This window comes from Staurois parvus, unplaced genomic scaffold (genome assembly GCF_062004578.1).
Source record: "Staurois parvus isolate SC_StPar_1 unplaced genomic scaffold, SC_StPar_1.0 ptg000498l, whole genome shotgun sequence".
NCBI classification, from domain to species: Eukaryota; Metazoa; Chordata; class Amphibia; order Anura; family Ranidae; genus Staurois; species Staurois parvus.
In genome coordinates, this window is record NW_028318294.1 from 3671315 (window position 1) to 3743403 (window position 72089).

The following is a 72089-nucleotide window of genomic DNA, read 5'->3' on the forward strand; positions in this document are numbered from 1 at the left end:
GTCCCTGAGTAACAATTCTCTGGCACTCAGTAACAATTCTGTCTGTCCCTGAGTAAAAATTCTGTGGCCCTAAGTAAAGTTTCTGGGGCCCTGAGTAACAATTATCTGGCACTCCGTAACAATTCTGTCTGTCCCTGAGTAACAATTCTCTGGCACTCAGTAACAATTCTGTCTGTCCCTGAGTAAAAATTCTCTGGCCCTAAGTAAAGTTTCTGTGGCCCTGAGTAACAATTCTCTGGCACTCCGTAACAATTCTGTCTGTCCCTGAGTAACAATTCTCTGGCACTCAGTAACAATTCTGTCTGTCCCTGAGTAAAAATTCTGTGGCCCTAATTAAAGTTTCTGTGGCCCTAAGTAACAATTCTCTGGCACTCAGTAACAATTCTGTCTGTCCCTGAGTAACAATTCTCTGGCACTCGGTAACAATTCTGTCTGTCCCTGAGTAACAATTCTCTGGCACTCAGTAACAATTCTGTCTGTCCCTGAGTAAAAATTCTGTGGCCCTAATTAAAGTTTCTGTGGCCCTAAGTAACAATTCTCTGGCACTCAGTAACAATTCTGTCTGTCCCTGAGTAACAATTCTCTGGCACTCCGTAACAATTCTGTCTGTCCCTGAGTAACAATTCTCTGGCACTCAGTAACAATTCTGTCTGTCCCTGAGTAAAAATTCTGTGGCCCTAAGTAAAGTTTCTGTGGCCCTGAGTAACAATTCTCTGGCACTCCGTAACAATTCTGTCTGTCCCTGAGTAACAATTCTCTGGCACTCGGTAACAATTCTGTCTGTCCCTGAGTAACAATTCTCTGGCACTCAGTAACAATTCTGTATGTCCCTGAGTAAAAATTCTGTGGCCCTAATTAAAGTTTCTGTGGCCCTAAGTAACAATTCTCTGGCACTCAGTAACAATTCTGTCTGTCCCTGAGTAACAATTCTCTGGCACTCCGTAACAATTCTGTCTGTCCCTGAGTAACAATTCTCTGGCACTCAGTAACAATTCTGTCTGTCCCTGAGTAAAAATTCTGTGGCCCTAAGTAAAGTTTCTGGGGCCCTGAGTAACAATTATCTGGCACTCCGTAACAATTCTGTCTGTCCCTGAGTAACAATTCTCTGGCACTCAGTAACAATTCTGTCTGTCCCTGAGTAAAAATTCTCTGGCCCTAAGTAAAGTTTCTGTGGCCCTGAGTAACAATTCTCTGGCACTCCGTAACAATTCTGTCTGTCCCTGAGTAACAATTCTCTGGCACTCAGTAACAATTCTGTCTGTCCCTGAGTAAAAATTCTGTGGCCCTAATTAAAGTTTCTGTGGCCCTAAGTAACAATTCTCTGGCACTCAGTAACAATTCTGTCTGTCCCTGAGTAACAATTCTCTGGCACTCGGTAACAATTCTGTCTGTCCCTGAGTAACAATTCTCTGGCACTCAGTAACAATTCTGTCTGTCCCTGAGTAAAAATTCTGTGGCCCTAATTAAAGTTTCTGTGGCCCTAAGTAACAATTCTCTGGCACTCAGTAACAATTCTGTCTGTCCCTGAGTAACAATTCTCTGGCACTCCGTAACAATTCTGTCTGTCCCTGAGTAACAATTCTCTGGCACTCAGTAACAATTCTGTCTGTCCCTGAGTAAAAATTCTGTGGCCCTAAGTAAAGTTTCTGTGGCCCTGAGTAACAATTCTCTGGCACTCCGTAACAATTCTGTCTGTCCCTGAGTAACAATTCTCTGGCACTCCGTAACAATTCTGTCTGTCCCTGAGTAAAAATTCTGTGGCCCTAATTAAAGTTTCTGTGGCCCTAAGTAACAATTCTCTGGCACTCAGTAACAATTCTGTCTGTCCCTGAGTAACAATTCTCTGGCACTCGGTAACAATTCTGTCTGTCCCTGAGTAACAATTCTCTGGCACTCAGTAACAATTCTGTCTGTCCCTGAGTAAAAATTCTGTGGCCCTAATTAAAGTTTCTGTGGCCCTAAGTAACAATTCTCTGGCACTCAGTAACAATTCTGTCTGTCCCTGAGTAACAATTCTCTGGCACTCCGTAACAATTCTGTCTGTCCCTGAGTAACAATTCTCTGGCACTCAGTAACAATTCTGTCTGTCCCTGAGTAAAAATTCTGTGGCCCTAATTAAAGTTTCTGTGGCCCTAAGTAACAATTCTCTGGCACTCAGTAACAATTCTGTCTGTCCCTGAGTAACAATTCTCTGGCACTCAGTAACAATTCTGTCTGTCCCTGAGTAAAAATTCTGTGGCCCTAAGTAAAGTTTCTGGGGCCCTGAGTAACAATTATCTGGCACTCCGTAACAATTCTGTCTGTCCCTGAGTAACAATTCTCTGGCACTCAGTAACAATTCTGTCTGTCCCTGAGTAACAATTCTCTGGCACTCAGTAACAATTCTGTCTGTCCCTGAGTAAAAATTCTGTGGCCCTAAGTAAAGTTTCTGTGGCCCTGAGTAACAATTCTCTGGCACTCCGTAACAATTCTGTCTGTCCCTGAGTAACAATTCTCTGGCACTCAGTAACAATTCTGTCTGTCCCTGAGTAAAAATTCTGTGGCCCTAATTAAAGTTTCTGTGGCCCTAAGTAACAATTCTCTGGCACTCAGTAACAATTCTGTCTGTCCCTGAGTAACAATTCTCTGGCACTCGGTAACAATTCTGTCTGTCCCTGAGTAACAATTCTCTGGCACTCAGTAACAATTCTGTCTGTCCCTGAGTAAAAATTCTGTGGGCCTAATTAAAGTTTCTGTGGCCCTAAGTAACAATTCTCTGGCACTCAGTAACAATTCTCTCTGTCCCTGAGTAACAATTCTCTGGCACTCAGTAACAATTCTGTCTGTCCCTGAGTAAAAATTCTGTGGCCCTAATTAAAGTTTCTGTGGCCCTAAGTAACAATTCTCTGGCACTCAGTAACAATTCTGTCTGTCCCTGAGTAACAATTCTCTGGCACTCGGTAACAATTCTGTCTGTCCCTGAGTAACAATTCTCTGGCACTCAGTAACAATTCTGTCTGTCCCTGAGTAAAAATTCTGTGGCCCTAATTAAAGTTTCTGTGGCCCTAAGTAACAATTCTCTGGCACTCATTAACAATTCTGTCTGTCCCTGAGTAACAATTCTCTGGCACTCGGTAACAATTCTGTCTGTCCCTGAGTAACAATTCTCTGGCACTCAGTAACAATTCTGTCTGTCCCTGAGTAAAAATTCTGTGGCCCTAATTAAAGTTTCTGTGGCCCTAAGTAACAATTCTCTGGCACTCAGTAACAATTCTGTCTGTCCCTGAGTAACAATTCTCTGGCACTCCGTAACAATTCTGTCTGTCCCTGAGTAACAATTCTCTGGCACTCCGTAACAATTCTGTCTGTCCCTGAGTATGAATTCTGTGGCCCTAACTAGCGTTTCTTTGTCCCTAAGTAACAGTTCTGTGGCCCTCAGTAACAGTTCTGTGTCTGTGCGAGTAACAATTCTGTGTCTGTGCGAGTAACAATTCTGTGCCCCTAAGTAACAGTTCTGTGGCCTTCAGTAACAATTCTGTGTCTGTGCGAGTAACAATTCTGTGTCTGTGCGAGTAACAATTCTGTGGCCCTAAGTAAAGTTTCTGTGGCCCTAAGTAACAATTCTCTGGCACTCAGTAACAATTCTGTCTGTCCCTGAGTAACAATTCTCTGGCACTCAGTAACAATTCTGTCTGTCCCTGAGTAAAAATTCTGTGGCCCTAAGTAAAGTTTCTGTGGCCCTGAGTAACAATTCTCTGGCACTCAGTAACAATTCTGTCTGTCCCTGAGTAACAATTCTCTGGCACTGAGTAACAATTCTGTCTGTCCCTGAGTAAAAATTCTGTGGCCCTAATTAAAGTTTCTGTGGCCCTAAGTAACAATTCTCTGGCACTCAGTAACAATTCTGTCTGTCCCTGAGTAACAATTCTCTGGCACTCAGTAACAATTCTGTCTGTCCCTGAGTAACAATTCTGTGGCCCTAATAACGTTTCTGTGGCCCTAAGTAACAATTCTCTGGCACTGAGTAACAATTCTGTCTGTCCCTGATTATGAATTCTGTGGCCCTAACTAGCGTTTCTTTGTCCCTAAATAACGATTCTGTGGCCCTCATTAACAAGTCTGTGTCCCTGAGTAATGGTTCTCTGTCCCTAAGTAACTTTTCTCTGTCCCCAATTATCGTTTCTGTGGCCCTAACTCTGTCCCTGTCCCTAGTACAGAGCGGTCTGCCTCTGTTCAATAACTGCAGGCAAATGAAGAATTCCAAAATGGCCGCTATTTATAGCTCGACCATTACACAGTGCTGGCTGGCTGGCTGCTGATAGGCTGATGCGATCACATGTAGTTGAGGCATGCATTATGGGTCAGCGCGCCTTGTCTGCGCGCCTTCCCAGACATCCCCGCTCCGTCGCCGCACATGTCAGCTGCCATTTTCTGAAAAATTTCGATTCGCGCGTCCGAATTAGGCTATTTTTCGGATTCGGCACGAATCGAAATTTTTCAGATATTCGACTCGAATTCCACTTCGGATACTTCGATTCGCTCATCTCTAGTTTTAACAATATCTGTATGTATCTATCAACTGTATATTTAGGTGTTTGGATGGAGTTTTACTTTAAATAAAACGATTTTCCTGTAGTCAGTTATAGATTCCTTTGATTCAGCTGTTATAGTAAGCTCATCCCCTATTGAGTTATCTATCTAGTAATACTAGCTCACTCTTCACTGAGGCCACTTCCAATCCTGTGTTTGTGATAATGGACATGTTACCTTGAGCCAGAGACAAATTGTTGAAAGAATACCATAAAATGTGCTGCAACAATTTCAGTGTTTCCGTTCCCTGCTATCCTCCACCTGCTGCCAAATCTCAGACTTCTGACCCATTAGCTACATTTACTGGTCTTATTGTTTAAAATACAACAGTACAGTTGGCATGTGATATGACGTTGTGGAGTTATTCCCATCAGGACGTATAATCATGCTCACTGATGGATAGCTGGTTAGAAGTTTCTTGCATAAGACATTACATATATTGCAGTTTTATCATATTTTCTGTAAACAGACATACAAATCATGCATGTGGGAGACACGTGTATTGGACGGTGAAATGATTCATCTTGCCCTCCAAAAGTTTGTTTCCAGTTAACTCCATTTTGGTCTCTATATATAACTGCTTTCAATACAAACACCCATGTGTGGCAGTGAATTTGTAAACTCACCATAGCAACTTGTTGGTCTTTTAAGTGTAATATAGATAACTGGCACCAAGCATCAAAATGTAAATTTAATGGCTGAGCAGTGTAAAAATTGGGGTTACTCTATGATGCACCATAGAATAATATACATAATCAGCTAAAGTTTGATAAGAACTTACACCATTACCAATGTTTGGCCTGTTGACCCAAACAGTGAAACTCTACAAACAGAACCATATATCTCACAAGCCAACCTATGCAAAAGGCTGGGGCCTGGTGGGTGTCTAGGAGGCCTAGCGAAAACCTTCCTGTTCCTGAAGTAAACCAGAGCCTTCAAAAGGCTTCAGAATGTGGACAGGAAGAGGGTGTGATGAGTAGGGGAGGGGAGCGAATAGGAAGTCCTGCTGAATTTCAAGACTTTCTCATTGGAGAGGAGGATGGTAGGTGGACAGGACATGTGCAATATGTGAACAAGACTTATTCCCAAGTTAAAACTGGATTCCCATCATAAGAGCTTGTAGTCACACATGATGCTCCTAAAACAATACAACTGTTCTGAGATCACCTGTTTGTACAGAAGATACTCTTGTTTTTATAGTCCTGGTCTGACTTATAGTATTGTGTCATTGTGTAAATAAATATGAGGTGATTGTATTTCTGCCAATAATAGGGGACAATCTCAACTATACAAGGAAAAAAACTGCCTCTTTACCTTTGTTGATTACAAGCACAGGCCAGGTAAAACCAGCCCTGCTTCAAGTTGAAGAAACCAGGTTTCCAAGCCAAGGTGAAAGCAGTCTCAGCTTGGACATGAAAAAGTTTTTTTTTCTGGATGAACAAGGTAATTGAGGATAGATTTGCTTTAAAAATAAAGTTTTTTCCCTTGGAAACACTCAGCTGCTGGTGCTATCCTTATGTGGAAACCATGTAGATCTATTTTCTTCTTCATAACTGTTAGAGCCAGTGTGGATGGACTTTTGTTCAAGTTAGAACTGCTTATTTCCCCATGCAAGTCAATAAGGATGCAAATGCAGATTAATGGAGCTTAGAAGGAGGTTAACTGTAGCTCAAATGTACCTGCCAGTGAACTCGGAAGGATCTCAGAAGTGCCTGAAACCAATCTCAAATGCAAAACACCTGCATCAGTACACATGCTGCATTTTCTCATTGATGCAAGCTCCAAAACCCATCAAACCAGGCCAGCAAACACTGTTGCTCCAAAATTGTTTTATTTTTATTTTTTAAATTACTAGCGGTACACATAACCAAAAATATAATTGCCAAAATACTTCTCAGTAATCAATGGCTTAGCAAAATACATTTTCCCCCAAAATTATTATTTAGACATATGGGAAGTTACCAGTGAGATTTGTTGTCACCTTATTTGTGTTCCTCATTAAAAAATAGTTTAACCTTTTATAAAGCACTGCGCAAACTGTTGGTACTATGCAAATCCTGAACAATAATAATATTATTATTATACAGTATTTATATAGCGCCAAAGGGAATGCTCAGCGTTGTACAATAGCAAGGGGGACAGAACATGAGAAAAAAACAGTAACAATACAATACACGAGAGGTTCGAGGGCCCTGCTCTTTTGAGCTTACAATCTAGGAGGGAGGGGAAGGTGGCACAGGAGGAGATGGCTGTGGTAGATGGAGTGGTGGGAGGAGTGGAGGAGGTTAGTTGTTAGGTGAGGTCGGGTGTTAGGTGAGGTTGGGGTAGGCATCCCTGAAGAGGAGGGTTTTCAGGATGCGCCTGAAGGTGAGGAGGGTAGGCGACAGTCTGATGGATTGGGTAGGGAGTTCCAGAGTATGGGGGAAGTCCTGGAGAAGTCCTGCAATCGGGCGTGGGAGGAGGAGACCAGGGAACTAGAGAGTAGGAGGTCCTGTGAGGAGCGGAGGGCACGGGTAGGGTAGTATTTGGGTATCAGGTCAGTTATGTAGTTTGGGGCGGCATTGTGAATGGCTTTGTAGGTCAGAGTTACCAGTTTGAATTTGATGCGTTGGGCAATCGGGAGCCAATGAAGGGATTGGCAGAGGGGGGAGGCAGATGTGGAGCGGTTGGTGAGGTGGATGAGTCTAGCCGCTGAGTTTAGGATCAACTGGAGTGGTGATAGCGCTCGTTTGGGTAGGCCAGTGAGAAGGGAGTTGCAATAGTCCAGGCGTAATGATGAGGAAGTGTACGATTTGTTTGGTGGTGTCTGGGGTGAGGAATGTGCGTATCTTGGAGATGTTGCGGAGGTGAAGCCTGCAAGATCTAGATAGCAGTTGGATGTGGGGTAGGAAGGAAAGGTGGGAGTCCAGGGTGACACCCAGGACTTTGGCGTGTTAATAATAATAATATTAGTAAAAAAGCAGATAATGGGAAAATTAATTAAATACTTTAAGGTATTGAACCAGTCAATTGTTCGTGGAGATGCTATTTGTGAAATCCAAAGAGGACATCAAATAGTTTTCATTAAAGAAGGATTATAATTTTCTAAAGCTGTTAGGTGGCCATTAAAGAAAATAGAACATTGCAAAAAGTCAGTCTGGAAAAACTTCACCTGTTTTTCTTTAGGATTTTAGTTGGTTGACTTAGCAATACATCGCTATGAGTCAGTTTCAGACAATGAAGCATCTTCTAGGATGGAAAGAACTACTGTATGCTGTATCATCTCTCTTTGGTGCTAATTAGGAAGGCTCGTTATGTTGTGTTCTAACACGTAAACTCTCAAACTACCATTTACTCCTTACTGCAACTTTGCAGCTGCAGTTAAGAATTTTAAGCTATTTATGGGTTGTTTTTATGAGATAATTTGGACGTCTAGTTTTACACCTAGAAATTAATTTCATCCATGAGAAGTTTGTAATATAATGCGTAGTATCAAGAACCATATCATTTTATTTATTTGCACAATCAAAAACAGTTGTTTTCTAAACTCTAGTAACCCTTTATCATCTTACATATATCATCATTGACCAACTGTACTGAAAAACAACTCACACTGGCTGTTGAAGTTGGTTATACACAGACAGAGATCATCATATAATATTCATAATTTTGATAGAACCATGAGTAAAATGACAACTTGTGCTACTTGACTATAGGAAAACACCGTTAAAGGGAATTTTAAGGGTTTGAAAATATTGTTGGACAGTCAGTTGGTTTTTGTTAATTATGCATAGATAAGCCAACATTACGCTGCTTTGCTTATATTGGTATGATATATGTTGTACAGGTGAGCTATGGCATCTCCAGAGGTTCTGATCATTTTTAGGGAACAATCTGACCTTGCATTCCTTGATAAATGAGCGTCTGTACCTACAGCAGACCCATGCTTTGTCCATGTGAGACAAAGCAACAAGTTGGCTTTAACACCCTTCTCCCCAGCAGCACATACATACCATTTCCTCAATCCCCTACTGCTCTGTTCAGCCATAAAGAGTGAAGAAAATGCCTGATTACAGTTTCAAGTATTGGCACTGTGTACTCTTAATTTTTTTAATGTTTCTGTTGTTTAACAGCATTAATGCTTGGGGCCTGGCCTACACGGTATTGGGTAAACAGTCCTTAGCCCTGTGCAAGCATTAAGTAGATCAATATATAGCTTTACACTGGGCAGCTTTTCCCAGGAGATGAAGAAAGGAAAGAAGAAGGTATAGAAAGAATAACCTTCCTGTCTATATGTCTTTTTGTGCAACTCCTGGATGTTTGAAAAGGGACCACAGATTCCTTGATTTTGTTGGACTGTGCTAGGTAGGCAAGGAGAACACTAATTTTAGATAGATGGATGGTTCCTCCTTTTATTCGTTTATGAGACTGTAAATTGCCTTGCATCTCAGAGCCAAAAGTTGAACTCAAGCATAAACTGTAGTTTTGATGGAAAAATAATAACATTTCCTTTAAACTGATCTGGTGCATGGGCCATCTGTTTACAGGGATTCAAGGATACTGGATGAAAGATCAGGAGTCAGCCAAAGGCAGTATGAGACTACCATTATCGTCTATGAAGATTCGCAGTACACCAATTGCCCATGCACCAACCTGTTTCAATGGTATACCAATGTTAACATGGAGGAGGCAGCACTGGACATAGCAGGAACATGGGGGACAAGCCAAGGGTTGACTAATTTTAAGGAAGCGCCTTCTATTTAATCATTGGATACAAAAAGCAAGCGGTGATGGTAATTGGAAAATTTTCAAAGGTGCAGTTGTCCTTTAGAATCTATGCAGTACTTGTCTGCAATACATGCACATTCCACAATATTTTATTTCTTTAAAATACAGGAAAATGGCTGTTAATTTACCAAAAAATGTACTAGGTTCCTACTTTGCTATTGTGGGCTGACAAAACACACGATTTTTGTGGACTTAAAGTGGTGGTAAAGTTTATTTTAAAAAAAAGTTCCCCTGCAGGTTAAAGTGGTATTAAATTTCACCACAAAATTCTAAAAAATCTTCTCTCTCCCTTCTCTCCTATGAAAGACTTACCTGAAAATTAAGTCCACCAGCAGAGCGCTGTCACAGCTCCCCAAGGCTTCCATCCGCATCTGGTCTTCCGGATTCGCGAGCTGATTGGCTGAGCAGCGTCGTCGTCACTCCTGCTCATGCGCGAAGGGAGTTTTGGCTTGGGCACGGCTCTCTCAATGGAAAGTACACCATCTATTCAGAGCGCAGTGCACATGTGTCGGTGACATCTACAGGAAATGGTTCACATTTAGGAGATATTTACAGTACCTACAGGTAAGCCTTATTAAAGACTTACCTGTAAGTAAAAGTTACCAGAGTGGGTTTACTTCCACTTTCTACTAGCATGTTATGACAGACGACTTGTAAAAAGGATTTCTCCAGTGACGTGCTGTCATTGCTGCTAAGGCTTCCATCTTCACCCCGTATTCCTTCCAGGTTTGCGGGCTTCAGCTGTTTGAATGGCTGAGCCACCGATGACATCACTCCCGGGCATGCACTCTGAATGGACAGCACACTCAGTGCACCATCCATTCAGAGAGCAGTGCACATGCACCGGTGAATGTCACCTGCTGCTACAAATGCGAATATCTCCTAAAAGGTGCACTATTAGGAGATTTTCACTGTACCTCCAGGTAAGCCTTACTATAAGGCTGATCTATAGGTACTTGTAAAAAAGCAGACTTTACTACCACTTTAACTACTAGTCAGCCCTGACTAGTTGTCTTTAGCTAAACTAATAGAGAGAGGAAGGGATATAATACACAAAGTGCCAACATCCCGACCGAATACAAGGGGGGGGAAAGTGCTCACAGCCATCAAGCATGCTTCTTGGATAGACCTGGTATATTGCCCCATATTGGGCTGTCTTTCACATCTCAATCCTGATTTTTATCAGGTCATCAACACTTTCTCACACAAGTTCTTTGTGGTCATCGCTTCGGACTCATAGTAGCACTGCCCTATCAGTAGCAACCAGCAGGTAATCTTGTTGAAAGTGCATTTGGGTGGAGCCTCTTCAGGAGGTGTTTGGGCGGCATTTTTCATCCACTGGTCTCAGTTTTTTCTTTATTAACTTTTGTTTCATCGTTTTTGCCTGAGATATATGAGGAATCCGTGGCTGTGTTCACATAACAATTTGTTCTTAATATTTCCTGGTGGTTTTGACCTCACATGGAATCATGCATCATGCCTTCTTGAGCACTTCTGAAGAAGAAATTTTTGTTGATTGCGAAATGCGTCAACTGCGAACCATGCATGATCCATGATTAGATTTGCAATACCATCTCTGATGACACCGTCGCAATATGTATTGTAGCTTTATATTTATTTTTGAAGATTGTAAAAATAAAATTTCATACTGTTTTAATAAAAACTCTCTTTTGAATTGTTGAAATTTATCATACAAATAAATTGTGCTGTTAAAGTCCCACCAAAAAAGAGGACTTTCCCCCCCCCTTTTGTTAGCTAAACTAATGAATTCCTCCCTGTCTCTTCATCTCCACAGTTTAGCAGCTACAGTTTTGTTTCTGTAGTCCAAGATAAGAACTGGAAGGGCAAACTGCACTCCTTGAGGTAACACAGGAAGTTTACATAGGATAACTCTGAATTTCTGGCATGATCAACAGATATGTTTTGCACTTATGGAACAGTTTCAATGGTAATTATCAGACTCAATTGGAGAAAATAAAAGAGATTAATTTTTAGGGATTACATGCACTTTAAGATTCCAAGAATCGACTTGGGCACACATGAGTTAACTCATCCTTTGTTCAACACTGAAGTAACCTGCAACCAGTGGCCTAACATCCAAGAGAGACGGGTGTGTTGAATTACAGTAACCAGGTCTAGCCAGAAAGGAAGGAAAAAACAAATACATTGAACATACTTGCTGCCAAACCACACTACTTAGCACTCAGATGAAGAGTCGTTACTATTGGCTCCACTTATTAACAGGCCCAACCTATCATAAATACTGTGATTAATGCAGCTGATAAAGAGTCCTTATTTGCCATGCCACATGTGACCCTGCTTTCCTTCTCATTAAGAATGCTTCTTTACATTTATATTCTACAAATAAAGGAAATAGTTTTCTAGCTTACAGATGGCACGATAATGCAAATTGTATTAGGATAGAGTTTATGCATCATAATCTGATTTCTTCAAATATAACTTTGTGGTTTTCCACAAGATTTAAATTTAGAACTTGTGATTTTTTTGTTGCAAGAAGGATAGGTTTCATAGGATTTGTGTATAAGTTGGCTGTGTTCAGCCTATTGTACTGTAGATTTTATATGGTGATATTCAGACGTCTGTTGTGTGCATCATCTGCAGCATATGAGCAAAAGAGATATTAACTTATGAAGAAACCTTTAAGCAGTTATAAGCTACATTTATATTTTGAAAAAAGTTTATTCTATTCAGATACCAGTTTCCAAGCAGGATGGCTGTTTTGTCTTCAAGGGGTAATTCTTTTTTCAAAGCAGCCTAAAGGAGTGTTTTTGAACTCTTTCTAAACTTTTGCATGCTGGTGGTTCTTCGAGTTTAGAATTTATTACCACAGGGTTGGAACTAGGGCTGCACAAGATAATGCTTATGTATCAAGGGCTCACAGTTTTGAAGACTCCTATGAACTTATAATATATGTCTATTTATCTTATGGGGGGCTCTTATCACATTGAAAGGAAGACATTGTATTTGGCAGCTCCTCCTCATCATCATGTCATAGCCAGAAGGATGGTGATGTCATGCCCAGTGATACAGAACACAGGAGTAAGGTAGGTATAAATTTAGTTTTTTTTACAGGTACATTATGAATATTAATATACAGGATATATATAGCGCCAACAGTTTGCTCAGCGCTTTACAATATAACAGGAGATAAAACAGCAACAATACAGTTCAATACAAGAGGGTTACGAGCTCCTTGGAGCTTACAATCTAACAGATTTTACTCTAAGGAGAGGGGGCCTAGGAAATTTGAGTGGACCTTGCATTTTACTATAAGGCCCACTTTAATAACGATGGCATGGTATTGTTAAAATGTATCCTATTAATCAATATGAAGTGTTAAAAAAATCTCTATTTAAATTTGTTATATGAAGGGACCTTAGCGCAGTGGTGGGCCATCAGGGCTAGCAAGACCTTCTCTGCTGGCCTAAACACTGCCTAAACTATCAGAATCACTGACTTACATTTTAATATACTTGTCCATGAATATATCTTAAACTATTCCCAGTAGTCTATTCTCTTCATTTCATAGCTTTTCTCTTGGTTGCGCTGTTTGCGGTAGATTATGTTTATGTTAGTATATAGAGTATATTTCAGCCATGATAGCCATTATGTGTTGCCAGGGTCAAAGAAATCAGCCTTGAGGCCTTCAGAGTCAACAGTGCTGGCTCCAGTAGCTTACAGAAAATGGCAATGAAACTGTTGCTTTAACCAATCAGATTTTGAGTTGGCAACTCCAGGGTCATCTACTGGACAGACTCGACTTTTAGCATTACTGATAGAAAAGAACTTATTGTTGGAACTGAAATGCACACATAACCTGTACAATAGAGTAATTGAACTCTTCTTGAGGAAAGAAAGGAGGATGGATTTTGTGTACAAATAATCAGTCATTTTTGTGAGCATAATGCAGTTTATTTACATTTTTTAGTCAACCCTGGCTAATCCAGGCCCAGCTTTTTCCATGTCTCCCTTTTTATCGTACTGACTTTTATGGTTATAGCCAAAAATTGCTGGAATAATTTAGGTAGGACATTACTGAAGGCCTAGGTGTGAAATGCACAGCCCACCATAGCCTTAGAGTGATGTCATTACGAAACAGGTCATCCACAGGAGTTTCTTGGGCTTACAAAAATTTTAAAAAGTTAAGTTTTTTTTTTTAAATGTGTAACTTTAAGCAAACCTATGGCCAGGTTAGGGGAATCCAACTAAATAAATATGCATGCTTAGCATTACAGTACTTTTAATAAAGGTTTTCTACGACTCATATTACTGCAGGTACCATGGAGTAATTCTATTTGAAATGTCATAGCCAGAGGGAATTGTATTCAAGTCCTACTCTCTGTTTGCCCCACTAATCCCACTTGTTCCCCCTCCCTGACACCTGTGCAGTGTAAACAGAAGCTCTTAAAAGAGTAGACTGACCAGCTCAATTTTCTATTTACAGGGTTGCAATAACATAAGGAACACAAGAGAAGAACTCAATATGACAACGCCCAAGGTGTTATAATAGCACAATGAATAGAAAATGGAGATTTATATAATACTATCCTTAGAGTACTTAGGTACAATTTATAATGTTTGGGCAGCTTTGGGTGATTCCATGGTCTAGGCACAAGTTTGCTTTAAGGACAGTATAGAGCAGTGGATAGCTTTACTATGAAATCCAAGAACATCCTTGGGTTTTCTATGTGTAGAAACCACTTATAATGTGCATTTCCATAAATTCTGTATCCATACTGACATGTAAATAAATCATGTCTACGAATGCCTACGGTATTAGTTAGTCTGGATAAAAAAAAGACAAAAGTCCATCCAGTTAAACCATTAAAACCAAAAAAAAATAAAGTTTTTATCCTATACCCACAGTTGATCCAGAGGAAAGCAAAAAACCCAGCAAAGCATGATCCAATTTGCTTGGAATTTGTGTGGTGGTTTAGGGTGCTGCAGGCAGAAGCCCTCATCGGTTGAGACCAAATATGTCAAGCTGCATCAAGCCATCAAAACAGAAGTCAAAAAGTGCAAACACTCGTTAAACTGAAACACCACCAACAAACTGATAAACCTGCAGTTGTTTGTCACAAAAGTTTTCTCTTTATTATTCAATAAAATAAGGGTCAGTACATTTACAAGAAATAAAAAGCATTTGGATGGACGTAGGTAGAATAATGTAAAGTGGGGAAATGTTGGTATTAGAATTTGAGAGAGTTGTAAAAGCTAGTGGTTGATTCTGCAAACCTATTGATAATAGTGTTGTGACTCTGAATTTCAAAATACTTGAAGCAGTAAAAGATGTTCTTTGCTAAACTGAAACAGAAGCAAAAATAGTCCAATAATATTATGTGATGTAAAGAAAGAGTAATGGCTAAGGGGGGGGGGGGGGCTGGAAACTCTTTGGAGGCAATGGCACAATTGAAATGATGGAGACTAGATTTTGTCTAGTGTGCTCTACAACATAGCCAGCCACTCTAGTGCTTTTAGCAAATTATAATCTGTATCAAGCCTTAACATAGGTCCTCTCCTGCATTCCATCAAGATTTTAAGAAAATCTACTTCTCAAGCCCTGAAGAAGTGGGAAGCCTTTCCCCTGGAATGCATTGGCTGTATTTCGTGTTCTCAATAAAGATTTCAAAAGTACCTTTCAGTGACACTTTTGTAGTAGGCACTCCTCAATACCATCCAAAAGTTTATTGTCTGCTGAATGATCCTTTTGTTGCAATCAGAGAGGAAGTAGTCCAAGACCAGAACAAGATCTACATACACTATACTTTAATTTCAGATCAGCTTCTTTGAAGGAAGATGCACTTCACTGTTTATCTATCAGAACCAATTCTCACTTTTACTGGTCCAGCACTATCATACAAAAATCAGACTACAGTATAGTTAGTTATAGTTACAGTTAATCCAGTACAAAACTACGCAAGTCCATTGAATTAAACCAAAACATGTACTGTATGTACAGTATACTCTCAATATAAAGAAAGAGCTTTAGATAAAGTCCACTTTTTATGGGGTTGTAAAGGCTTTTTTTCATTAAATTAATAAACAAGTTTATATTCACCAGCCTTGATCATCCTCTTCTGGGGTCCCCCAATTGGGCTCTTGTCTTCTCCTCTTCTCTGTGAAGCCACTTCCTATGGGGGCGCCCAGACAGACTCACTCCCAAGTCAGGCTGTGTGCATCCATAGATACACACAGTATGGCTCAGCCCGACCCCTGTTCTCTACTCACAAGATTTGATTGACAGAAGCAGGAGACAATGGCTTTAGCTGCTGCCTCTCTGTCCTGTGGGAGAGGGCCGCTGCATATCGTCAAGTGATGACTCAGGTAAGTATGGGGGTGATGGGGGTAATACAAATACTGGAACATTTTTCACCTCAATGCAGGGAATGCATTAGGGTAAAAAACATATTTTCTCTTTAGAACTACTTTAAAGGGTTAGTTCACCTTTTCAGCACTGACAATGAGCAAGAGCGTCCTTTAAATAGTCTATCTGGCACCAAACTGTAGGCACGATCCTTTGTGCGTGCACACATATGTGCGCAGGAATGCTTGCATGCTCATTTTTATGAGCGATACACCTATGCACATTTCTATTCTTATTATTGCACTAGTCGCCTTATAGGAATTCCCTTTCATCGTTGCAACGGCTGTATGGGCACTGTCAGCTCATCGCCCACAGAGGTAAGTACAGCAGGGACTTGGGGTGGGGAGGGTGCACAGTTATGGTCACCTTTTCACTTTTTCTAAAAAGGTAAGCTTACACTTTAAATCCCTTTCCCTTATTAAAAAATTCCTATCCTGGTAGAGAACAGTAAATAGATATCCAACAATCAGTTATGTTTTTTAATATTTTCCTTAGCAAAAATATAAATACATGTTATTTACATTAAAATACAACATGATGGAAAAACTCCAAGAGCCTCTGCCAAAAAGACACAGCCTGGGATCATATAAAACTCTCTGCTAGCTGCCAACTCTACTTATAGCGAGAAACTTTATTTTAAAATCTCCAAGGCATTTATTTCTCAGTAGAAAAAGTCAAACAGCACAAATATGGCCCTTTCAGGTCATTGTAAGGGCTGTACACTTGTTGTTTTACATGGTCAAATTGTGTATTTGCAGATCCAAGCATTGTATTCTATTGAATGAAAATACAATGACTTGGTTTTATGGTGCTTTATTAAATATATGTCCGAGGACTGACTTAGTCTCTTCCAGATTTGCTATGTGCACTTTTGGGTTTCCATTAGTTGTATTATCTAACAACCTTTGTTGAGTCGTCTAGAGGGTTGTGTTGTATATTCTGCATGATGAGGGGGTTTACTTCAAATACACGACTGCTATTCAATCACAGAGAAGTTTATGCCCAGTGGAGAAACCTTTTGGAAAGGTCTTGAATCCGAAATCCTGGGTGTAAGCTCTGATCTTGAGAAATCAGCTTTTAGAGCTGAGAGACTCGCTGCTGGAATTATTATGGCCTAACCCATGCAGTTCCTGAATAAAGGGCAATGGAGTTTGGGACACCGGAGCAACAATTGGACTTCTATTAAACTTTGGTGCAGGGAAGACACAAGAACTTCTACCAGAGGCTGGTACTTCAGCCTGCCATGTTTGCGTATCAGTGTTTGGAATCCATCCAAGGATTTAAATAGGTAAGTAAAACTACCCAGGGACAAGGTACAAAGTAACTCATTTGGGGTTCCTACTTTATGCAACAAAGTCCAACTTAAAGTGGAACATTCAAAGATGTATAGATAGTGGAGCGAGCGCTAATATTGATAACGGTAATGAGCAGCTGAACACACTAAAGGGTACACCAAGAAAGCCCTCAAATGAATCAATAAAAAATAGTGCAGTGCTAAATGGATAATGAATGTCAACTCCCAAATGCATGTTTATGATTGATGCGTTTTGTGACGCAAATAATACTGAGAAATATTACTCAGAAAATGAGCATATAAAATTAAAATAAACATAATAAAAATATCTATGAGAAACATATAGTCATGAAAAGTACAAAGATATAAAATGTCCAAAATTGTATGAACTTCTTAAAGCTGATGATATCTTCAAAAAACTTCTATATAGTCCCAGAATACTGATTCCATTTGGATGCATAAATATAAACATATAGAATGCGCACTCACCGGAAGCGCTAATGAAAAGCGAGTTGTAACATAAGCTCCTGGACATGCCCTGGTCCCTCAGGTATAATCAGGTGTGTAGTCGGGGATTGGGTGATCTTCCCAGTGATACTGAGAGCTGATAACCAGTGCCAATAATCAAACTTTTCCGGGGTGCTGGGATATTCACTGAAGATGGTACATTCACTGAAGATGGTACTTTTCTCATCAGCAGTTAGAGCAGTCTTGTGACTTCTATCAGTATTCAGCAGAGCACTGGGAAATGCCTGTAGTAGTAGTTTTCATTCTTCCCTGATTGTCCTATGAGGCTGCATGACCCCTGACCCTCTGTCTGGACAGTGCTGAATGGCCCTGTGCTGATCATATGCACTCTCCCAAGAAAAAAAAAAGTATCTAACAATGCACACCAAACTGAGCATGTGCAGCTTGCCCCCAAGGCTCTTTCAGCTCTCCAGACAGGACTTAAAGTGGAACATTAGTCAGAAAATTAACTCCTGGTAGACCACTTCAGGCTGGCCTCTTTTGCAGGTATAACTATTGTGGGAACTCGCTTCAAATGGTAGAGCTTTGTTAAACGCACACAGCAACTCGCTTTCTTTTTTAAGGCCTTTTTAGCCCACTTTTATTTAAAGAAAATGTTCCATAAAGCTTCCCACGCAGGGGTATTCACCATCAAACACATGCAAATGAACATTCAGCCTCCTGGCTTGTACGCAGTTTTATGTCTGTCTCCTACAGACTCTTTCCAAAATATGGCTCTCGCACACAGCTGGCTACTAGCACACAGCTAGTCTGGCTTCCACCTCTCCTTGGTGAAGCCCACCTGACTCCAAGGCAGAGACCTCCTGTCTGCTAGGGTGGACCCTTCCTGACTCCTGTCTGCCAGGGTGGAGCCCTCCTGACTCCTGTCTGCCAGGGCGGAGCCCTCCTGACTCCTGTCTGCCATGGTGGAGCCCTCCTGACTCCTGTCTGCCAGGGTGGAGCCCTCCTGACTCCTGTCTGCCAGGGTGGAGCCCTCCTGACTCCGTCTGCCGGGATGGAGCCCAGAACCCCTGTCCTGACTCTAGAAGAGAGCCATGCACACTTGAGCAATCAGTATCCTGGCCATTCCCAAAACCTGGTCCCAGGATTTGAGATTTCATCCCTCCCAAATAGCTTTGAAATCTCCAGGCTCCAGGTCCCAAAATGGACCTTACAAACAAATGAGGAAAGTGAAAAGCCACTTTCCTCTGTATCAAACACGTACCCCAGAGCCCCTCAACCTGCCTTGTTGAGAATCCTGGGTAAAATAACCTTTCAACATCGTGACAGATCGCCACACTGTCACACTATGTAAAATATTACAAACAGGTGCCTATACTGTTTAAAATCACTGTCTCACCCTATTCTTCATATGCTCAATTGCTCTCGATTCTCAGTACTGTGCCTAAATTCAGAGCCACTAGAGGCCAATCAGATGACAGCTTTAAGATTAACTGTTGCTGAAAGGGGAAGAAAGAAAAAAGGGGCCACACAGACTGTGCTGAGGAAACACAGATTAGGTAAGAGGAAAGAAAAGCAAGAGAGGTGACAGGACAAACTCTGCTGCCAGGGAGACTCAAAAGCATTAAACTTGCAAAGATAGTGTCTTATGTTATCCCCCTGATAGTCTCTCATTTCCCTCTCACAGGCAGCCTGTGAACTTCAGTACTGTAAAGCTTCTGGCAGCCTTTTTCTCTGTCTGAGCCAGAACATACAATCAAGGCTGGAAATGTACATATTTTAATTACAGAAAGTGACATATAGTTTTTGAGACTAAGGAGAGATGGAGAGATTCCAATATGGAAGTAACTGCACTGGACTTCAACTAAATGGTGGCCTGCAGCTAGAAGAAACAGGAGCAATGCTGGAGGCAATTTATACGACACGTATGTTCTTGTGCTAAAAGCATAAATTATTATCAAACTGTTATAAGTAAAGTTCCACTTTAAGTGCTTTAGGTACTGCTAGAAAAGTTCACAGAAAGGTCCCATTCTCCCAAATGAACGGAAACGCTGTCTCCAGTTACTATACATCAAAACAACAATATGAAGTGCCACACTCAAAGATAAGAGTCCAAAGGTGTTTCATTTCAACAGCGTCTGCTAAAAATGGTTACAGGGAAAAGAATATTAAGAAAAAATAAAAGGCTATATAGCAAGATTCTTAGCAGCTTGTTACTGTCATACTGCAATAATCAGTTGATAAGAAGCATGCCATATACTCATTTTTTCTTTATACTGTCTCCCCTGACTATTCATTATCTGTATCATTCACAATATCCAACACTGCAAGCCCTGGTGAAGGAGGCACCTCCAAACCCTCAGAAGGCATCGTCTCACTTTACAACTGTTTAGCATACTATTTTACTGAAAATAGACACCTTTGGCTGTTATCTTTCAGCGTGACGGTCTCTATTTTTCTACTGGTTTAAAGTTGAACTCCAGACATGATCTTTATTGTACAAATTGGTCCAGCTTGACATAATGTAGATATGCATACTGTATCTCATACCAGACGAACTTCTGGGGAAGCTGCCCATCACTCTAATAGTTGGTGCTACTACAGTGCTAACAGCATTCTTCTGGGGGTTGTGACCACAAGGGGTTGCTCATATGGCACTACCACCATTCATAGAATGCCTTGTATTTTTTTAATGAATACAAGCTGTTCTCTGATTGGATGAGGTGGAGAGGAGGGGTTGTACGATCATAATCTCCACCTCATCCAATCAGAAAATGCTTTGTATTTATTAAAAAGTGCCAGGCAAGTGAATCCCTGTAGTGAATCCCTATCTCGAATGGAAGCTGCTTGCACAGGACCTGGAAGACAGTGGCTATCACTGTAGCAGCAACTACTACAGTAATTGTCAGTTTTCTCAGTGGCCCCTTAGGTAAGAGATATGCATACACAAAGCTGGACCAATGTACGTATGTAATAATGATCAAACCTGGAGTTCAGCTTTAAATCCAAAGGCATTGGAACACTTTAATGTGCATATAAGCTGCCTAATGAGTGGAAATTGCACCAAGATGAATTTATTTCACAGCACTCATTGTGACAGAGTTGCAATGTGAAGATAAGTATAACTGGGTCATAGGGGCTCTTGCTGCAACACTGTCCCTATGTCTCTTTAAATCTTCCCTACTGTACTAAACATTTGTTTTTGTCTGTATCAACATACATCAAACTTTTTTTTGGTAAAGGAATTGGATTTTTAAGGTATGACTCTTCAGCAAAAGATTTACACATAGAGGAAAAAATGAACAAAATCAATACCATTAACAGTATGTAGATATTAAAAGCCCAGCTAAAAAAAAAAATCATACATGACTGTAAATGGTTGCATTCATTGACACCCTAAATAGCTAAATCAAGGACCAGCAAATACAAAAAAAGTCACTGTGGTTTTGGTATATGTAACTCACTATGAATATACTTCAACTTGTGGCTTGATGAAGGAATACCTCATACTCAAAGTGTTTTCCATCTAAGCTTCATTAGGAGTTGGGTGCTATAACAAAAGAAACACAATATAACAGATTATATTGTCAATATACACTCACCGGCCACTTTATTAGGTACACCTGTTCAATTGCTAGGTACCACACATTGCTAATCAGCCAATCACATGGCAGCAACTCAATGCATTTAGTCATCTACATGTGGTGAAGACGACTTGCTGAAGTTCAAACTGAGCATCAGAATGGGGAAGAAAAGGGATTTAAGTGGCTTTGGGATTTAACATGGCATGGTTGTTGGTGCCAGACGGGCTGGTCTGTGTATTTCAAAAACTGCTGATCTATTGGGATTTTCATGCACAACCATCTCTTGGATTTACAGAGAATGGTCCGAAAAAGAAAAAATATCCAGTGAGCAGCAGTTGTGTGGACAAAAATGCCTTGTTGATGTCAGGGGTCAGAGGAGAATGGGCAGACTGGTTGCTGCAACATTCAGATGGTTGGGTCCTGCCTTGTATCAACGGTTCAGGTTGGCGGTGTAATGGTGTGGGGGGTATTTTCTTGGCACTAGCAAGGTGTACCTAATAAAGTGGCTGGTGTACAGTGTAAAGCAAAAAATGAATAACATACATGGGGAAATATAAGACTCATAGTAGAATTATTTGTTCAAAATTGAAGATCAAATAATAGCATTAAAAGCACACTTGTCCAAAAAGGTCCAGGTATAGTGTAGGATCTGCACATCCGGCCCATGGCACCTTAAAGGGGAACTGCCAAAAACTCACTGGCATAGTAATGCTGAAAATGTATAGAGAAAATCAACATATATTTGAGTAGTGGTATTTCTTTATAACTTAACTAAGCAACAGGGGCGGACTGACCATTTGGAAACTGGGGCACTGCCCGAGGGCCCGGGGTCAGTAGGGGGCCCCATGAGATGCCCCTGGTACCTTTTTCATAGGCTTTTGTGAGTTTGGGCAAGGATACAGGGGCCCCATGATCCCCTATTGCCCGGGGGCCCCATGAGTTGTCAGTCCACCCCTGCTAAGCAATAACATAGGTGAGTTCAGGCATGTCCAAACCAAATATACCAAGAACAGGATCTGGTATTGTCTGCATCGACATCAGGAAGATTTACTATTGTTTGTTGTCAGTCTCTAACCCATGGGTGTCCAGCCTTTTGACTTTCCTGGGCCACATTGGAAGACGAGGAAATGTCTTGGGCCACACATAAAATACACTAACAATAAGGAGAGCTGATGAGCAGAAAAAGTCTAGCAGATCACATGTTACCGATCACATGTTACCAATCACTGATATACAGTTAGGTCCATATATATTTGGACACAGGCACAATTTTAGTTTTTTTCAGGTATTTACCAAAACATATTCAAGCTATAGTTATATAATGGATAAAACCTTAGATTGTACACCCCTTGAGGGTTAGGGACTGATGTGAATGTACAATATATATATGTAAAGCGCTGCGTAAATTGACGGTGCTATATAAGTACCTGAAATAAATAAATAATGGGCTGAAAGTGCACACGCTCAGGTTTAATTTGAGGGTATGTACATCCAAATTGGGATTAGGAATTACAGGTTTTAAGAGTAGGCATCTATCCTTTTTCAAGGGACCAAAAGTAATTGGACAATTGCATCAAAAAGCTGTTTCATGGCCAGGTGCGGGCTACTCCTTCTTTTTTTCTTCATCAATTAATCAGGTAAAAGGTCTGGAGTTGATTCTAATTATGGTATTTGCATTTGGAATCTATTGCTGTGAATCTACATCATGTGTTCAAATGAGCTTTCCATGAAAGTGAAACAGGCCATTGTAAGGCTTCAAAAATTAAACAAATCCATCAGAGAGATAGCGGCAACATTAGGAGTGTCCAATCAACAGTTTGGTGCATTCTGAGGAAAGAAGAACGCACTGGTGAGCTCAACAACATAAAAAGACATGGACGTCCACGGAAGACAATAGTGGTGGATGATCGCACACTCTTCTCTATGGTAAAGAAAAACCCATTTACAACATCCAGATAAGTGAAGGACTCTCTACAGGAGGTGGGCGTATCTTTATCAAAGTCTACAATCAAGAGAAGACTTCACAAGAGCAAATACAGAGGGTTCACCACAAGGTGCAAACCATTCATAAGCCTGAATAATAGAAAAGCCAAAATAGACTTTGCCAAAAACCATTTAAAAAAGCCAGACCAGTTCTGGAAAAGCATTCTTTGGATGGATGAAACTAAGATTAATCTGTACCAGAATGACGGAAAGAAAAAAGTGAAAAAAGTGAAGGCTTGGAACAGCTCATGATCCAAAGCACACAACGTCATCTGTAAAACATGGTGGAGGCAGTGTGATGGCATGGGCATGCATGGCTTCCAGTGGCTTCCTGAGTCATTTATGTTTATTGATGATGTAACAGAAGACAGAAGCAGCCGGATGAATTCTGCAGTGTTTAGAGATATATTGTCAGACCAGATTCAGCCAAATGCAGCAAAGTTGATTGGACAGCTCTTCACAGTACAGATGGACAATGATACAAAACACACTGCAAAAGCAACCCTGGAGCTTTTGAAAGAAAATAAGTGGAATGTTTTGTAATGACCGAGCCAATCACTTGACCTGAACCCAATTGAGCATGCATTTCACTTGCTGAAGGCAAAACTAAAGGCAGAAAGACCCACAAACAAAGAACAACTGAAGACAGATGCAGTTAGAGCCTGGCAAAGCATCAGAAAGGAGGACAGCCAGTCTTTGGTAATATCCATGGGTTCCAGACTTCAGGCAGTCATTGCCAGTAAAGGATTCTCAACAAAATATTAAAAATGAACATTTTATTTATGATTATATTCATTTGTCCAATTACACCTGAGTCCCTGAAATGGAGGGAGTGTGTGAAAAAATGGATGTAGCTTCTAAAATTTGTACTTGATATTTATGTTCAACCCTTTGAATTAAAGCTGAAACTCTGCACTTCAAATTCATTTGGATTGCTTCATTTTAATTTATTGTGGTGGCATACAGAGCCAAAAGTTGTGCCAAAAATTGTGCCTGTGTCCAAATATGTATGGACCTAACTGTAGATAATGTACCTATCTGAATAATAGAACTTCATTTTTTTGTAATATTTTTTATTATAAAACTAAAAGAGGGCAACATAAAACTAGCACAATATTTACTCATTAGCCGCCCGGCCTATAGCCATTTGGCGGCCGCAAAAATGCATTAGCTTTCCAGGGTGTACGCCATTTGGCGTTCTCCCGCACATGCGCAGTTCGTGTGGTTGCAGAGCGGCGCGTTCTATCACCGGCCGTGTACCTCAGACACGACCGATGACTGATCTGAATACCGGCCCCTGTTGCCGGTACCATGTAACCTGCTGTGACCAATCACAGCAGGTCACATGACAGTTGTATACAATGGATGGCTTCATTCATGCCATCCATTGTATACTAGTGTCTAGCTGTGAATGGTCACAGCTAATCACATGCACATGTCAGGTGATTAGCTGTGGCCAAATCACAGCTAAGCACAAAAAAAAAAAAAAAAACCCTGAATGAATCGATGTCATTCAGGTAAATGCTTGCTTCTAGCAAAGTAATTCTTTGCTATAAGCAAATTGTGTAAAAAAAAAAAAAAAAAAATACTGATCACTTTCCCAAAGTAGTACAATGTTACTATGGTAACATTGTACTACTTTGGTCATAATAAAATATGAAAAAAAAATCTTAAAAAAAAAAAATGTAATAAAAAATTAAAAATAATAAAAAAATAAAAAAATATATATTTTTTTTTTTTTCATACTGTCACCAGTCAGTGTCCCTGATCACCGCCATTCCAGTTATATGATGATGCTGTACTGCACTGGTGACAGTATGTAAAAAAAAAAATAGTGATAATAATTTTTTTAATTTTTTAATTTTCCGAAAAATTATGACAAAAAAAATACAACTTCAAAAAACTCGCCATTCCTCTTATGAAGTACGTCGGACTGTCTACTTTACAAAAAGGGGTCATTTGGGGGATATCTGTACTGTTCTGACATTCTTGGACCTCAAGAAATTAGATTGGCTGTCAGTACTTCAGGATTGATCAATTTTCAGATCTATACCATAGTTTGTGAACTCTATAACTTTCCTACAAACTAAAAAATACATCCTAATTTGGGTTATTTTCACCAAATACATGTAGCAGAATACATCTCGGCCTAAATTTATGAAGAACAATTATTTATTTGTAAACTTTTATAACAGAAACAAACAAAAACGTGTTTTTTTCAAAATGTTTGGTCTTTTTTGTTAATTTAGCAAAAAATAAAAACCCCGGCGGTGATTAAATACCACCAAAAGAAAGCTCTAGTTGTGTGGAGAAAATGATAACATTTTAGTTTGGGTACAATGTTGTATGACCGCGCAATTGTCATTCAAAGTGTGAGAGCGCTGAAACCTGAAAAATGGCCTGGGCAGGAAGGTGTAAAATTGCACGGTATTGAATTGGTTAACACTGTTTTTGATAAGCTATGCATCAATATCTGGTTTAATGGCTTTAATAGCAATTCTCAATGAATTCTCAAGGTGCTCGTTGGATATTTTGTTTCTAATTTTGCCCTTCGGGTGCTTCATCCTTGAGAACAGTTGCTCACAAACTCGAAAACTGAAGACATGAATAGGGTGTGATTGTGAAAAGTAGGATATTTTTCTTTGGGATGATAAAACTTATAAAAGCTTAATAGAGGCACTGTCAAATTTTTCTTCGGCCGCACATTTTTACAAAATTAAAAAAAAAAAAATCAATGTTTTTAAGTAAGTTTACAATTTTGTGTTGGGCTGCATTCATAGCCATCTTGGGACATGGGGTTGGACAAGTCTGCTATTACCCTTCCTGAAAAAAAGTTTTGGTTGGAGTTGGGCTACAAGTTGGTGGCACATGACAAAGTCCTCTTATCTGATTTATTTCAATTATGGGCAGCTGAAAAATAAAAAAACAAATCTTACATGTCCTTGTACAGTGTTTGCTCAGTTTAAAAGAGGACTTACATGATAGTTAAGGCAAAAGGTAAAATAAGGCCTGTTTTCCAGCAAAGACCTAAAAATATTGTATGTCTTAAATATTTATCTCCCTTTGATGAACTGAAGCCTACAAATGAGCTGGGTAAATGAGGCTAAAATGTTTATTTTATCTGGTTATAGATCAAAATATTTTTGAAAGAAATGAAGTCAGAAGTAGAAAAAAATATGTCTTCACTTCTGCCCTAGAGCAAGCGGCTATAATGAAGCCTTCACCGAGCCAACGCGTAAGAGTTAACAATGTATCTGCTGGCTGGCAGGACTCCCACCCCAAATCAAGCCTGCTGCATCTCATGTGGATGTGAGACACAAACTGTATAGATTGGAAACATCTGTATCTTGACTGAATCAGCCTCACGGCAGCAGTGTCACGCAGGGATTTACTTAAAGACTGTCCCTTTTTTGTTTGACTTAGCCGAACAGAGCAAATAAATATGGTAGGTTTTGTTTAAATAACGTTTCTGATCAATAGAGGTTTGTACAGCTTTACAACCTTCAACTATAAACAGAGCAGAGACAAACCCACACATCGCTAGACACAAAATTACTTGTTTTCCATCTACGCCGTTATGAGGAAGCTGTCTTTTGGAGTAGACATATATTCAATCTAGAGACCCGGTTATATTTATTTTATTTCATTCATTTATATTGTGCCAGCAAATTCTGTAGTGCTTAAAGTGCTCATAGACAGCTCATGTCACTCCTTGCCTCGTCAACCACAAAGGAACTTATACTTCAGTTTCTCTAAGATTGGAGAGGTGCAGGAGCCAGAAGAATGCATATCATCCGATGAACCTATAATGAAAAGTGGCACGAAGCAAAAAAGTGGCACTAAACGATATCCTTGTCTCCAGAAACAATCCATACACAGCCACTACTCAATGTCCCTGAAAATATATTTTTTGTAAAAGTTTACTTTTTTTTAAATTTCTTACTTTTTCAACCTCCTTGCAATGTGTTCTGTGAACCCCTCAACCGTCTTTTCCCTGCTCCCTACCTTTTGTTTGGAATGAGCAGTGCACACTAGTTATGGTTATGTGCGCTATGTACACTATGGGGGAGATTGGATCAGGGAAGAGGTCCTACCCCTTCGGGGGTGGACTAAAGCACACCCCTAAGTGCACTTTTTTGTGTTTGTGCTTTGCACTTGCATGTTTTTTGTTCAGTTACACAGAGGCATCCCTAGGGTTGGTGTCAGCCGGTGCGGTAATACGTGGTGTCACCCCTCCAGAGAGAAAGGAACGGTGTCAGTGTAGCGGTAAAATGACTATCCGCGAAGATATATATCCCCTGAAGCAACTGCGCATGTGCTGGTTTCAGGCCGAAGAAGCTGATCTCCGACTTTAGCACAGAGCTGCCACAGTTAACCCCTTACAGGTTGCAAACCGCTGAAGCTGATCCTGCAGATCACTATGGGTTGCAAGATCAGTTAACCCCATATAGGTTGAACCCAAACGAGGTTAACTGATCTTGCAACCCATAGTGATTGATCTGCAGGATCAGCTTCAACGGTTTGCAGCCTATAAAGGGTTAACTGTGGCAGCTCTGTGCTAAAGTCGTAGATCGGCGATTGACTTCTTCAGCCTGAAACCGGCACATGCTCAGTTGTTTCGGGGGATACATATCTTCACGGGTCCGGGATACTCATTTTACCGCTACACTGGGGGCAGCTGTCAATGTGCCGGGAATCTGGTATCACCCCAATAACTGACCAAGACCTTCACAGAGCCCAGAAGCTCTGCTGGCATCCTGCTCCTGCACACCCCTGTAATGGTGTCACCCGATGTGGCCTGCACCCCCCGCACCCCCCTCTCGTTTGGTTGTTTAACACCCCCCGCACCCCCCTAGGGATGCCACTGCACTTACAAGTTTTTGTTTTTCGCACCTCCACGAACTTTAAAAAAAAAATGGGGGAGATTTATTAAAACTGGTAGAGTCAGAATCTGGTGCAGCTGTACATAGTAACAAATCAGCTTCTAAATGGTTAGCACTTCCGTCTGGTAGTACTAGGGTCATTGGTTTGAATCCCAACCATGGCACCACCTGCCTGGAGTTTGCATGTTCTCCCTGTGCCTGCGTGGGTTTCCTCTAAGTACTCCGGTTTCTTCCCACACTCCAAAGACATGCTGGTAGGTTGATTGGGTCCTCTCTAAATTGGCCCCACTGAATGAATATAAGTTAGGGATCTTAGATTTTACGCCCCTTGAGGGTTAGGGACTGATGTAAATGTACAGTATATATGCAAAGCGCTGCGTAAAATTGATGGCGCTATATAAGTACCTGAAATAAATAAATAATAATAAATATCATATAATGTGAGTTAGAGACCTTAGATTGTACGCCCCTTGAGGGTTAGGCACTGATGTGACTGTACAATATAAATGTGATGGCTATGATCACTATATAAGTACCTGAAATAAATAAATAATAAATAAGTTCAGCTTGTTCAATTCAGCTTTGGCAATAAAACCTGGAAGCTGATTGGTTTCTGTGCAGAGCTGCACCAGATTTTGCTCTCTTGAGCCTTAGTAAATAACCCCTAATAGTCCAAAATCCATCCTTTAGGCTTTTTGGACAGCAACTATAAAGTCCAGGGTGTCAGCGCAGGATTTTTTGTGTCTACATTTTGGGAGAGAGCAAGAGAGGATGACTCCATTCCTGGTCCAATGAGGTCATGGAGAACAATTTGTAGCCACACTCTAACAGGAAGCCCGATAATAACTATACAGAAAAATATAGAGGTACCATCATCCAAAATTATTATATGAAAATTGGAGGGGAATAACCCCAAATCAGAATAAATGGGCTCGATACCCATAAACAACACAATAACATAAAAATGATATATTTATTGTTACACATAATATTAAAAATGACATGAACTCATTTTTAAAATCATATGAATTGACAACATGGTATAATGAAATACATGTCACAGATGCTATACATTAACACCCCTGAGATGATAGAACCCAAGGGATGTTGCTTGCTCCCCTACATGTTTCGTGGACATAATCCGCTTCTTCAGGAGGAAAAATCACAGTATGCTCAATGTGGATTCATGCTCATAAAAGACCATAGAGGGGTGCCACTTCCCCCACAGCGGACACGGGGGGGCTAAATAACATGTGGTCAAACCTGGCACACAACCCATGCGACTTGCAAAAATACAGTTTTAAAGGGCCAGGAGGGAATTAGAGGTGATGTATATAGACACACTATCCAAGACTTTAGGAATAGAAGATTAGTGGCCAATCATGGCCCAAACCACATTAAGGCCAAAGTTAAAGTATTATGACGTGTCCCCCACATTTCATTCGATATGGGATGAGGCAATATATATACAGGTGAAACTCGAAAAATTAGAATATCGTGCAAAAGTTCATTTATTTCAGCAATACAACTTAAAAGGTGAAACTAATATATGAGATAGACTCATTACATGCAAAGCAAGATAGTTCAAGCCGTGATTTGTCATAATTGTGATGATTATGGCTTACAGCTCATGAAAACCCCAAATTCACAATCTCAAAAAATTAGAATATTACATGCAATCAATAAAACAAGGATTGTACATAGAACAATATCAGACCTCTGAAAAGTATAAGCATGCATATGTACTCAGTACTTGATTTGGGCCCCTTTTGCAGCAATTACTGCCTCAATACGTCGCGGCATGGAAGCTATCAGCCTGTGGCACTGCTGAGGTGTTATGGAAGACCAGGATGCTTCAATAGCGGCCTTCAGCTCATCTGCATTGTTTCGGTCTCATGTCTCTCATCTTTCTCTTGGCAATGCCTCATAGATTCTCTATGGGGTTCAGGTCAGGCGAGTTTGCTGGCCAATCAAGCACAGTAATCCCACGGTCATTGAATCAGGTTTTGGTGCTTTTGGCAGTGTGGGCAGGTGTGAAGTCCTGCTGGAAAATTAAGTCAGCATCCCCATAAAGCTCATCTGCGGAAGGAAGCATGAAGTGTTCCAAAATCTCCTGGTAGACGGCTGCGTTGACCCTGGACTTAATGAAGCACAGTGGACCAACACCAGCAGATGTCATGGCTCCCCAAATCAACACAGACTGTGGAAACCTCACACTGGACTTCAAGCATCTTGCAGTGTGTGCCTCTCCATTCTTCCTCCTTACTCTGGGTCCTTGGTTACCAAATGAGATGCAAAAGTTGCTCTCATCAGAAAAGAGGACTTTGGACCACTGAGCAACAGACCAGGTCTGTTTTTCTTTAGCCCAGGTAAGACACTTCTGACGTTGCTTGTTGCTCAAGAGCGACTTGACAAGAGGAATACGACATTTGAATCCCATGTTCAGGATCCGTCTGTGTGTGGTGGCTCTTGATGCATTGACTCCAGCCTCAGTCCACTCCTTGTGAAAGTCCCCAACACTTTTGAATGGCCTTTTCCTGACAATCCTCTCCAGGCTGCGGTCATCCCTGCTGCTTGTGCAACTTTTTCTTCCACACTTTTCCCTTCCACATAACTTTCTATTAATGTGCTTTGATACAGCACTTTGAGAACATCCAACTTCTTTTGCAATTACCTTTTGGGGCTTTCCCTCCTTATGGAGGGTGTCAATGATAGTTTTCTGCACAACTGTCAGGTCAGCAGTCTTTCCCATGATTGTGATTCCTACTGAACCGGACTGAGAGACCATTTAAAGGCTCAGGAACCCTTTGCAGGTGTTATGGCTTAATTAGCTGATTAGAGTGGGACACTTTGAGCCTAGAATATTGCACCTTTTCACAATATTCTAATTTTCTGAGATTGTGGATTTGGGGTTTTCATGAGCTGTAAGCCATAATCATCACAATTATGACAAATCATGGCTTGAACTATCTTGCTTTGCATGTAATGAGTCTATCTCATATATTAGTTTCACCTTTTAAGTTGCATTACTGAATAAATGAACTTTTGCACGATATTCTAATTTTTCGAGTTTCACCTGTATATAAGCCTTGGATGGATCCAAAGAACGATCTCCTCCTGGTAGTGTCCGCTTATGTATTTCATTATACCATGTTGTCAATTCATGTGGTTTTAAAAATGAATTCACGTAACAGCAAAAAAATAGGAATGTGGACATTTGGAGGACACTAGGTTAAGAATACATTTAAAAAAATTGTTTGGGGTCACTTTAAATCCCAATTCTGCCATCTCTACAAATACCTACAGCCTGTATCCAGGCTGATGTTGCCCTCCATCCCCTTCCACTCATTAACTATTCAAAAATTAAAACTCCTCGAACATCTCCCCCAAGTCTGAAGTTACATGACTGTAAACAGAGCCCTCCAAGGAAAGAAGAGCAGTGATCCAGCATTGGAGATCCAACTTGCTGCTGACAGGTGACCCTTCTTTCTGATGTCTTCAAGCAGCTGCAGTCTTCTGGGACTTAGAGGTTCCTGCCTCTGGACAGCCAGTGGCAAATTTCCAAATCACCCAGGCAGGGAGGTGGATACCTGAAGAGGGTCCCTCCCATTCAGTAGTCAAGAAGATAAACCAGTCAGCAAATCACATGACCGCAAATTTACATACTGCATGTACATGGGGCTTTAGAATGCATTTTTTTTAAACAACTGCTGCAGCTAATAGCTAGAAGGAAATTGGTGTATTGTTTGCAGGATGGGTCTCAAAAAAAATGTAGATTTAATCTGGTTTCCTTCTGTTCCCAATGACACCTTCCTACTCTCTCCAGCCCATCGTTCCCTCCATGCATACTAGGCAAACCAGAAGGGTTTTTTCCTGCCTCTAAACACTAAATCTGAACAATGCCTCTAAATGTCCTAAAATACATGGACACTTGGATAACATTGAACTACTTTTACAGACAAAACAAAAAACTCTTGTAGAAGCAGGTTTTTTATAAGTCAGTGTGCATGAACCCTTAAACTGGCTCCAAAGCTGGTGTCACTTGACCTCCACATCTTCTCCAGGCTCCCACTCAGCATACGTTGCCTAGAGCAGTGTTTTTCAACCTTTTTTGTGCAAAGGCACACTTTTTTCATGAAAAAAATCACGAGGCACACCACCATTAGAAAATGTTAAAAAAATTTATTGAAAAACTTTTTGACTTGAGGGCCGCAATGGGTTCATATATTGGACCCGGGGGCCGGACCAAGAGTAGATGAATGATGTGTATGTGTCATCCATAGTAAGTATAGTAATATTCCCCCATAGTAAGCATAGTAATTAATCCCCCATATAGTAATTCATCCCCCATATAGTAATTCATCCCCATAGTAATTAATCCCCCATATAGTAATTCATCCCCCATATAGTAATTCATCCCCCATATAGTAATTCATCCCCCATAGTAATTCATCCCCCATAGTAATAATCCCCCATATAGTAATTCATCCCCCATAGTAATTCGTCCCCCATAGTAATTAATCCCCCATATAGTAATTCATCCCCCATAGTAATTCATCCCCCATATAGTAATTCATCCCCCATAGTAATTCATCCCCCATAGTAATTAATCCCCCATATAGTAATTCATCCCCCATAGTAATTAATCCCCCATATAGTAATTCATCCCCCATAGTAATCCCCCATATAGTAATTCATCCCCCATAGTAATCCCCCATATAGTAATTCATCCCCCATATAGTAATTCATCCCCCATATAGTAATTCATCCCCCATAGTAATTCATCCCCCATATAGTAATTCATCCCCCATAGTAATTCATCCCCCATATAGTAATTCATCCCCCATAGTAATTCATCCCCCATAGTAATTCACCCCCCATATAGTAATTCACCCCCCCTATAGTAATTCATCCCCCATATAGTAATTAATCCCCCATATAGTAATTCATCCCCCATAGTAATTCATCCCCCATATAGTAATTCATCCCCCATAGTAATTCATCCCCCCTATAGTAATTCATCCCCCATAGTAATTCATCCCCCATATAGTAATTCATCCCCCATAGTAATTCATCCCCCATATAGTAATTCATCCCCCATAGTAATTCATCCCCCATAGTAATTCATCCCCCATATTAATTCATCCCCCATATTAAGTCCCCAAGCCCCCCCTGTGTCAATTCACTTACCTTTGCTCCGCGCGTTCCTCTCGCCGTTCCGGTGTAGCATGAAAATCTGTCTCCTATGAGGATCTGTCCCCCTCGACGTATCTGCGCATGTGCCAGTTTCAGGCATTAGCAGCCAATCAGCGATCTCCGGCACATGCGCAGATACGTCGAGGGGGACAGATCATCCTGACAGTATCACGCTCCGCGGGCCGGATTAAAAGGTCCGCCGGGCCGTATATGGCCCGCGGGCCGTAGTTTGCCCATTGCTGTTCTAATGATTGGTCTATTTGTGAGCCGAGGCCACATGTTACGGATGAAATTGCAATTTTTCCCACGGCACACCAGACAATATCTCACGGCACACTAGTGTGCCGCGGCACAGTGGTTGAAAAACGCTGGCCTAGAGCACATGAAGAAAAAAGATTACTTAATAAAGTGGTTCAGTTTTGAATTATTATACAGAAACACAGCCCAACTGAGCACCCTTGTGTATCTTAAAGTGCATGCATAGCCAAACATTTTTTTTATAACTTATCCATAGTAAAAACCTTTTTCTTTAGTGTTGGATGTAGTGGGGAAGGGTTAGAACTTCCCTCAGGTTTTACTGCTATCTGGGACCATTAGGGAGATTTCCCCTCAATTTCTGTCTCCTTCCTGTCTGGAGAAATGGTTGTCCCAGAGACGGGATTAGGGGAAAAAAAGTCTTGGACACCAGTACCTGACAAGAGCAGATAAAATATGTCCCCATTTTATCCAAAATAAAAAAAAAGTTTGGTCTCTAGATACACTTCTAAGTAGAAGGCAATGTTTTACTCTCCAACTCACACAGTCAATTTTCCTGGATTGAATATTGCTATATCTTAGTGTCACATAAAAAAAAAATACCATGGTATAAAAAATATAAACAGCACCCTGAAACATGGCTCTTCTTCATGTATTTAATTAGTCAAAAAATAAAGGCAGTGCATAAATTGTTGTCTCCACCGAAACAACTTTACTTGATGCATTTTGCCATTGCTGGCTTGCTCATAAGGATAGTGGAAGGATAGGATAGGACTTCTCCTTGTAAGCAAGCCAGCGATGGTGAAGCGATTCAAGGAAGGTGGTTTTGGGTGGAAACAACTATGTGTGCAGCTTCTTGGCCGGTGAGTGGTAACTAAAGATACATTGACATCATGGTAAGAATTCCCTCTCCTCCTGTGATCAACTACAATGAGGCTATGATGAGTAGAAGAGCTTTTCATGCTGACCAGTACTAGGCATTGTCAACACCATGTACAGTGATTTTAGCAGTGGCCAGCAAATGTTGTCAACACTCTGCCGGAAAACCTGTAAACTTAGTTTTTATATCTGGTGTAGGAGAGCTGAACTCTATGGTAGTTTTCTATATAGTGATATGTCGTTTAGAAGTCCTGGAGGCTGTTCTCTATCAATCAAGGTATCCTGCTGGACCCTCTGATGAGAGCACTTGAACACTAGAAAAATGAGAGCAGCACCTTGGTTGTACAATTTATAAAAGATGTTATTTTGCAAAAAAAAAAGTCAACAGTAGTATTAGGTTCAGTTTCACATGACTTGATATTGTAACCAGTTTTAAAATGGTTCTAAAGGCTCAAGGTTTTTTACCTTCATGCATTCTATGCGTGAAGATAAAAAACCTTCTGTGTGCAGTGCCCCCCCCCCCCAGCCCCCCAATCCTTATCTGAGCCCCCTCTTATCCAGAAATATGCACATTAGCCTTGGCTGTATGGGGACTCTCCCTTCTCATTGGTTAAGACAGCAGCGGGAGCCCATTGTCAATCACAACCAATGAGGAGAGAGCCGGGGGGGTGGGGGGGAGCCACGGCTCTATGTGTCTAAGCCCTGGTTCACACTGGAGGAGACCTGGCATTCAATTTGCACACCCTGTTACTTGAAAATTGTATGCCAAGTCGCACCCTATTGTCCGCAATTAGAGCGGTCATATCAATGCGGTTCTGACTTGGTCGGAGCCGCAGTGATTTCAAAAGTAGTACATGCACTACTTTTGGTGCGATGTGCATTGTCTTGCAAATCGCACCTGAAATCGGTGGGTCCTCCGACTTTGAAATCAGTTTCAAAGTCGGGCTTGATGTGAACGGGGGCTTAGAGACGCATAGAGCAGCTGCTTGGGAGCAAGCTCATAGTGATGCCCCAGGGCAAGCAGCTTTTTCTGGGAGCACTGCTTGAAGGGAAGGAGCCAAGGGGGGGCCCGAAAAGAAGAGGATCGGGGCAGGTGTGTGCAAACCTCCTGCACAGAACAGGTAAATATAACATGTTTGTTATTTAAAAAAAAACATGAAGCTTTAGTATCACTTTAAGTGCATATATTAAATATATTTGCAACAAATATAAATAAACCCCTTAAATCTTCAGTCTAAAGGAAACCAGTCATGAGAAATTTCAGTGGCTGCCATTGCTGATCTTTCTTTGAAAAATGCTAGCTTTTTGGTCGTCTGTTATTGGACGGAAGTTTTTCCTTACTCTCAGACAAAGCTGCTACAATTTATGAGAGATTGACCTTGATGAACACTTGCCTTTTCAACCTTGCTAAGTACATAACTACATCTATTTCTCAAACACCTTTCTACACGAGGCCCCTAATCACTACCCCCATTGAAGACACGGAACAGTTGATTCTGTATGTACAAACTTTCAGTGACGCAGCGTTCCTTCACAAACAGGGACATTTATGAAAATGGAAACCAGGCTGCGCAAGTCTTGAAATGTGGCTCTCATTATATTTCACTTTAGTTAAACAAAAGTCAGAAATCACCTTCTACAATATGACGACTTTAAAGCTTGGCCAACTGGCTGCAGAACACAACATTCTCCGAGTTTGAGCTCACAATGTTTTCTCAAATTGTATATGAATAGTGAGCTGGCTGCCTCTTCTGTGATGAAGATAACACATTTTACAGAGAATTTACTAGGTCTCGTGTTTAATATGTTTGCCCACTTTTTCACCTAGCCTTATTTTGCTTGAGTGTGACATTCTTTTATGAATGCTTGATTTCCTTCACTCGTGATTCTATTTTTGGGCTGCAATTTTAAGTAAAAAAGGACCTTAAAAAATATACAAACACATACTTCTTCCTTTAACAGATCAAATAAAAAACAACACTTTCTTCTCTCAGTCCTTGTTTTAGATTCTAAGCAGGGTTGTGTGGTGGTCAGGTGGTGGCTTCCAATGTATAACAGTTACTCTTGGCAAAAACACAATTTTTTGCACCTTTGAACCAAGAGGTCTGGCCTACATTCTACCAAAAATCAGTAAAATTGGTTATAATGAGGACTTTTTTTCTCAAAGAATAGCTGTGAGTACTCCCCCCCTTTAAGTCACCCCTTGCCTCCTCCCCTACCACCTCCGAGCACTGTCCCCTTTTAGTGAGTACAGTAATAATTTGCTTGCAATTTGTTAATGATAACAAGAAAAGCAATAAAACAGATCCCTAGCAGCCAACAACAATAGAAGTCTGTTTCTAGAAGTTATAATTGAAAAAAATTTCCCCTGCAAGAACAGAATAAATACGTCTCCCACCACCAATCTTTGCTTTATTGAAAAGCTAAGCTTGCCGAGGCAACTTGAGCATTCTTGGAGTGTTGAATGCCTGATCCACCTCTGCACTTTGTGATTCCTTCTGTGATGTCTGCTCCTATGTCACTACAGGACAAAGGAGTGTCACAGGAGCCCAATGAAGGAGACACAGTGAAACCACAGTGTGCCTTCCACCAGCACTGACTGGTCTAGCCTTCAGTTCCTGTTCTGTCCACCACCTCCACCATCTCCACTGCTGCTTCTTCCAGGTCTCCCAAAACTCCTGTTTGCCGATTGGACAGCCACTGAGGATATACATTCTGAGCATGCATCATGCATGGTACATAGAAAAGGAAAAACTGTTGGGTGCATGGGACAAGAATTTTTTGGCAAAAGAGACTTTGGATGTCCCCCGCCTCCCTAATTTAGCTCTTGGTACCTTAACAACCAATTGCAAGTCCAAGTGTTGGCGCATGAGGGAAGTCTGTGTAGGTTTCGGCTTTGCACAGCAGGTTGATTCTTGCCCAGTGGATCTGAATGGGTTGGGTAGTGGATAAGAGGGGCAGGGGTGTGCAGGGAAGGAAAGTACATATAGCTTTTGCTCCACACTGCAAAGTAAACTTTGTTACTTTGTCTAATATGGGTAAATTGCAGATCCATTTTTGAGTAAACCTATACAAGACACCTTACGATGCAAGATCATACCTTTGCATTTGCATTCAGTCTGCAAATGCAGCTGAAACCCGCCAGGGATCCTATGCCAATCACCAACTCAAGCTGTGGGAATATAAACACATTCCTTACTGCATCCCACAAAAAATGGTCTGGTGCCTGAGCAGTCTATTTCCAGGCTCAAACATCACTAAATGAGAGGCAGAGCAAGAATATGTTTATGTAATTACTGATTTTCAAAATATTGGTATATGGCATGGGCACATTGAGAGATTTTGGTTCTTGAAGGACTTTGTTTTTTGACCTTTCAATGAAAATTTAAGGCAGCAGCATTAATGTACTTAAAAGAAGGCATAAGAGATACTTTTTATTCTAAAACTGCATTAACGCTAATGTAGCCATGTGTATTTTAGAAGGTCTGTCATGGAATTTGGTGCTCAAGGACTTTCAGTTTTGCAATGTTTGCAAGTCACTCTACGGAGAACTCTTCAGATACCTGTGTTTGGTGTGTGAGGCTGGGAGCTCTGCTTTTCTTTTCAGCTGGCAAATCCCAGATGACTTTGTTATCAATGATTTGGACCAGGATTTGACAAAACAGCTGAATCCTGTTCCAGAAGGGTCATTCAGCCACCCTCCCTAAAGGGAGAAGGCCCTTATGTGGTCCTACCCTTTAGGGAGAGGAGGTATTAAGAAGACTGTGTTCCTGATTTGAGGGTTCAGGGCTGGAGCTCAAGCCTACAGGGCATTAGTCCTCTGTAAGTATCCTGCGTGCCTGAAGGCCATGTGGACCAAAGTCTGTTCTATTCTAGAGTCTTCACTGGAAGGAAAAAGCACTAGAATCTCAAGCTAATTAGCCGATGTTCAAAAGGAGAAGGCTATTTCTGATACTGAATGCTGAGACCCACCCAGTGACTTCTAGCCTAAAAAGCTGTCAAAGTCACTACATCAAGTATTAGGGCATTCCATCTTATCCTGCCTTTCCTACCACCTATGAAGTTCATTTAACCCTATTCCTTCTGTACTAAATGTATTGTAATTGTACTGTCTCCCTTTATAATAATACTAATAATTTAACAGCTAAACTGCATTCAAGCTTGAGCCAATTCTTCTTTGTCTGCAGAGAACATTACTAGGCGAGAGCACCTCTTATTTTCATATGGCCCTTCTGGGTGGGGACACTGAAGAATTAACTCAAAGACACTGCCACTTAGTGTTTGCCAAGATATTGCCACAGTGTTGGCCCCATGCACAATGCAGCTATCAAATACTTGTTTTACAGGCGGTTGACTTTTTTTTATGCCCCTAAACACTCCCCTATGTTAGCCTATGTGTCCATGCACACATAGGCTTTTAAGGGAGTTTAGATGCAGGGGCATTTAGGGTCAGAAATCTGAATGCACCAAAATCACATTCAGAAGAGGAGCTTTTGGCCAGAAAAAACGCCCAATCCCTCTAAATGCATGTAAACAAGTATAAACACATCTAAATGCACCTACGCACTAGTGTATAGTGCTTAAGTGTTTTTTCATTTCAATGGCCAGAAAAAATAACTATATCGGCCAATGAAATAAATAAATGGCCAAGCACCTGACGTGCCTAAAATCCACGTTTTTGAAGCTTCTTGTTTTCAAAAGCCCTAGTGTACATTGTAGGTGCATTCCCACTCTGAGAGACAGAATTTAAAAAAAAATTCAGGAAATCACATTGTACGATTTTTAAAGAATTTATTTGTCTTGCACTGCTGAACATAAGTATTTGAACACCTAAGAAACAGCAAGAATTCTGGCTCTCAAAGACCTGTTACTGTGCCTTGCCTTTAAAAAGTCCACCTCTACTCCACTCATTAATCTAACTTAGTAGCACCTGTCTGAGCTCTTTAAAGACACCTGTCCACCCCACAGTCAGTCAGACGCCAACTACTACCATGGGCAAGACCAAAAAGCTGTCAAAAGACACCAGAGACAAAATTGTGGACCTCCACAAGGCTGGAAAGGGCTACGGGGCAATTGCCAAGCAGCTTGGTGAAAATAGATCAACTGTTGGAGCAAGTGTTAGAAAATGGAAGAGGCTAAAGACGACTGTCAGTCTCCCTCGGACTGGGGCTCCATGCAAGATCTCACCTCGTGGGGTATCACCGATGATAAGAAAGGTGAGGAATCAGCCCAGAACTACAAGGGAGGAGCTGGTCAATGACATGAAGAGAGCTGAGACCACAGTTTCAAAGGTCACTGTCGGTAGAACACTACGCCATCATGGTTTCAAATCATGCATTGCACGGAAGGTTCCCCTGCTCAAGTCATCACATGTCCAGGCTCGTCTGAAGTTTGCCCATGACCATCTGGATGATCCAGAGGAGGCATGGGAGAAAGTCATGTGGTCAGAGGAGACCAAAGTAGAACTTTTTGGTCTAAACTTCACTCGTCGTGTTTGGAGGAAAAAGAAGGATGAGTTGCATCCAAAGAACACCATCCCTACTGTGAAGCATGGGGGTGGTAACATCATGCTTTGGGGGTGCTTTTCTGCGAAGGGGACAGGACGACTACACTGTATTAAGGAGAGGATGCCATTTATTGTGAGATTTTGAGAAACAACCTCCTTTCCTCAGTCAGAGCATTGAAGATGGGTCATAGCTGGGTCTTCCAACATGACAACGACCCGAAGCACACAGCCAGGATAACCAAGGAGTGGCTCCGTAAGAAGCATATCAAGGTTCTGGAGTGGCCTAGCCAGTCTCCAGACCTAAATCCAATAGAACATCTTGGGAGGGAGCTGAAACTCCTTGTTGCTCAGCGACAGCCCCGAAACCTGACAGATCTAGAGGAGATCTGTGTGGAGGAGTGGGCCAAAACCCCAGTTGCAGTGTGTGCAAACCTGGTCAAGAACTACAGGAAACGTTTGACCTCTGTAATTGCAAACAAAGGCTTCTGTACCAAATATTAAAACTGATTTTCTCAGGTGTTCAAATACTTACGTTCAGCAGTGCAAGAAAAATAAATTCTTTAAAAATAATACAATGTGATTTCCTGAATTTTTTTTTTAAATTCTGTCTCTCAGAGTGGGAATGCACCTACAATGTGACTTCAGACCCCTCCATGATTTCTAAGTGGGAGAACTCGCAGTGTGTTCAAATACTTCTGTTCCTCACTGTATATATATATATATATATATATATATACAGTTGCAAGAAAAAGTATGTGAACCCCTTGGGATTACGTGGAGTTTTGCATGAATTGGGCATAAAATGTGCTCTGAACGTCATCTAAGTCACAACAATAGAAGAACACAGTCTGCTGAACATAATACTACACAAACATTAGATGTTGCCATGGTTTAATTGCACATAACATGTAAACATTCACAGTGCAGAGAGGAAAAAGTATGTGAACCTTTGGACTTAATAACTGGTTGACCCTCCTTTGGCATCAATAACCTCAACCAAACGTTTCCTGTAGTTGCAGATCAGACCTGCACAAAGATCTGGAGTCATTGTGGACCACTCCTCTTCACAAAACTGTTTCAGTGTAGCAATATTCTTGGGATGTCTGGTGTGAATCGCTCTCTTAAGGTCATGCCACAGCATTTCAATCGGGTTGAGGTCAGGACTCTGACTGGGCCACTCCAGAAGGCATATTCTGTGCTGTTGCAGCCATTGTTTTGTTGAATTACTTGTATGCTTTGGGTCATTGTCCTGTTGCATCACCCATCCTCTGCGGAGCTTCAGTTGGCGGACAGATGGTCGTACGGTTTCCTGCAAAATGTCTTGATAAACTCTGGAATTCATTTTCCCATCAATGACAACAATCCGTCCAGCCCTGAGGCAGCAAAGCAGCCCCAAACCATGATGCTCCCTCCGCCATGTTTTACAGTGGGGATGAGGTTTTGATGTTGGTGTGCTGTGCCTTTTTTTCTCCACACATAGTGTTGTGTGTTCTTCCCAAACAACTCAATCTTGGTTTCATCTGTCCACAGTATATTTTGCCAGTAGTGCTGTGGAACATCCAGGTGCTCTTTTGCAAACTTCAAACGTGCTGCAATCTTCTTTTTGGACAGCAATGGCTTCCTCCATGGTGTCCTCCCATGTACTCCATTCTTGTTTAATGTTTTCCTTATTGTAGATGTGTCAACAAAAATGTTAGCATGTGCCAGAGATTTCTGTAGGTCTTTAGCTGACACTCTGGGATTCTTCTTTACCTCATGCAGCATTCTGTGCTGTGCTGTTGCAGTCATTTTTACAGGATGACCACGCCTAGGGAGAGTAGCAACAGTGCTAAACTTTCTCCATTTGTAGACAGTCTGTCTTACCGTGGACACATGAACATCAAGGCTTTTGGAGATACTTTTGTAACCCTTTCCAGCTTCATGCAAGTCAACAATTCTTGATCGTAGGTCTTCTGAGAGCTCTTTTCTGCGAGACATGGTTCACATCAGACAGTGCTTCCTGAAACCAGTAAACCCAAAACAGGTGTGTGTTTTTTAAGGGCAGGACAGCTGTCAGCAACACATCCAATATCATCACACTGATTGGAGTCAAGGTTGGCTCACTCCTGGCTCCAATTAGCTCTGGGAGAAGTCATTAAGCTAGGGCCTCACATACTTTTTCCTCCCTGCACTGTGAATGTTTACATGTTATGTGCAATTAAACCATGGCAACATCTAATGTTTGTGTAGTATTATGTTCAGCAGACTGTGTTCTTCTATTGTTGTGATTTAGATGACGTTCAGAGCACATTTTATGCCCAATTCATGCAAAACTCCACGTAACCCCAAGGATTCACATACTTTTTCTTGCAACTGTATATATATATATATATATATAAATTTTAACCTATAGTGACGTGTCAGGAATTTAATATTGCAGACATGTAAAGTTACTGATATATCCACTTTTGAAGGCATGACAAACAATATCCCAATATCATTTAATGGACTTCGAAAAACTCTCCAGGAAATCCAGAAACTGTGCTTAGAATTTAAGTTTGGCTAAAACTGTTTTATATAGCTTCGACTGAACGGAGAGGGGTGATATCTCTTCCAGGTTTTTAATGCTGCCTCATTCACATTGGGCGCCGTTACTCTTTCTTCCATTCCCAGCATCAGGAAGTGAAGGACATCTTCCAGCGTGGACACAGCTAGCAATAAAAAAAAAAAACTGGCAGAGATTTTAAATCCTTTCTATTCCACAAAAAAAGTGTTTTATTACTGCTACTGTCCCTGTTGGAGACATTTTCTGACACTTCTGGTCGTGGTGACCAAAGTCAGTGGGATGAATTGAGAAAAATCCTCCCCAATAGGAGCACAGCAATAAATCTGTCTACACTATACCACAATTTAGAAATGTAAATAATGTAATTGTTGGAATTCCACTTTAATTCCAAGAAAATGTGATCATTTGCTAGATGCATAACAGACTGCCGCATGTTTGTGTATTATTCTTTTATGTGCAACTTTTTTTTTCTTGGTCCCCTGTCTAAGCGAGAAGGACCCCATCATTGCTGATTAGAGACTGCCTTCCCAACACATTCATGTGGTTCAGCAAAAGTTGTTCCTAAAATACCAGAATACCAGCACTAAGGCCATTTGAGGCAGTGTGGGGTCCTAGTGCACCATAACTATTCCAAAATGAATAATCCTAAAACAAAGAGGCTTTGTTACTTCTATGTATTGTAGACATTAGAGATGCCCCTCCACTAACGGGTCCTGGTCCAATTTTTTTTATTTTGATTCTTCATTATTTTTTGCACATTTTCCTTTTGATGCAATTTAATATACAGTATGTTTACACTATATGTACGTATATTGTTTGTGTCTTTGAACATTTCTAATTCAGTTGAGACAACTAAGATTCATGTGACAAGTTTCTATGTTTAGATTTTGTGGAATGTACTGCATATCTAGTGTAGCCCTCTTTTTTTTTGTGGGGAGGGGTATGAGATATTCCCTCCACAAGCAGAATATTTTGCCAAATCTGTAGGTGAATAAGAGAACCAGAACCTTTGCTAGGTGGAACAGTGAGTTTGACAACAAAGTTGGCAGTGCCTCCACCTAGGACAGGGCCTGTGTGAACAGAGGGGGTTCCCTTCCTGGGAGATTAATCACTAATCTAGACAAAGTAATTGGGAACAGAAGAACTACTGCAACCAGCAAGTATCATTACTCATAAGTATATGTAGATGCACATCAATATAGAAAAATTACAAGCTTTATATAAGAAGCGATTAATAACAGTGCATACATTCAATGTACTAACAGGTATTATCAACAAAGGGCCCAAGTGGAATGGTGCACATATTCCTAAGTATACATAATTATTAATAGAGATACCTCCAGATGAATGTTGCAACACAGTTCAGTTGCAGAGGCCCCTGAAGATGACTGCAATACGACATCCGTCTTTGTGACGGAGACCTGAAGACAAGATCAGCAAAGATGGTGATATCCTCCAACTGTTGTCCAACCAGCCTGGAGTGCAGATTCTCATTCGCAGAACCCATTGTGTAGTACTGGAACTCAGAGTCATCCTATGTACTCTGCATCTAAGTCCCTAGTAGTTTCTAATCTGTCATCCAACCGGACCTCTAACTACCAGAAGTGGCCACCCGATGCCCAACCTGGCCATAGCCTCTGCTGTTTGTTGAGCCCTAAGCTAAAATTAGCTATGGAATCCCAAACCAGAACAGAAATGGTGAACTAAAATAACAGGTGCTGCATATAAACTCTATTGCAGTAAACAGGTTCATCTACTAATATACTGAAAGGTGACCTCTACATGCATACAGTACCACAGACTTGGCTACTGTGCATGTGAGATAACAACAATAGGACAGAGATATGGTCTGTCACAAGGATTCAGAAACACAGTCAAGAAGCTATTGGCAGCTGCAGTTAAACTATTAGAACATAGGAATACTTGCCTTTACTCTACTTCTGGTCTGGGTGAAATACAACAGCAAAAGCAGCTTCTGAGTGTAGAAGGACACAAGCTTTTATATAACATTATAGTTCTCCAGTCAGAGTTTCTGACCCAGCTAACAGGGACTGGAAATACCCATCTGTAACCAACTAACTGTATGGTAATTACAAGCAAAAGCTATTTACAAATACAGTAAAGGGCAGCAGACTTCTATACTAAACATAGGTTATGCATCAATATGCCTATGTTTCATGTTTATTCAGGTAGTCCTGATGAAGGGGGAGTGGGGTTGCCCCTGAAACTTGTTGGATGTTTTTATATTACTTTTTTTACCAAGAAAGAAAATTATCTTGGACTCTTTTATCTGATTTAGGTCTGGTGCTCCTTTCTGTATTTCTATGGTTTCTGAAGAAAGGTTATATAGCTGTGGGCAGAGTCACAGAGTAATGAGTGCTGAGAATACAAGGTTGCAATCAGGGGGCTGAGGCCATTCCAGTAGGGTCAACTTGTAGCAAAGGTATCTTCAGTTTTGGCTAAAATGTACATGCTTAGGGTTTCTCTTTGCTCATGTACCCATGAAGGTATCTTGTAGTTGTCTAGCCAATCCTTGGAACCTGCTCATATTCCAAGGGCTTGCTTTGGAATGTTTTATTCATGTTTGTGGATATAATGTTTCCGTTATGGGCGTCTGCCTTCTGCACTTCTCATACACTGAGGAAGACAGAATTTGCTGGTTTTGTCTCTGAACGTTAATGTATTTTCCACACATATGAAAGTTTAATTAACTCTGTCTGTACCGGGGAGGCCGCCAAGCTCTGTACAACACTTAAGTTCACGAGGAGGTGACCGAGCCCCACAGGTTCAATAGCTGCAAGCCTCTCAAATTCGGCATTCAGTCCTTGTCCCAGATGACCCGTGGAAGTAACTGTAACACAATAACACTTTAGCGGGGTGGATAAGGCTGTTGGCCTTTACAGAAAGAACAGTTAATGCATTACAACTATCTGGTAAGCGCAGAGTTCCTTGGCGAGCTGAAAAGTGTCCCGGCCCAACGATTCATTAAGTGAAGGAGGAGCGGCCCTCTCATTAGGCTTTTAGTATCTCTGAAGACTCACAGGCAACAGCAGTGTTACAGAGAAAATTCTATTTTTGTTCATCCTGAGCCAGTGACTTAGGATATTGTGTGGGGAATGTGCTAAAATCAGATTGCGTTCCCAGGAAATGAAAGGATCTTGAGGGACGCAGTCTGTGGCTGTGTCGAGAGGTCAGCCACTGGGCAGAACCCCGGATTTTAAAGTAATTAAGTAAATCTTCAGTGATAAATGCAGCATACACACAATTTTCATTAATATCATTGCTTTCCTACTCTTTGCTGTAATCTAATCACTAAGCTTAGGAGCAAGTTCCCTTGCAAAGTGAACAGCCTTTGGTAAATCAACCCCAAAATATCAAAGCAGATTCATACAACTTTTTATCCATGATATTCTTTTCATTTAAGATTATATTTTAAAATGTTGTGAAAGTTGTGCGAATCTTGTGTAAAAACAAGTAGATAGAAGTGTAGTGTTCTATGTTTATTTAGATCTTTGGTTATTTTCTTTCTGTTGTTTTTTGGGGGATATATAGGTATAAAATATTTAACTATAAGTGATCCAAAATGATCTTCCATTACCTAGTAAACTGGCTAGAACTGGACCAAAGAACCACTTACTACTTCACTATTTTATTTGCATTTGGATTAGAGAATAATTATATGTCTATTGGAATTCTACAATTTTCAACCAGACACCCTATCACATGGGCTCATTAGGCATAAACATCTAAATCTGGATTATGGTAGCATGCATTATTATAGAAGAATACTATGTTACTTATCTTTTGCCATTTGGTTAGTACTTTCATACTCAACCACCATCTAATGGATTCCAGAGCAATATACTCAACAAGGTGCTGGGAACTTTCAGATGAAGGAAACTTCTGTAGCCCCTGTCCACAGTACTAGCAGAGAGCGGCTGCAGGTTCATTGTCTCTGCTGCTGACCCTACTTAAATTTACAAAGGGACAGGCACATCTGTAGTAGGAGACTGGTATTACAGGACATTGGGGAGCCTGTTACGTCCGCCCGCCGCACAAAGAAAGAAGATGTGGACTAACTGCTGTGAATGCTGAGGAAATGAGGATTGTGGGAGAAATAGTTCCATACGGACTAAGCTTGCTTGGTGGACTGAACAGAGAAACTACAGATCCCAGAATTATTAGAGTTCTAAGGAGAGGAAAAGGAGGAGGCTTGCTCCTGAGCTCAGGAAAAGTAGGAGGACTCGCCGCTAGATCACTTTTAGAAGCGGCGGGAGGGGATGCCCCCCCCCCCCTTCTCATGCTGCTTTCCGGTGGTTCTCGGGCTTACATGGAAAATCGGTGAGCCAGAAAACCCATCTGAGCATCACAGTGGCTGGGTATAGAGATGAGTGATGGAAATATAGCCTCCACTCATCTCTATGGCCTAGGAGAACTGGAGCAACATCATTATGTCACTTCCAGTTCCGGCCTAATGTAAACAAGCCCATTTTTTTTTTTTAAAGCATTAGGTCAATGCTTTTTTTTTAATCTAGTGCTTTACACTGTAAAGGAGAGATGTGGGGTCTTAATTAAAGAGGACCTCTCACTGCTTATTTCTATCACAAGGGATGTTTACATTCCTTGTGATAGGAATAAAATTGATCAAAATATTTTAAGAGACAGTGCAAAAATAAAAAAAAGTAATAAAATATAAAAAAATTAAAGTGCCCCTGTCCTGCTCGTGTGAAGTGGTGAACACATATGTAGGTCATGCCCACATATGTAAATGGTGTTCAAACCACACATGTGAGGTATCACCATGAAGGTCAGAGCAAGACCAAACATTCTAGCACTAGATCTCCTCTGTAACTCTAAACTAGTAGCCTGCAGAAATTTCTAAAGTATCACCTATGGAGATTTTTAAGTACCGTAGTTTGAGTTGAGTTATTGAGGTAAATATTGTGTGGGTTTTTTAATTCATTAAAGTGTATTTTGTCTCAAAAACTTGCGTTGGAAAAAATGCTGCGCAAATACCGTGTGAAAAAAAATTTCACCAACCTCTATTTTATTCTCTAGGGCCTCTACTACAAAAATATATAATGTTTGGGGTTCTATGTAAATTTCTAGCAAAAAAACATTGATTTTTACATATGTCAGAATGTCCTTTAAGGAGCAAAAATAAGAATTTCCCAAAAATGTAGCAGAAAATTTTGAGATATTGACATTTTTCCTATTCCCTTTCTGTTGCCAAATATTCATCCAAATATTTTATGTATTTTTTTTTTTCAAAGAAAGGAAAAGACAGTAGAAATGTTAAACATAAAAATTAAAGCAACAATACACAAAAAACCATCAACTATGCACATAAAAAGCAAATATAAAGTACACTGAAATAAACTGAACTGCCCTGAACACATATCCCAAAAATCACACCTTCTAAAGGAAAATAAAAGGGTGAAAAAAATGTTTAAAGGAAATTTTGCAGTAAAATGGATTTCCCCCAAAATAATTTAGCTTGATATATATATATATATATATATATATATATATATATATATATATATATATATAAAATCATGGGCAAAAATAATCAGCACTTCTGTCACATAATGCACCACTTCACCCAGAACATTGTTGAAATTACAATAGTTTATGCATTCTCATGTTTATTTCTTTTGTTTGTATTGGTGTGACACAAAAAAATGGGTAAAAAAAAGCCAAATTTGACACATTCCATGCAAAACTCTAAAAATGGACTGGACAAAATTATTGGCACCTTCTCAAATCTGTAAAGCATAATTGCTTTCCAAGTTTGGGATGCTCTTGTAAATTGTAATTAAGCTCACTTGTAGCAATTAACAGGTGCTGACAATATAGAAATCACACCGCCAACCAGTTAAAATGATGAAAAATTGACTCAACCTTTCTGTTGTGTGTCTCTGTGTGCCACATGGAGCATGGAGAAGAGAAAGAGAGGCAAAACATTGTTTGAGGATTTGAGAACAAAAATTGTGGAAAAGCATGGACAATCTCAAGGTAAACTGAATAGAACTAGTCAAATAACACTAACTAAATAGAAAATAATAGGAAAATAATAAAGTCCAAAAAAAGTCCAAAATGTCCACCAAGTCAAATAAATAAATAAATCCAGTGGAAAGGATTCCAATCCTAATTTATATATATTTATATAATATATATATATATATATATATATATATATATATATATATATTTTTTTTTTTTGCATTATCACTTATAATCACATTTTGAGTGGTTTGGATTTTACACGGATTGGAATTTTGCACTTTTTTTGTTATTTGTTATTTAAAGGATAATGCACTATATAAATATTCTTTTTTCGAGGTACCACGAGAATTAAATTAGGATTGGAATCCTTTCCACTGAATTTATTTATTTATTTGACTTGGTGGACATTTTGGACATTTTTTGGACTTTATTATTTTCCTATTATTTTCTATTTAGTTTGTGTTATTTGACTAGTTCTATTCAGTTTACTCACGTGGCATGGTGTTAGAAAGGTTTATATGAATTGTACTTTCTAGGGAGAAAGTTTAACTTTCGGGTGGGGATTTTTGCATTAGAGGTGTATTCCCTTATTAGAGGTGTATTGAATTTATGTAATCTCAAGGTAAGTTCATCTCCAAAGATCTTAATGTTCCTGTGTCCACTGTGCGCCACATTGTCAAGAAGTTTACAGCCCATGGCACTGTAGCTAATCTCCCTCGATATGCACAATAGAAAAAAATTGATCAAAGATTGCAACGAAGGATTGTTTGAATGGTGGCTAGAGAACCTTGATCAACTTTGTAACGGAACTGGACCCCAACTGCACTAGTGTATTTCTGTTAGACTCCCGCTTCCCTGTCCAAACACAGATCCACAGACACCACTGCTGACCATACAAGATGAGACAGCACCAGACTTGAAAGGATTCCAGGAGATAGACTGCTTTATTTTAACATAGACACAAGATATATACACAGGGCGGGGAAATACACCCAGTAACAAGAGATGCACAGCAGACACCTCCCACCAAGCCAATACACATACACTTACATCCTATAATAGTTTGCTTGCAAGCAAGACACAATAGAACAATGGGACCACCTGGCAGTAAACAATGAACAACCCCCACACCCCACCTATACATATCTACACAATATCAGGACATTTCACCCTGTACCCCTAACAGGCACAGGGTGACTTATACATAATAGGGATATGGGGAGCTGAGACAGGGGTCTCCCCACCTCTCCAAAGGGGGCTGTGTTCCATGGGCCCCCCACTCAAAGTGAAACTTCAACACAAACTAAAGCTGACCTTCAGGCACAGGGTACAACTGTGTCAGCTTGCAATATACATTGCCATCTGAATGAAAAGGGACACTATGGTAGGAGGCCCAGGAGGACCCCACTGCTGACACATAAAAAAGCCAGATTGCAGTTTGCCAAAACTTATCTCAGAAAGCCAAAATCCTTTTGGAAGAATGTGTTGTGGACAGACAAACCAAAATTACAGCTTTTTGGTAAAGCCCATCGTTCTACTGTTTTCAGAAAAAGCAATGAGGCCTTTAAAGAAAAGACTACAGTCCCTACAGTCAAAGATGGCCGAGGTTCACTGATGTTTTGAGGCTGCTTTGCTGCTTTCTGCACTGGATGTCTTTACAGTGTGCATGGCATTATGAAATTTGAAGACTACCAAAGAACTCTGGGGTGCAATGTAGGGCCCAGTGTCAGAACGTTGGGTCTCCATCAGAGGTCATGGGTCTTACAGCAGGACAATGACCCAAAGCACTCCACTTTTTTGTGGCACACCAATACAAACAAAATAAATAAATTTAAGAATACCTAAATATTTGTAACAATTTGCATGATCCGACAGAAATGCAGGGGTGCCAATATATTTGGCCATGGCTGTATATATATATATATATATATATATACTGTATGTTTGTTTTGTATTGGTTGTAATGTTTATTTCTATATGTATTAGTTGGTTTAGACATTTATTGTATTTAGTTTGTATCTATATGTATTTATTGGTTTAGACATTTAGGGTAGGTTCACACTATAGAAACGCAATCCAGATGCATTTCGGATGCGTTTCTGCATGCGCATTTTTGACGAGTTCTTGGCATGTCCCGGTACATTTTTTATGCATTTTTTACGTGGTGTGTGTTTTATGCATTCCAGTTCATTTGTTCCCTTCTTTTTCTTCAATTTAAATAGGGACATGTGCGTTTTTGGTGAGTTTTGGTGCATCTTGGTGCGTTCCGGTGTGTTTTTGATGCGTTTTTCCACGTTCTGTGCAGGAAAAGTGCAGCCTGTTCTACTTTTTTTTCTGCAACTGGAACACACTGGAACCTACAAGCACTGGTGTGAACTATGGCATTGACAACTATATAACCTACTTTCTGTGTGTTTTGGATGCAGAAAAAAAAACCACATTGAAATGCATGGAGTGTGAACTGGCCTTTATTGTATATAGCTTGTATCTATATGCATTCATTGGTTATTTATTATAGCACGCATTTTATACCATGCCCAGCTGGATTTCTCTGTAAATCAAAAGATGACAACTGTTAGCATAAAATATATCAGCTAGAAAAACAACTTATCAAGAATCATTAAATTATAAAATTCATGTAAAGAGAGAAACACAATAGGTATCTCTAGCCATTAATTTTATGGCAGAAACAGACACTAATATTTTATGAGTTTTGAAGTAATGTCTATAATGGAATATCCAGCACACCTTCATATTTTTTACCCTTTTTATTTTACCAGAACAATAAAAGTATAACAATAGCACATCATTATACAAGTTTAATGATATGAGGCTTAACAACCCCCTGCTTTATGTTCAAAGTTTAGTTTTTCCCAGTCGGTAAATATTTTCAAAGGGAGAATATGTTTTTTATGACCTCGTGTTGGCACATGGTTTGCTTACTTAAAGCTGAACTCTAGGCAGATATAAAAGACACTGATTAACACAGCTCTGTAATTATTAATACATCATTACATTTATTTTTTTTAAATGTACCTGAATTTGACCTGGTATCAGACCGGTACAGCAGGGCTGGATTGGGAGAAGAAATAGCAGCACAAGGAATCAATACGTTGATATGCTGATAGGAGGAGAAGGCAGAGTGACAGAGGGACAAGCTCATCACTATGCTACTCCTACACTCATTGTCCAGTTACAGGTTAAGGTGGGAGCAGGACATCCCGGGCCAGGGGCGGACTGATGATTTGGAAACTCGGGCACTGCCCGAAGGCCCAAGTTCACTTTAATTGTAATTTAGAGTTAAACTCTTCCTAATTGCTGTTTGGTATCATAAACAATTTTAGCCGATTTTCTAGAGCAGTGGTCTCCAAACTGTGGCGGGGGGGCCAGATGCGGCCCTTTGCCTGCCTTTATCCGTCCCTTGGGGCACTGTTCCATCTGCTGACACCAACAATACAGCATAATTGCTGTCAGTGAAACCAACAACAGGATACTATTCTGCCCACTGAAGAACAATTCCTCCCGGTCACACCAACGATGGGACACATTTACTTCATTTGACACTTACAATGGGGCACTATTTTTCCCAGTGACACCAAAGATAGGGTATTCTTTGCTCCCACTAATGCCAGGACATTTTCTACTCCCACTGGCCCAGGGGCGGACTGACCATTTGGAAACTCGGACACTGCCCGAAGGCCCGGGGTCAGTAGGGGGCCCCATGAGATGCCCCTGGTACCTTTTTCATAGGCTTTTTTGAGTTTGGGCAAGGACACAGGGGCCCCATGATCCCCTATTGCCCGGGGGCCCCATGAGTTGTCAGTCCACCCCTGGTCCCAACTACTCCTCTACAAGGCTCCCCTCACTGCTCACCTGACCAAAGGAAACAGGCTACAAAATGGTCCGTGATCCAATAAAATCAAAAGAGTTTAAGATCCCGAGGGAATGAAATAAATAAGAGGAGCAGGTTGATACTAATAAATGTATCTTGGACTGTTGAAATTTAGTTGATTCATCCTTGTTTGTTTCCTACAAAAATCATTGGCTGTGCTAAGTAGCATTGGACATTGAACCATACAAACACAATCAGATGGGAAGTCAATCAACCACAAGTCAAGGAACCTTTAGCAACCACTAAAGTAAGTCTAGGGTTCCATGGAACCCTGGATGAGAATGGCTGGCAGAGAGGATATCTGGTGTTTGTTTTATCTGGTGTTCAGTCATCCATCAACCCCATGAGTTGTCAGTCCGCCCCTGTCCTCATAGAAAGTGAGTTGAATGATACTGGGGGCAGCACACTGTATATATATGGCGATATTTACTACACATATTTGCAGTGCATTGATCGGAGCGTGCACATTAACTGTGCCTGCAGAACAGTTTAGGATCCCTGGAAATTGAATTAAAATATTGGCACAGCGAGCAGCAAATACAATGACACACCATGATATGTCTAAATAATTGAGCAACTTTTCAATTCTTATCCCAGACGCTTCAATATCGCTCAAAACAAATGAGTGAAGAGTGCAAACTGAACAAATGACAGTAGCACGCATCAATCTGATGGGCTCCTGCAGTGATCAGTATTTAAGAGGCAGAACACTTCCCTTGTATTAAATGGATATTTTATCATCTAAGAGGTGGACATTTAATTAGGGTGAAAATGCTGCAGAAAATGAGATCGCAAATAATTTTTGGCATCAGCCGTCGAAAACCACGAGTATGTCAGATCCTCAGGAAAGCTTGCCAGTTGGAGCGCTTTCCTCGGCAAACATTACCATGTAGAAATAGCGATCAGCTCTCAATACACTCAGCACCAGTGAAACTAAGATGATTAGTAATTGGACGGACGCCCGACCGCGGTAAGAGGATATATCAGCAGTGCACGTCTTCCCTTGTAGAAATCCCTTCTGCAAATTCATAGAGAAATAATTGCAACGGGGTTATTGTCCAGCCAAATGTATATATCTAGTAACAATGGCCAGGAAGATATTACTGCCAGTAAATTTTCCCCCCAGGCCCTTAACGTTGCTCGCCGCCAAAGCCTTGAATGTTTTATGGCTGTTAAGATGGTATTTTATTATTATGCGATTTTATCTAATAAGAGTATGCATGTTAATATTTTACAGAGTGGCTCCGTTTAACCCTGCTGTTATGTAAAACAGATTTGGACATCCGGGGAGGCATTTGTAAAGTGGACCTGTCGTGGGCGTACAATAGCACAAAGACTGGCTTTCAGCGTAGCTCCTTTGAACTATTTTTGTGCGTTTTTGCGTGCAACGTTTGTGCATTGTTGCATATTAATGCGCATTGTCATACAGCATTTTCTAGGTGTTTTTAAGCTTTACTGTTTTTTTAATAGCCAATAGAGAAAAATATCATCTGCTTTACCATCTGCTTTGGTGCAATGTTTTTCAACTATTTTATCTTTTCCGTCAACTTTTATTTTAGCTTTTTTTATTATTATTATTCATTTATTATAACTTTTTTTTGTTAGGGTAGGGTAGAGTGGGGTTAATATTTTATGTATTGTCTTCTTCTTCTTTTTTTTTTTTGTTAGGGTGTTAATAACAATATAAATAATAATAATAGATATAATAATATTAATAATAAATAAATAAATGTAAAACAAATACACAAATAAATAAAAATAATCATAAATAAATAAATAAAATAAATCAATAATATGTAATAATAAATACATAATAATTAACCCCTAACCTTAACCCCCTATCTTAAAAAAAAAATTAAATATATATATATATATATATATATATTTTTTTTTTTATTTATAATAAAAATTATATATATATATATATATATATATATATAAATAATATTAGTAATATATATACTACAGTATATATATATATATATATATATATACATATATTACTAATATTACATATACATAAATATATATATATATATATATACTATATATATGTATATATATATATGTATATATATATATATATATATATATGTATATATAATATTAGTAATATATGTATATATATATATATATATATATATATATATAATACTGTATATATAAATTACTAATAATATATATACAGTATATATATATATATATATATATATATATATGTATGCATATATATGTATGTATATATATATATATATATATATATATATATAATTAGTAATAATAATAACAATTTATAGTTATTATTTAAGTTATTATCATTACTTTTTTGTTTATATATTTATGCATATATTATTACTATTTTTTTATAAGATTTTTTAATTTGAGCAGAAAATCCAATAATATCTATGGAATTAAAAACGGTAAAAAACACGTGAAAATCTGCCCAATTTTGAGCGACAAAAAAAGCTCCAGAACTTGTTTGGCTTCAGGCTACTTGGGAGTGGAGATGTGAAATCTCCATTGGGAATAATTGATTTTTTTCTCCTCAAGTGTTTTTGAGCTGTGAGCTTCAAGCTACAAATCGCTCAAATGTGAATGCAGCCTAAGAAGAGTACCTGTCATCTTGCTGCAAATAAGATGCTGCAGAGAAAAGGGGTTTTAGCATAATTCCTAAAGATAATGTTAAAGTATATTTAAAGTGGTAGTAACAGGGGCGGACTGACAACTCATGAGACCCCGGGCAATAGGGGATCATGGGGCCCCTGTGTCCTCACCCACATTCAAACCACACCCAAAAAAGCCTATGAAAGGTACTAGGGGCATCTCATGGGGCCCCCTACTGACCCTGGGCCTTTGGACAGTACCCGAGCGCCCAAATGGTCAGTCCACCCCTGGGTAGTAAAAACTTCTTGGTCACTTGTAGCTATAGGTAAGTGTATAATAAAGCTTACCTGTAGATACAAGTAATATCTCCTGAACATGCACAGTTTAGAAGATATTCACTGCGACCCTTCCTAACCAGTGACACCACAAAGCTCCTAGTTGACTCTCAGTTCATCTCTCCCCTCGACTACTGCCACTCCCTCCTAATTGGCTTGCCTTTATGTAGGATATCCTCCCTTCATTCCATCATCTCATCTCCAGGACTTCTCCCCAGTCTCTCCTATCCACTAGAACTCCCTACCCCAATCTGTCTGACAATCTCCTAGTCTGTCCACTTTTAGACGATCCCTAAAAACCCTCCTCTTCAGAGAGGCCTACCTTGCCCCCGCCTAACAACTGTGCTTTTATTTTCTCCATCGGCTCATACCCCACAGTTATTACCTTTTGTATCTATTGACCCTCCCTCTTAGAAGTTCTAATGAGCAGGGTCCTCTGATTCCTCCTGTATTAAATTGTATTGTAATTGTACTGTCTGCCATCATGTTGTAAGGCGCTGTGTAAATTGTTGGCGCTATATAAATCCTGTATAATAATAATAATATTGACTATTTCTGCAGCCAGTGACATCACCGGCACATGCACACTGCGCTCTGAGTGGACGGCACACTGAGTGTCATTAAAATGGCTCCCATGCGCATGCACTGGAGTGACTTCATTAAGGCTTTGCCATTCAAACGGCCGGGTCCTGTGAACCCAGAAGGAAGACCCGGTGAAGATGAAAGCCCTGTCAGAGGTGACAGTGTGCCGCTGGAGGGCTTCATTTCAAGTATTTTATAAGGTGCGATGGATAATAGAATATTATGCAATTGACTTGCATAGGGAAGGTTTTTTTTTTTCATTTGCAGACTTTTTATTATTTTTTTTTTAATATTTATTTAATTATAGCAAACACCATAAAAAAGCGCAAATAAATATTAAATAAACAACTAAAAAATATCTAATAATACAAAGAAAAATCATACAGAGAAAAAATAAAATTGTTGAATAGTCCCACTCCAAAAAAATATATATATAGAATATGGTGAATAGAATAAAATAAAGTCCTTGTTCTAAGACCCTTGACCAGTGTTCACACCCGTTTGTGCTAAAATCACATACCGCACTCACCAGAAATTGGTGAAAAAAACATCTTAGATATAGTTTAAATCAGCCTCCAACCTCCAGGGTCACCAAAGATCACTCGAGTTGCTCTGCTGAAGATGAGACTGCCTCATCTTCAACAGAGCAACTCGAGTGATCTTTTTTGGTCCTGGAGGTTGGAGGCTGATTTAACCACTTGCCGCCCTGCCACTGTAGAAATATGGCGGCAGGGCGGCACTGGCAGGCAAAACCATGTTTTAAAACGCGTGTTTTGTAAACAGATACGGGGCGTGCGTGAGGCACGCCGCCGCCCTATCTGTCCCGCCGATCACCGCCGCGGATGTCAGTCGCCGGGTCACAGCCGGTCTTTACCGGCTGTTTCCCGGCGATCGGCGGCAAACAGTGACAGACAGCACAGCTGCAGTAGCTGTGCTGTCTGTCACTTCCTTGTCAGCTCGAGGACGAGCTGATCGAGAAAGAAGAGTTTCTCTCTCTCGATCAGCCTTGTCCTGTCCAGTACACACCCCCGCTCCCTAGTAAAACACTCCCCCTCACTCAGATAACCCTTCCCTGCAAAATAAAGTTAACCCCTTCCTCCCCAGTGCCATTAGTACAGTGTCAGTGTTTTTTTTTTTTTGCACTGATCACTGTATTAGTGTTTTTGGGGATGTCAGTGACCCCAAGTCAGTACTCCCCAATGTCAGAATGTCTGCCGCAGTCCCGCAGTCCCGCCATAAGTCGCTGGTCGCTGCCATAAGTCACTGATCGCCGCCATAATTCGCTGATCGCCGCCATTATTAGTATAAAAAAAACCTAAAAATCCCAGTATCTTTCCCGCCATTTGTAAACGCTATAACTTTCAGGTAAACCAATTAATTTAAACGTATTGGGGTTTTTTTAACCAAAGACATGTCGCAGAATGCATTTTGGCAGAAATTTATGACTAAATTTGATTTTTGCATTTTTTTTTACTGGACGTTTTATAGCAAAAAGTCCAAAATATTGTTTTTTTTTCCTCAAAATTGTCAGCCTTTTTTTACTATAGCGCAAAAAATAAAAACCGCACAGGCGATCAAATACCACCAAAAGAAAGCTCAATTTGTGGGGAAAAAAAGGATGTAAATTTCATTTATGTACCGTATTGCATGACTGCGCAATTGTCCGCTAAACTAGCGCAGCGCTGTATAGCAGAAAAGTGGCGTAAATTGCAGTATTTATACCATAGTTTGTAGACGCTATAACTTCCACACAAAGCAATCAATATACACTTATTGGGATTTTTTTTTACCAAAAACATGGTGCAGAATACATTTTGGCCTAAATTTATAACCAACTTTGAGTTTACTATATATTTTTTATAGCTGAAAGTAAAAAATATTGTTTTTCTTCAAAATTTTTGGCATTTTTTTGTTTATAGCGTGAAAAATAAAAAGCGCACAGGTGATCACATTACACTGAAAGAAAGCTCTATTTGTGTGAAGAAAAGGACGTAAATTTCGTTTGGGTGCAGCATTGCATGACCGCGCAATTCGCAGTTGAATTAGTGCAGCGCCGAGTAGCAAAAAGAGGCCTGGTCATTAAGGAGGGTAAATCCTCTGGAGGTCAAGTGATTAAACTACAGTTTGGAGTTCTGAGGCATTTGTCTTACCTGCATTGGGGGATTTCCATCTCTACCTGGTGATTGGAGGCTGAGTTGAGGGAATCTAGGATACCTGAGCCCATTGCCCTGGTGATTGGAGGCTGATTTAAACTATATCTAAGGCGTTTTTTTCACCAATATCTGGTGAGTGCGTTATGTGATTTTAGCACAAACGGGTGTGAACACTGGTCAAGGGTCTTGGAACAAGGAATTTATTTTATTCAATTCACCATATGTATTTTTTTTTTGGAGTGGGACTATTCAACTATTTTATTTTTTCTCTGTATGATTTTTCTTTGTATTGTTTGATTTTTTTTGAGTTGTTTATTTATTATTTATTTGTGCTGTTTTTTCTGTTTTTTTGTTATTTTATTAGTGTTATCACTAAGGAGCAGCAGCGTTTTTTTGGGAATTATTTCACAATATTTTTTGGCGCTGGCGATTTTTTGTTTAATATTTAAATATATGTTTTTTTTCCTACAAAAGACAAGTTTATTTTGGATTATTTTGAGCTAATAAACTGTAAAATATTTTTGAGAGCCGTGATATTTAAAAAAGATTAAAAAAAGAAAAGAGCAAGACCAGCAAAGGCAGAATAGTGTATGCGGCAGTGTTTTGTGTTTCTCGCACATACTGTTTCTTGATATCAACAGTATGTGAAATGAAACAGCTGACTTTAAGGCAACAGAACAGGGAGTGTTGGCCAATGCGTTTGCATTCCATATGGATCTCTGTCTCAATGCATCGTTGCTTGTTGATGCAACATCGGTTTTTAGCATCTGTCGTTGCCAAATGACACTGCTTAATATCACATATCACAAGGATTTCCAAGCCAAAATAATTTCAAATGTAGAAATGAAACCGGCAGCCCATAAAATGCTGGAGCATGTAACACATTGCAAACGTTCTGCGGGTCTTCCAGGGGGTGGATTAACCCCCCGCCTGCAAACTTTGGATTCTGTCCGACTGCCCGAATGTTTTTTAGATAAGGCTTCTTATGTGACGTTGATGGTGCCTTCACATGTGTCCAGAAAAAAATTGTGATTTTCAAAATTACAGGCTGTTTTTCTGCAAACTAGTAGTGAACCTGAACTCAAAACATGATGATTTGTTATGTTTTATATCTAGAAGTGTTAATTTTGCCTAAGCTGTACTCTGAAAGATGTACCTTGAATCCCTCATGAAAAATAGCAGTGTACTTCTTGGTAAGTGAAGGTGCCTTGGCACCCCTGTACCTAGAACCTCGTAGATGTATATCTGCAGTGTATATCTAAGGCACTGCTGCCTCTGACTGCTAGTCTCAGGAGATTAGGAGTGAGATTTAGTGATATCATTACTGTGCTGCTCACTGTTCTCCTTGCTGGAAGCTGTAACATGAGGAAGTAAAACCCTGCTCCTACCATGATGGCCACCTCCACAAAGAGACACAGTAGAGAAAAAAGCATGGTACGTCAATAATATGGAAAGATCAGCAGTAGGGAGACCACAGACAATACTGCTGACTGCTCAGTTGACCTCCTGCCTGCCTTTTTGGGCACCGCTTTCAGAGTTCACTTTAATTGTAATTTAGAGTTAAACTCTTCCTAATTGCTGTTTGGTATCATAAACAATTGCAATTTTAGCCGATTTCCTAGAGCAGTGGTCTCCAAACTGTGGCCTGGGGGCCAGATGCGGCCCTTTGCCTGCCTTTATCTGTCCCTTGGGGCACTGTTCCATCTGCTGACACCAACAATACGGCATAATTGCTGTCAGTGAAACCAACAACAGGATACTATTCTGCCCACTGAAGAACAATTCCTCCCAGTCACACCAACGATGGGACACATTTACTTCCTTTGCCACTTTGTCAGGGCAGGAGCTGTGGAACGGACAGGCAGGCCTAATGGCAGGGTCACGCACCGACTGACGACAACCACCACCCACAGACCTCAGGGCGCGAAGTCTAAGCCCCAGGCTGCCCTTCACCAGGGCCCCTGATGGTGGGGATGGACTTGACGCAGCCAGGGACCAGGTCGTGGCCCCTGAGTCACCCCAGCTGTGGTAATGGTCGCCGCCAATGGCGTATAGCTGGTAGGAACCAGATAAGACAATAGCGTAGTCGGGCAGGCCGGGTCGATAACAGCGGGACAGACAGTACAGAACTGTAGACAAGAAGATACAGGTCACAAGCCGGGTTCAGCAACGGGAGGTCAGATATAGGGATAACGCTGAGAATAGTCTAGTCAAAGCCGAGTCAGTTTCCAGGAGAGCCACGAGAGTAGGAACAGAGCTTGCTGCAACACGAACATACAAGACACGAATGCAAAGAGCAAGTGCAGACAACAGGCTTAAATGTGATCAACCACACCCCTCTGGGGGATGGACCGCAGAGGCCTGAAAGCATAAAAGGCTCCCACCATGCTCTGCAGAAACCCAAGATGGATGCCAACACATGGAGCAGCATAACCTCTGGGAAAAGGTAGGACCTTGACACACTTACAATGTGGTACTATTTTTCCCAATGACACCAAAGATAGGGTATTCTTTGCTCCCACTAATACTTCATTTGACACTTTCGATGGTCACTATTTTTCTCAATGACACCAAAGATAGGGTATTCTTTGCTCCCACTAATGCCAGGACATTTTCTACTCCCACTGGCCACATTCTGACCCTCCTACAGGACAGTAAACTGGTCCTTTGTTTAGAAAGTTTGGAGACCCCTGTCCTAGAGCCTTTTCACAGCTATTTCTTATCTACATGCATGCACTCCATCAGTGGCTGTGTTGGAGTTCTTAGGGCGGGTCCCCTGATGGTGACAGTAGTGGATTACGCTTCCACACAAATACTTGTGGTGTCAATCTGAAATCCACATAACAGGGTGACAACGCATAAACATAGAGACACGCAAGAGAGAGCGTTGTCACCCTATACCAAGAAGTTTCTGAATGCCAGGATCACCCTTATGCCTGGATCACCAGATTTTGTTGTAATGAAAGCTGAAAAAGAATATGGAAAATTATTTTTGAAATGACATTAAGGGGTCGATTTATGAATGTATTCACACTAGATTCAAATAGCCTTCACCCAATACGCACACCTTTTTTTAAGGGGATAACATTGGAAAAATGTGTATATTCTGGGTGAAAGTTGTGTCAATCTTAGAAAAACATTTATAAATAGACCCATAACATGGTAAAGCGTATATGAGATTTCAGTGATGACTTACACTTTTATCACTCATTAGTATATCCTTAATATTTTATTATATATTTCAGCAGTGATTGGATTTTCAGTTTATTGTTGTTTATATTTTTCTGTTGTTTTCTTCGTATAGGTAAACAGCAGAATCACAGGGGGGAGAATTTGGCATCAATCTGGGCTCTATCTTAAAATTATTGTAAAGGAAATTAAAAAACAAATAACAAACACGTTATACTTACTTGCTTCATGTAATGGTTTTGCACAAAGCAACTCAGATCCTCCTCTTCTGGAGTCCCCCACTGATGCTGCTGACTCCTCCCCCTGCTGGGTTGCCCCCATAGCAAGCTTCTTGCTATGGAGGCACTCGTGCTTGCTCACTCTTCAGCCGGCTCTGTGTGTCAATTGGCACAGAGAGCACGGCTCACCCCCCCCCCCCCACTCCCTCCTCACTGGCTGTGATTGACAGCAGCAGGAACCAACGGCTTTCACTGCTGCCTCTCTGTCCAGTGAGGAAAGAGAGAGCGGAGAGAGATGCTTCTCTTGTGCGCATCGCTGGATTGAGATCGACTTTAGGTAAGTATTTAGGGATGGTTGGGGGAGGGGGTTGCTGTATGCAGAAGGTTTTTTTTTCCCTAATGCATAGAATACATTAAGGTTAAAAAAAACCTTGTACTTTTCGAGTCACTTTAAGTTAGGAAGAAGATGGGGTTCCATATACAGCCTGGGCCTAGGATTCAGTGGGGGCTTTACAAGGTAACAAAGGTTGATTTGACAGACAAAACTCGGAACTGTGCAAATTCAGATTAATGCATCTTAATGCATTCGATAGAGATGGATAGCAACCAGGGGAGGACTGACCATTTGGAAACTCGGGCACTGCCCGAGGGCCCGGGGTTAGTAGGGGGCCCCATGAGATGCCCCTGGTACCTTTTTCATAGCCATTTTTGAGTTTGGGCAAGGACACAGGGGCCCCATGAATCCCTATTGCCCGGGGGCCCCATGAGTTGTCAGTCCGCCCCTGATAGCAACACATGAAAAAAGCACAATGTACTGCATCAGTGATGCCTAGGTGTTAACATACAGTAACATGCTACAAGGTCCCTGATCTTTAAAAATATTTTAAAGCTGAAGTCCAGGCACAAATACTTTCACATATATTTTTCAACAACCACAAAGAATATAAATCCATTTTGTGCACCAAATACCAATGCAAAACCAATTATCAGCTTGTTAAAGCAATGCTATCATTATTACTGTTCTGAGCCTAACCTGAGCAGAAAGCATAACTGTGGGAGGGGCCTAGAAGACCCACCCACTACAGGCTGTCTGTAGAAAACTACAGGAGGGGCGGGGACAAGACCAGTCACTCTCCTCAAGGAGAGAGAGCAGCAGTGATCAGTCTTTATTACAGAAAGCTCCTGCACAGAAGTAGAGTTTCATGCTGGATTACTGCACAGATCTGGAAGAAGTACACATAGCATGCCAAGATCAAGCAAGGCAACACATGTTTCTTGTATTTAGACAATATGTGCTTATCCCCAAGTTCAGCTTTAAGTTCAGGCCTATCCATTAAAGCACTGCTTAAATGTTGTGGGTTATGGAGGCTTACACATTAAACTAAATTAAAAAAATAAAACTTTTTTTTTTTTATAAAATAGGTAATAATAATTCTGACCATACAACAGCAGAAGTTTTTGAAATTTTTCAACCGTAGCGACTAGAAAATATGGAAGGGTCGTTTTTTTTTCAAACACACACAAATTTTAACTGTGAAGGTGGTTTCCATTCAGAAAAATAATATATATGTATGCTATCATTAATTGCATATTAACAAATGCCATGTAAAGAAAATTAAATAAGGCAGCGCTTTAAAATAAATAAATTTCATATCTGCTAAGCACTCAGGGTACGATTCCTGAGATCATCTGGTATTGGACGAAATGCGTAAGGGCAAGATTACTACATGTCACTTTGGGTTTTCAGCTTTCTGGGCAGTGGAGTGCAGGCCGGCTCTGGAGACAATCTGAGCAGAGTGGCTTTTTACTTTATTTTTATTTTTCACTTTATTTTTCAGCACTTTATTCTTTGTGGATTTTGTGTGACATTTGATTTACATGTTTATGTTGTATATGTTTTATTGCACTTTGACAAACTAATTATTGCACAAACGTTATTTAGATTCATTTATTTGTTTCTCAGCATATATGCCATATATGATATGTATTGATTTATTTTAAAGTGCTGTATTATTTAATTTTCTTTATTTATAAGTGTTTTCATAATAATACTAGTATAGAATAGCAGCTTAAAACTGTAGTAAACTACCTGAAAAACACCCAAAATAATGGGCCCCCTGCAGATTTGGGACACAATGTACTAGTATGCACAGCATACTAATACATTATGACAGACTTACCTGTACATGGAGCCCTCCAGTGCTGCACTGTCATGGCTGCCCAGCGCCACCATCTTCCTTTCGGGTTCACGGTCTCAGGCAATATGGAATGACCTCTCAGCTGCAGTATGGAGCTCTGAAGGCATGCTGTGCCGTCCGTTCAGAGTGCATGCGCCGGTGACATCATCAGCTGCATGCTGTGTGAATATCCCTAAAATGGTGCAAGTTTAGGAGATATTCACTCTACCTACAGGTAAGCCTTATTATAGGTTTACCTGTAGGTACAATTTACAAAGTGGACTTTACTTCCATTTTAAGAGGTTTTGCATGTAACATCTTCCAGGTCAGCCAGATAGGCTGGTCTGTTTTTTCTTTTTAGGCAGAGTAGCAGCCTGGGATGAGTCAGCCTGTGAGTGAGGCAGGAATTCATCTCAGGACAGACTAGGTAAGTTCTGAAGGTCAGATTTTCTGCAGCCCTCCCACCTTTGCAGAAACCCGAGAGCTTTCTGGATGATGGACAGAGGAGGGGAGTAAGCTCAGATCTGCATGCTTGGCCAATCCCCTGGCAAGAGGCTGGGCATGGTGACCAAGGCAACTCTTAAGTATCACAGAGCCAGGGAGCAGTGAGGGCAGCATCGGGTTGAAGATGGACTGATAGGAAGGCTGGAGTGAGGAGCCTGGGAGGGGGCTCCAAGGAGGGGGCCTGCCTACAGGCAGGATTCTGAAAGGGAGGATCTCCTCTGTCCACTCGTCTCCTAGGAGGACGGCTTGTGAAGCCCAACATAAGACCTGAAGGCAGCCACCAACCCACCAAGCAAACAGGGAAAGGCAGAGTGAGTACTCCTACACACCCTGGGCCAGATAAAGAGACAGGGTGATCAGGTGCATTACCCAACTAGTCTTCAACCAGGACTGTTCTAAAACTACAGCTCTTGGGCCCCCTTGCTCAGGGATACCCTCAGGCAACTGGGTGAAGAGGAGGTACACCAAAGAGCTTTGGATGCTCTTAGTGGAGAGACTATTTTTGTTCACAATTTTGTACATAGTTGCTCTAAGTTTTCCTCAAGTTTGCAGTTTCCTTGGGCATCCCATATATCCCTAGACTCCATCCAAGTTGTTAATCCCCAAATGAAACAACAAAACCAAGCTCAAGGACTGTTTACTGACTCCAGTGTGCATAGTGTGGAAGAAAATAAGTGTTGCCTGGCTGTGCAGAACTGTAGGGAGTCCCAAAACTAATACTACATACACATAAACACAGATGTGTTTTTTTAACACAGTATATGTCTTAGCAAGCTGCCATGCCATTAATTTTGAATGGTATCCCAAAACACTAGGGCATTGCCACTTCAGTGCACATGGCTTGCAGCACACCACAACACACTGCAACTCACTACCATGCATTGTGGTGCACTGTGTCAGAAAAAAATGTGGAATATCTGTTGTTTGTTCTATTCCTATGCATTGGCAGCCCATTTGAAACAAATGGGCTGCCTTAAGGTAACATGCATTAACGGTTGTGTTTTTAGACTTTATGAACACGGGACACTTCTGAACGATGGAAACTGACTGCTGGAAAACGTAGGTTAAAAAACATCTGTTTCGCTGTGTTTGCATACCGCGTTTATGAGCGTTTGCGTTTAGAAGCATTTTTTAAAGATAACCTCAGGAGACCTTCCAAAATGCCCAGAATGTACTGAAAAACAGTAAAAAATGAACTATTTCAGACATTTTGAGAGAAATAGAGAGAGCAGAAGCAGAGAGAGCAGTATTTGTTGAGATTAGCTGTCTTTTTTTTGTGGTGTTTGGATGTGTTCCAGCTCATTTCTGTGCAGAAATTATTACAGCAGTGTCTAACATATTTTCTTTCATGCGAAACCACAAAGTATGGTGTACCAGGTTCATTTGAGTATCGGGAAAATGCTTTGAATGCATTTTTCATGATGAAAAAAGGCTCTAGACAGCATCTGGAAATGGAAGAGTTAAAAAAAATGTTCAAACACAAATGCTTATAAATGCGGTTAGCTGATAAAATCTACTCCTGAACGCAAGTTTTCTGCGTTCAAAAAAACAACTGTAAACTCAACTGCCTGTAAATGACATAGTGTACATGGACACATAGGAAAACATTAGGGAGGGTTCAGGGGCTGCTGAAAAAAATGCTGAACAGCTCCTGAACGTCAGTTTATCAGCTGCAGTGTACATGAGTCCTCACACTTCATACTGGAATAGAGGTAGTAATGGACCCTAAACCTCCCCAGCAGGGACACAGACTGCAATAAAAACCTGACAAGGTCACTACCCTTTACCTATTCCATGAAAAACTGAAAAAAATAAAGTGTTGTCTTTAGATACCCAACAAAATTGACATTCCCTAATCTACAAGTCCTTGTGTGTCCTTAAAGTGTTGCTCTGTGGAACAAACAGACCCTTCAGGTTGATATTATTAAACATAGTTCTATCTATTGAAAATCAGTAGCAAAGTATCCCATTAATGTCGTGTGAAAGTATCATGTGGCAGTACATCTCTGGAAATAATACTGAAATCCTGGCAGGCGTTGCTTGTGCTCGATGCCTTAATCTACCCATGACACAAGCTGTGCCATTGCCAGTATAAATCTGAGGTCTTTGCAAGATGTTATAAGCAGGGACAAAGTCTGCATCTACTCAGACATGTACAGGGCTATAGTCTAAGATTATGCTGCCCTAGGTACATATCAATGACTTCATAGATAACTCCTGTAAACAACCTTGTAACATAATTAAAAGTGCTGTAATTAGACACAGAGATCCTTACTAGTAACAGTATGCATTGAACCCTTCCTGATTTTTTATTTTCTTATATTCATATTTGTCACACTTAAATGATTTAGTTAATCTAAAATATTTTTATATTACGCAAAGATCGCTCAAGTAAATATAAAATGCAGTTTTAAAATGACGATTTAATTAACCAAGGGGAAAAAAGCTGCCTTACCCCCTTACCCTACTGTATGTAAAAAAGTAATTGCCCCTAAACCTAATAACTGGTTGTTCCACCCTTGGCGGCACCAACTGCAATCAAGCGTTTGCAATAACTGGCAATGAGTCTATTACATCGCTCTGGAGGAATTTTGGCCCACTCTGCTTTGCAGAATCGTTTTAATTCAGCCACATTGAAGGGTTTTTGAGCATGAACGGCCTGTTTAAGGTCATGTCACAGCATCTCAATCGAACTTTGACTAGGCCACTCCAAAACCTTAATTTTGTTTTTCAGAGGTGGACTTGCTGGTGTGTTTTGGATCATTGTCCTGCTGAATAATCCAAGTGAGCTTAAGTTTGAGGTCCCGAACTGATGGCCGGACATTTTCCTTCAGGATTTTCTGGTAGAGCTCAGAATTCATGATTCCGTCAATTATGGCAAGTTGTCCAGGTTCTGAAGCTGCAAAGTAGCCCAAGAACATCACACTACCAGCAACATTTTTGACTGTTGGTATGAAATACTGTTAGTTTTACGGCAGATCTAATGGGATGCACACCTTCTAAAAAGTTCAACCTTTGTCTCACCAGGCCACAGAATATTTGCCAAAGATGATTTTTGGCAAATTTGAGGTGAGTGTTTTTGTTTGTTTTTTTAGGTCATGGATGCCATTTTTGCCAAGTCTCTATTGTGGAATCTCGAACACTGACCTTAAATGAGGCAAATGAGGCCTGCTGTTCTCTAGATGTTGTTCTGGGTTCTTTTATAGCCTCCTGGATGAGTCGTCCTGCTCTTGGAGTAATTTTGGTAGGCCATCCACTCCTGGGAAAATTCACCACTGTTCCAAGTTTTCTCAATTTGTGGATAATGGCTCTCACCATGGTGCGCTGAAGTCCTATATTCTTATAAATCTCCGCTGCCTCTGCTGACACCCACCGGTACCTGATCCGATTGTCAAGGTCCTACCTTTTCCCTGAGGTTATGTTACTCCATGTGCTGGCGTTAGAGATGAGCGAATTATTCAAAAATTCGATTCGGCTGATTCGGCGAATTCGCGGAATAAATTCGATTCGAGTCGAATATATTCGCTGTGAATTTAACTTAAAAAAGGGTGTTTCTAGGCTTCAGAGAGCCTTTATATTAGTGCAGAACACTGTACCTTTAATTTAAATGCCCTTGGAGTCTGCTGGGGAAGAGAAATAATAATGTCAGTCAGTATGACATGCAGATGAGTGCCGTCGATCTTAGAATCACCGCACACTTCACTCATTTGGGCAGTCACGGGGCCAAAACCAGAGTGTGGAGCCACAGTGTGGCGGTGGAGGCAGCAGCAATGGGAGGCCATACAGCACCCTATGAAAAAATGGAACCCACCAGCAGTGTGAGGAGACCTGAAAGTGGCACATGGCAGAGTGTGGCGATGGAGACAGCAGCAATGGGAGGCCGTACAGGGACCCATGACACACTCTGGACCTGGCAGCAGCATGAGGAGGCGGTACAGGGGCCCATGACAGATTACGGGCCTGGCAGCAGCATGAGGAGTCGGTACGGGGGCCCATGGCAGATTACGGGCCTGGCAGCAGCAATGGGAGGCCATACAGCACCCTATGACAAAATGGAACCCACCAGCAGTGTGAGGAGACCTGAAAGTGGCACATGGCAGAGTGTGGCGATGGAGACAGCAGCAATGGGAGGCCGTACAGGGACCCATGACACACTCTGGACCTGGCAGCAGCATGAGGAGGCGGTACAGGGGCCCATGACAGATTACGGGCCTGGCAGCAGCATGAGGAGTTGGTACGGGGGCCCATGGCAGATTACGGGCCTGGCAGCAGCAATGGGAGGCCCGTAATCTGCCAGCACCCTATGACAAAATGGAACCCACCAGCAGTGTGAGGAGACCTGAAAGTGGCACATGGCAGAGTGTGGCGATGGAGACAGCAGCAATGGGAGGCCGTACAGGGACCCATGACACACTCTGGACCTGGCAGCAGCATGAGGAGGCGGTACAGGGGCCCATGACAGATTACGGGCCTGGCAGCAGCATGAGGAGTCGGTACGGGGGCCCATGGCAGATTACGGGCCTGGCAGCAGCAATGGGAGGCCATACAGCACCCTATGACAAAATGGAACCCACCAGCAGTGTGAGGAGACCTGAAAGTGGCACATGGCAGAGTGTGGCGATGGAGACAGCAGCAATGGGAGGCCGTACAGGGACCCATGACACACTCTGGACCTGGCAGCAGCATGAGGAGGCGGTACAGGGGCCCATGACAGATTACGGGCCTGGCAGCAGCATGAGGAGTCGGTACGGGGGCCCATGGCAGATTACGGGCCTGGCAGCAGCAATGGGAGGCCATACAGCACCCTATGACAAAATGGAACCCACCAGCAGTGTGAGGAGACCTGAAAGTGGCACATGGCAGAGTGTGGCGATGGAGACAGCAGCAATGGGAGGCCGTACAGGGACCCATGACACACTCTGGACCTGGCAGCAGCATGAGGAGGCGGTACAGGGGCCCATGACAGATTACGGGCCTGGCAGCAGCATGAGGAGTCGGTACGGGGGCCCATGGCAGATTACGGGCCTGGCAGCAGCAATGGGAGGCCATACAGCACCCTATGACAAAATGGAACCCACCAGCAGTGTGAGGAGACCTGAAAGTGGCACATGGCAGAGTGTGGCGATGGAGACAGCAGCAATGGGAGGCCGTACAGGGACCCATGACACACTCTGGACCTGGCAGCAGCATGAGGAGGCGGTACAGGGGCCCATGACAGATTACGGGCCTGGCAGCAGCATGAGGAGTCGGTACGGGGGCCCATGGCAGATTACGGGCCTGGCAGCAGCAATGGGAGGCCATACAGCACCCTATGACAAAATGGAACCCACCAGCAGTGTGAGGAGACCTGAAAGTGGCACATGGCAGAGTGTGGCGATGGAGACAGCAGCAATGGGAGGCCGTACAGGGACCCATGACACACTCTGGACCTGGCAGCAGCATGAGGAGGCGGTACAGGGGCCCATGACAGATTACGGGCCTGGCAGCAGCATGAGGAGTTGGTACGGGGGCCCATGGCAGATTACGGGCCTGGCAGCAGCAATGAGAGGCCCGTAATCTGACAGCACCCTATGACAAAATGGAACCCACCAGCAGTGTGAGGAGACCTGAAAGTGGCACATGGCAGAGTGTGGCGATGGAGACAGCAGCAATGGGAGGCCGTACAGGGACCCATGACACACTCTGGACCTGGCAGCAGCATGAGGAGGCGGTACAGGGGCCCATGACAGATTACGGGCCTGGCAGCAGCATGATGAGTCGGTACGGAGGCCCATGGCAGATTACGGGCCTGGCAGCAGCAATGGGAGGCCATACAGCACCCTATGACAAAATGGAACCCACCAGCAGTGTGAGGAGACCTGAAAGTGGCACATGGCAGAGTGTGGCGATGGAGACAGCAGCAATGGGAGGCCGTACAGGGACCCATGACACACTCTGGACCTGGCAGCAGCATGAGGAGGCGGTACAGGGGCCCATGACAGATTACGGGCCTGGCAGCAGCATGAGGAGTCGGTACGGGGGCCCATGGCAGATTACGGGCCTGGCAGCAGCAATGGGAGGCCATACAGCACCCTATGACAAAATGGAACCCACCAGCAGTGTGAGGAGACCTGAAAGTGGCACATGGCAGAGTGTGGCGATGGAGACAGCAGCAATGGGAGGCCGTACAGGGACCCATGACACACTCTGGACCTGGCAGCAGCATGAGGAGGCGGTACAGGGGCCCATGACAGATTACGGGCCTGGCAGCAGCATGAGGAGTCGGTACGGAGGCCCATGGCAGATTACGGGCCTGGCAGCAGCAATGGGAGGCCATACAGCACCCTATGACAAAATGGAACCCACCAGCAGTGTGAGGAGACCTGAAAGTGGCACATGGCAGAGTGTGGCGATGGAGACAGCAGCAATGGGAGGCCGTACAGGGACCCATGACACACTCTGGACCTGGCAGCAGCATGAGGAGGCGGTACAGGGGCCCATGACAGATTACGGGCCTGGCAGCAGCATGAGGAGTCGGTACGGGGGCCCATGGCAGATTACGGGCCTGGCAGCAGCAATGGGAGGCCATACAGCACCCTATGACAAAATGGAACCCACCAGCAGTGTGAGGAGACCTGAAAGTGGCACATGGCAGAGTGTGGCGATGGAGACAGCAGCAATGGGAGGCCGTACAGGGACCCATGACACACTCTGGACCTGGCAGCAGCATGAGGAGGCGGTACAGGGGCCCATGACAGATTACGGGCCTGGCAGCAGCATGAGGAGTCGGTACGGGGGCCCATGGCAGATTACGGGCCTGGCAGCAGCAATGGGAGGCCATACAGCACCCTATGACAAAATGGAACCCACCAGCAGTGTGAGGAGACCTGAAAGTGGCACATGGCAGAGTGTGGCGATGGAGACAGCAGCAATGGGAGGCCGTACAGGGACCCATGACACACTCTGGACCTGGCAGCAGCATGAGGAGGCGGTACAGGGGCCCATGACAGATTACGGGCCTGGCAGCAGCATGAGGAGTCGGTACGGGGGCCCATGGCAGATTACGGGCCTGGCAGCAGCAATGGGAGGCCATACAGCACCCTATGACAAAATGGAACCCACCAGCAGTGTGAGGAGACCTGAAAGTGGCACATGGCAGAGTGTGGCGATGGAGACAGCAGCAATGGGAGGCCGTACAGGGACCCATGACACACTCTGGACCTGGCAGCAGCATGAGGAGGCGGTATAGGGGCCCATGACAGATTACGGGCCTGGCAGCAGCATGAGGAGTCGGTACGGGGGCCCATGGCAGATTACGGGCCTGGCAGCAGCAATGGGAGGCCGTACAGGGACCCATGACACACTCTGGACCTGGCAGCAGCATGAGGAGGCGGTACAGGGGCCCATGACAGATTACGGGCCTGGCAGCAGCATGAGGAGTTGGTACGGGGGCCCATGGCAGATTACGGGCCTGGCAGCAGCAATGGGAGGCCCGTAATCTGCCAGCACCCTATGACAAAATGGAACCCACCAGCAGTGTGAGGAGACCTGAAAGTGGCACATGGCAGAGTGTGGCGATGGAGACAGCAGCAATGGGAGGCCGTACAGGGACCCATGACACACTCTGGACCTGGCAGCAGCATGAGGAGGCGGTACAGGGGCCCATGACAGATTACGGGCCTGGCAGCAGCATGAGGAGTCGGTACGGGGGCCCATGGCAGATTACGGGCCTGGCAGCAGCAATGGGAGGCCATACAGCACCCTATGACAAAATGGAACCCACCAGCAGTGTGAGGAGACCTGAAAGTGGCACATGGCAGAGTGTGGCGATGGAGACAGCAGCAATGGGAGGCCGTACAGGGACCCATGACACACTCTGGACCTGGCAGCAGCATGAGGAGGCGGTACAGGGGCCCATGACAGATTACGGGCCTGGCAGCAGCATGAGGAGTCGGTACGGGGGCCCATGGCAGATTACGGGCCTGGCAGCAGCAATGGGAGGCCATACAGCACCCTATGACAAAATGGAACCCACCAGCAGTGTGAGGAGACCTGAAAGTGGCACATGGCAGAGTGTGGCGATGGAGACAGCAGCAATGGGAGGCCGTACAGGGACCCATGACACACTCTGGA